Source organism: Botryllus schlosseri, chromosome 11, assembly GCF_051294905.1.
Source record: "Botryllus schlosseri isolate E-star chromosome 11, Bs_hap1, whole genome shotgun sequence".
Lineage (NCBI taxonomy): Eukaryota > Metazoa > Chordata > Ascidiacea > Stolidobranchia > Styelidae > Botryllus > Botryllus schlosseri.
Window position 1 is genome coordinate 253623 of NC_137246.1, and position 72089 is coordinate 325711.

The 72089-nt window shown below is 42.9% G+C and overlaps 2 protein-coding genes and 1 long non-coding RNA gene across 4 annotated transcripts in view; 1 reads left to right on the forward strand and 2 right to left on the reverse strand.

Moving 5' to 3' along the window:
- The first annotated feature begins 19681 nt into the window (after positions 1–19681).
- On the forward strand, positions 19682–20944 carry LOC145449938 (uncharacterized protein F54H12.2-like). Its single transcript, XM_080328381.1, has one exon. The coding sequence runs from the start codon at positions 19682–19684 to the stop codon at positions 20942–20944; it is 1263 nt and encodes a 420-aa protein (XP_080184507.1).
- Positions 20945–24718: 3774 nt separating this feature from the next.
- On the reverse strand, positions 24719–55181 carry LOC145450916 (H(+)/Cl(-) exchange transporter 4-like). Of its 2 annotated transcripts, none has more exons than XM_080329410.1 (2): positions 54854–55181; positions 24719–28843 (listed from the first exon to the last, which is right to left on the reverse strand). In XM_080329410.1, the coding sequence occupies exons 1-2, from the start codon at positions 55133–55135 to the stop codon at positions 26507–26509; spliced, it is 2619 nt and encodes an 872-aa protein (XP_080185536.1). In that variant the 5' UTR covers positions 55136–55181; the 3' UTR covers positions 24719–26506. The 2 variants fall into 2 exon arrangements, with proteins under 2 accessions (XP_080185536.1, XP_080185537.1); XM_080329411.1 differs by lacking the exon at positions 54854–55181 and adding an exon at positions 44401–50598.
- Positions 55182–67569: 12388 nt separating this feature from the next.
- Positions 67570–72089, reverse strand: part of LOC145450572 (uncharacterized) — a 4894-nt gene continuing 374 nt past the window's right edge. The window contains exons 1-3 of the long non-coding RNA XR_013918522.1: positions 71506–72089; positions 68642–68827; positions 67570–67748 (exon numbers count right to left, since the gene is read on the reverse strand). The exon at positions 71506–72089 is cut by the window's right edge and continues 374 nt beyond it. This is a non-coding gene — a long non-coding RNA (uncharacterized LOC145450572). The remainder of the gene's footprint in view (positions 67749–68641; positions 68828–71505) is intronic.

Below are 72089 nucleotides of genomic sequence, written 5' to 3' on the forward strand. Positions count from 1 at the left end.
GACTCGTGGCGACTTGTCATGAGACTCGTGGCGACTTGTCATGAGACTCGTGGCGACTTGTCATGAGACTCGTGGCGACTTGTCATGAGACTCGTGGCGACTTGTCATGAGACTCGTGGCGACTTGTCATGAGACTCGTGGCGACTTGTCATGAGACTCGTGGCGACTTGTCATGAGACTCGTGGCGACTTGTCATGAGACGCGTGGCGACTTGTCATGAGACTCGTGGCGACTTGTCATGAGACTCGTGGCGACTTGTCATGAGACTCGTGGCGACTTGTCATGAGACTCGTGGTGACTTGTCATGAGATTCGTGGCGACTTGTCATGAGACTCGTGGCGACTTGTCATGAGACTCGTGGCGACTTGTCATGAGACTCGTGGCGACTTGTCATGAGACTCGTGGCGACTTGTCATGAGACTCGTGGCGACTTGTCATGAGACTCGTGGCGACTTGTCATGAGACTTGACTTGACTTGACTTGACTTGACTTGACTTGTGGTGACTTGTGGTGACTTTACTTGACTTGTGGTGACTTGACTTGTGGTGACTTGACTTGTGGTGACTTGACTTGTAGTGACTTGACTTGACTTGACTTGTCTTGTCATGACTTGTGGCGACTTGTCATGAGACTCGTGGCGACTTGTCATGAGACTCGTGGCGACTTGTCATGAGACTCGTGGCGACTTGTCATGAGACTCGTGGCGACTTGTCATGAGACTTGACTTGACTTGACTTGACTTGACTTGACTTGACTTGACTTGACTTGACTTGACTTGACTTGACTTGACTTGACTTGACTTGACTTGTGGTGACTTGTGCTGACTTTACTTGACTTGTGGTGACTTGACTTGTGGTGACTTGACTTGTAGTGACTTGACTTGACTTGACTTGTCTTGTCATGACTTGTGGCAAATTGTCATGAGACTCGTGGCGACTTGTCATGAGACTCGTGGCGACTTGTCATGAGACTCGTGGCGACTTGTCATGAGACTCGTGGCGACTTGTCATGAGACTCGTGGCGACTTGTCATGAGACTCGTGGCGACTTGTCATGAGACTCGTGGCGACTTGTCATGAGACTCGTGGCGACTTGTCATGAGACTCGTGGCGACTTGTCATGAGACTTTACTTGACTTGACTTGACTTGACTTGACTTGACTTGACTTGACTTGACTTGACTTGACTTGACTTGACTTGACTTGACTTGACTTGACTTGACTGGACTTGTGGTGACTTGTGGTGACTTTACTTGACTTGTGGTGACTTGACTTGTGGTGACTTGACTTGTGGTGACTTGACTTGTAGTGACTTGACTTGACTTGACTTGTCTTGTCATGACTTGTGGCGACTTGTCATGAGACTCGTGGCGACTTGTCATGAGACTCGTGGCGACTTGTCATGAGACTCGTGGCGACTTGTCATGAGACTCGTGGCGACTTGTCATGAGACTCGTGGCGACTTGTCATGAGACTCGTGGCGACTTGTCATGAGACTCGTGGCGACTTGTCATGAGACTTGACTTGACTTGACTTGACTTGTCATGAGACTTGACTTGACTTGACTTGACTTGACTTGACTTGACTTGACTGGACTTGACTTGACTTGACTGGACTTGCGGTGACTTGTGGTGACTTTACTTGACTTGTGGTGACTTGACATGTGGTGACTTGACTTGTGGTGACTTGACTTGTGGCGACTTGTCATGAGACTCGTGGCTTGACTTGTGGTGACTTGACTTGTGGTGACTTGACTTGTGGTGACTTGACTTGTGGCGACTTGTCATGAGACTCGTGGCGACTTGTCATGAGACTCGTGGCGACTTGTCATGAGACACGTGGCGACTTGTCATGAGACTCGTGGCGACTTGTCATGAGACTCGTGGCGACTTGTCATGAGACTCGTGGCGACTTGTCATGAGACTCGTGGCGACTTGTCATGAGATTCGTGGCGACTTGTCATGAGACTCGTGGCGACTTGTCATGAGACTCGTGGCGACTTGTCATGAGACTCGTGGCGACTTGTCATGAGACTCGTGGCGACTTGTCATGAGACTCGTGGCGACTTGTCATGAGACTCGTGGCGACTTGTCATGAGACTCGTGGCGACTTGTCATGAGACTCGTGGCGACTTGTCATGAGACTCGTGGCGACTTGTCATGAGACTCGTGGCGACTTGTCATGAGACTCGTGGCGACTTGTCATGAGACTCGTGGTGACTTGTCATGAGACTCGTGGCGACTTGTCATGAGACTCGTGGCGACTTGTCATGAGACTCGTGGCGACTTGTCATGAGACTCGTGGCGACTTGTCATGAGACTCGTGGCGACTTGTCATGAGACTCGTGGCGACTTGTCATGAGACTCGTGGCGACTTGTCATGAGACTCGTGGCGACTTGTCATGAGACTCGTGGCGACTTGTCATGAGACTCGTGGCGACTTGTCATGAGACTTGACTTGACTTGACTTGACTTGACTTGACTTGACTTGACTTGACTTGACTTGACTTGACTTGACTTGACTTGACTTGACTTGACTTGACTTGATTTGACTTGACTGGACTTGTGCTGACTTGTGCTGACTTTACTTGACTTGTGGTGACTTGACTTGTGGTGACTTGACTTGTGGTGACTTGACTTGTGGTGACTTGACTTGTAGTGAATTGACTTGACTTGACTTGTCTTGTCATGACTTGTGGCGACTTGTCATGAGACTCGTGGCGACTTGTCATGAGACTCGTGGCGACTTGTCATGAGACTCGTGGCGACTTGTCATGAGACTCGTGGCGACTTGTCATGAGACTCGTGGCGACTTGTCATGAGACTCGTGGCGACTTGTCATGAGACTCGTGGCGACTTGTCATGAGACTCGTGGCGACTTGTCATGAGACTCGTGGCGACTTGTCATGAGACTTGACTTGACTTGACTTGACTTGACTTGACTTGACTTGACTTGACTTGACTTGACTTGACTTGACTTGACTTGACTTGACTTGACTTGTGGTGACTTGTGCTGACTTTACTTGACTTGTGGTGACTTGACTTGTGGTGACTTGACTTGTAGTGACTTGACTTGACTTGACTTGTCTTGTCATGACTTGTGGCGACTTGTCATGAGACTCGTGGCGACTTGTCATGAGACTCGTGGCGACTTGTCATGAGACTCGTGGCGACTTGTCATGAGACTCGTGGCGACTTGTCATGAGACTCGTGGCGACTTGTCATGAGACTCGTGGCGACTTGTCATGAGACTCGTGGCGACTTGTCATGAGACTCGTGGCGACTTGTCATGAGACTCGTGGCGACTTGTCATGAGACTTTACTTGACTTGACTTGACTTGACTTGACTTGACTTGACTTGACTTGACTTGACTTGACTTGACTTGACTTGACTTGACTTGACTTGACTTGACTTGACTTGTGGTGACTTGTGGTGACTTTACTTGACTTGTGGTGACTTGACTTGTGGTGACTTGACTTGTGGTGACTTGACTTGTAGTGACTTGACTTGACTTGACTTGTCTTGTCATGACTTGTGGCGACTTGTCATGAGACTCGTGGCGACTTGTCATGAGACTCGTGGCGACTTGTCATGAGACTCGTGGCGACTTGTCATGAGACTCGTGGCGACTTGTCATGAGACTCGTGGCGACTTGTCATGAGACTCGTGGCGACTTGTCATGAGACTCGTGGCGACTTGTCATGAGACTTGACTTGACTTGACTTGACTTGTCATGAGACTTGACTTGACTTGACTTGACTTGACTTGACTTGACTTGACTGGACTTGACTTGACTTGACTGGACTTGCGGTGACTTGTGGTGACTTTACTTGACTTGTGGTGACTTGACATGTGGTGACTTGACTTGTGGTGACTTGACTTGTGGCGACTTGTCATGAGACTCGTGGCTTGACTTGTGGTGACTTGACTTGTGGTGACTTGACTTGTGGTGACTTGACTTTTGGCGACTTGTCATGAGACTCGTGGCGACTTGTCATGAGACTCGTGGCGACTTGTCATGAGACTCGTGGCGACTTGTTATGAGACTCGTGGCGACTTGTCATGAGACACGTGGCGACTTGTCATGAGACTCGTGGCGACTTGTCATGAGACTCGTGGCGACTTGTCATGAGATTCGTGGCGACTTGTCATGAGACTCGTGGCGACTTGTCATGAGACTCGTGGCGACTTGTCATGAGACTCGTGGCGACTTGTCATGAGACTCGTGGCGACTTGTCATGAGACTCGTGGCGACTTGTCATGAGACTCGTGGCGACTTGTCATGAGACTCGTGGCGACTTGTCATGAGACTCGTGGCGACTTGTCATGAGATTCGTGGCGACTTGTCATGAGACTCGTGGCGACTTGTCATGAGACTCGTGGCGACTTGTCATGAGACTCGTGGCGACTTGTCATGAGACTCGTGGCGACTTGTCATGAGACTCGTGGCGACTTGTCATGAGACTCGTGGCGACTTGTCATGAGACTCGTGGCGACTTGTCATGAGACTCGTGGCGACTTGTCATGAGACTCGTGGCGACTTGTCATGAGACTCGTGGCGACTTGTCATGAGACTCGTGGCGACTTGTCATGAGACTCGTGGCGACTTGTCATGAGACTCGTGGCGACTTGTCATGAGACTTGACTTGACTTGACTTGACTTGACTTGACTTGACTTGACTTGACTTGACTTGACTTGACTTGACTTGACTTGACTTGACTTGACTTGACTTGATTTGACTTGACTGGACTTGTGGTGACTTGTGCTGACTTTACTTGACTTGTGGTGACTTGACTTGTGGTGACTTGACTTGTGGTGACTTGACTTGTGGTGACTTGACTTGTAGTGAATTGACTTGACTTGACTTGTCTTGTCATGACTTGTGGCGACTTGTCATGAGACTCGTGGCGACTTGTCATGAGACTCGTGGCGACTTGTCATGAGACTCGTGGCGACTTGTCATGAGACTCGTGGCGACTTGTCATGAGACTCGTGGCGACTTGTCATGAGACTCGTGGCGACTTGTCATGAGACTCGTGGCGACTTGTCATGAGACTCGTGGCGACTTGTCATGAGACTCGTGGCGACTTGTCATGAGACTCGTGGCGACTTGTCATGAGACTCGTGGCGACTTGTCATGAGACTCGTGGCGACTTGTCATGAGACTCGTGGCGACTTGTCATGAGACGCGTGGCGACTTGTCATGAGACTCGTGGCGACTTGTCATGAGACTCGTGGCGACTTGTCATGAGACTCGTGGCGACTTGTCATGAGACTCGTGGTGACTTGTCATGAGACTCGTGGCGACTTGTCATGAGACTCGTGGCGACTTGTCATGAGACTCGTGGCGACTTGTCATGAGACTCGTGGCGACTTGTCATGAGACTCGTGGCGACTTGTCATGAGACTCGTGGCGACTTGTCATGAGACTCGTGGCGACTTGTCATGAGACTCGTGGCGACTTGTCATGAGACTTGACTTGACTTGACTTGACTTGACTTGAATTGACTTGACTTGACTTGACTTGACTTGACTTGACTTGACTTGACTGGACTTGTGGTGACTTGTGGTGACTTTACTTGACTTGTGGTGACTTGACTTGTGGTGACTTGACTTGTGGTGACTTGACTTGTAGTGACTTGACTTGACTTGACTTGTCTTGTCATGACTTGTGGCGACTTGTCATGAGACTCGTGGCGACTTGTCATGAGACTCGTGGCGACTTGTCATGAGACTCGTGGCGACTTGTCATGAGACTTGACTTGACTTGACTTGACTTGACTTGACTTGACTTGACTTGACTTGACTTGACTTGACTTGACATGACTTGACTTGACTTGACTTGACTTGTGGTGACTTGTGCTGACTTTACTTGACTTGTGGTGACTTGACTTGTGGTGACTTGACTTGTAGTGACTTGACTTGACTTGACTTGTCTTGTCATGACTTGTGGCGACTTGTCATGAGACTCGTGGCGACTTGTCATGAGACTCGTGGCGACTTGTCATGAGACTCGTGGCGACTTGTCATGAGACTCGTGGCGACTTGTCATGAGACTCGTGGCGACTTGTCATGAGACTCGTGGCGACTTGTCATGAGACTCGTGGCGACTTGTCATGAGACTCGTGGCGACTTGTCATGAGACTCGTGGCGACTTGTCATGAGACTCGTGGCGACTTGTCATGAGACTTGACTTGACTTGACTTGACTTGACTTGACTTGACTTGACTTGACTTGACTTGACTTGACTTGACTTGACTTGACTTGACTGGACTTGTGGTGACTTGTGGTGACTTTACTTGACTTGTGGTGACTTGACTTGTGGTGACTTGACTTGTGGTGACTTGACTTGTAGTGACTTGACTTGACTTGACTTGTCTTGTCATGACTTGTGGCGACTTGTCATGAGACTCGTGGCGACTTGTCATGAGACTCGTGGCGACTTGTCATGAGACTCGTGGCGACTTGTCATGAGACTCGTGGCGACTTGTCATGAGACTCGTGGCGACTTGTCATGAGACTCGTGGCGACTTGTCATGAGACTCGTGGCGACTTGTCATGAGACTCGTGGCGACTTGTCATGAGACTTGACTTGACTTGACTTGACTTGTCATGAGACTTGACTTGACTTGACTTGACTTGACTTGACTTGACTTGACTGGACTTGACTTGACTTGACTGGACTTGCGGTGACTTGTGGTGACTTTACTTGACTTGTGGTGACTTGACATGTGGTGACTTGACTTGTGGTGACTTGACTTGTGGCGACTTGTCATGAGACTCGTGGCTTGACTTGTGGTGACTTGACTTGTGGTGACTTGACTTGTGGTGACTTGACTTGTGGCGACTTGTCATGAGACTCGTGGCGACTTGTCATGAGACTCGTGGCGACTTGTCATGAGACTCGTGGCGACTTGTTATGAGACTCGTGGCGACTTGTCATGAGACACGTGGCGACTTGTCATGAGACTCGTGGCGACTTGTCATGAGACTCGTGGCGACTTGTCATGAGATTCGTGGCGACTTGTCATGAGACTCGTGGCGACTTGTCATGAGACTCGTGGCGACTTGTCATGAGACTCGTGGCGACTTGTCATGAGACTCGTGGCGACTTGTCATGAGACTCGTGGCGACTTGTCATGAGACTCGTGGCGACTTGTCATGAGACTCGTGGCGACTTGTCATGAGACTCGTGGCGACTTGTCATGAGACTCGTGGCGACTTGTCATGAGACTCGTGGCGACTTGTCATGAGACTCGTGGCGACTTGTCATGAGACTCGTGGCGACTTGTCATGAGACTCGTGGCGACTTGTCATGAGACTCGTGGCGACTTGTCATGAGACTCGTGGCGACTTGTCATGAGACTCGTGGCGACTTGTCATGAGACTCGTGGCGACTTGTCATGAGACTCGTGGCGACTTGTCATGAGACTCGTGGCGACTTGTCATGAGACTCGTGGCGACTTGTCATGAGACTCGTGGCGACTTGTCATGAGACTCGTGGCGACTTGTCATGAGACTTGACTTGACTTGACTTGACTTGACTTGACTTGACTTGACTTGACTTGACTTGACTTGACTTGACTTGACTTGACTGGACTTGTGGTGACTTGTGGTGACTTTACTTGACTTGTGGTGACTTGACTTGCGGTGACTTGACTTGTGGTGACTTGACTTGTAGTGACTTGACTTGACTTGACTTGTCTTGTCATGACTTGTGGCGACTTGTCATGAGACTCGTGGCGACTTGTCATGAGACTCGTGGCGACTTGTCATGAGACTCGTGGCGACTTGTCATGAGACTCGTGGCGACTTGTCATGAGACTCGTGGCGACTTGTCATGAGACTCGTGGCGACTTGTCATGAGACTCGTGGCGACTTGTCATGAGACTTGACTTGACTTGACTTGACTTGACTTGACTTGACTTGTCATGAGACTTGACTTGACTTGACTTGACTTGACTTGACTGGACTTGACTTGACTTGACTGGACTTGTGGTGACTTGTGGTGACTTTACTTGACTTGTGGTGACTTGACATGTGGTGACTTGACTTGTGGTGACTTGACTTGTGGCGACTTGTCATGAGACTCGTGGCTTGACTTGTGGTGACTTGACTTGTGGTGACTTGACTTGTGGTGACTTGACTTGTGGCGACTTGTCGTGAGACTCGTGGCGACTTGTCATGAGACTCGTGGCGACTTGTCATGAGACTCGTGGCGACTTGTTATGAGACTCGTGGCGACTTGTCATGAGACACGTGGCGACTTGTCATGAGACTCGTGGCGACTTGTCATGAGACTCGTGGCGACTTGTCATGAGACTCGTGGCGACTTGTCATGAGACTCGTGGCGACTTGTCATGAGACTCGTGGCGACTTGTCATGAGACTCGTGGCGACTTGTCATGAGACTCGTGGCGACTTGTCATGAGACTCGTGGCGACTTGTCATGAGACTCGTGGCGACTTGTCATGAGACTCGTGGCGACTTGTCATGAGACTCGTGGCGACTTGTCATGAGACTCGTGGCGACTTGTCATGAGACTCGTGGCGACTTGTCATGAGACTCGTGGCGACTTGTCATGAGACTTGACTTGACTTGACTTGACTTGACTTGACTTGACTTGACTTGACTTGACTTGACTTGACTTGACTTGACTTGACTTGACTTGACTTGACTTGACTTGACTTGACTTGACTGGACTTGTGGTGACTTGTGCTGACTTTACTTGACTTGTGGTGACTTGACTTGTGGTGACTTGACTTGTGGTGACTTGACTTGTAGTGACTTGACTTGACTTGACTTGTCTTGTCATGACTTGTGGCGACTTGTCATGAGACTCGTGGCGACTTGTCATGAGACTCGTGGCGACTTGTCATGAGACTCGTGGCGACTTGTCATGAGACTCGTGGCGACTTGTCATGAGACTCGTGGCGACTTGTCATGAGACTCGTGGCGACTTGTCATGAGACTCGTGGCGACTTGTCATGAGACTCGTGGCGACTTGTCATGAGACTCGTGGCGACTTGTCATGAGACTCTTGGCGACTTGTCATGAGACTCGTGGCGACTTGTCATGAGACTCGTGGCGACTTGTCATGAGACTCGTGGCGACTTGTCATGAGACTCGTGGCGACTTGTCATGAGACTCGTGGCGACTTGTCATGAGACTCGTGGCGACTTGTCATGAGACTCGTGGCGACTTGTCATGAGACTCGTGGCGACTTGTCATGAGACTCGTGGCGACTTGTCATGAGACGCGTGGCGACTTGTCATGAGACTCGTGGCGACTTGTCATGAGACTCGTGGCGACTTGTCATGAGACTCGTGGCGACTTGTCATGAGACTCGTGGCGACTTGTCATGAGACTCGTGGCGACTTGTCATGAGACTCGTGGCGACTTGTCATGAGACTCGTGGCGACTTGTCATGAGACTCGTGGCGACTTGTCATGAGACTCGTGGCGACTTGTCATGAGACTCGTGGCGACTTGTCATGAGACTCGTGGCGACTTGTCATGAGACTTGACTTGACTTGACTTGACTTGACTTGACTTGACTTGACTTGACTTGACTTGACTTGACTTGACTTGACTTGACTGGACTTGTGGTGACTTGTGCTGACTTTACTTGACTTGTGGTGACTTGACTTGTGGTGACTTGACTTGTGGTGACTTGACTTGTAGTGACTTGACTTGACTTGACTTGTCTTGTCATGACTTGTGGCGACTTGTCATGAGACTCGTGGCGACTTGTCATGAGACTCGTGGCGACTTGTCATGAGACTCGTGGCGACTTGCCATGAGACTCGTGGCGACTTGTCATGAGACTCGTGGCGACTTGTCATGAGACTCGTGGCGACTTGTCATGAGACTCGTGGCGACTTGTCATGAGACTCGTGGCGACTTGTCATGAGACTCGTGGCGACTTGTCATGAGACTCGTGGCGACTTGTCATGAGACTCGTGGCGACTTGTCATGAGACTCGTGGCGACTTGTCATGAGACTCGTGGCGACTTGTCATGAGACTCGTGGCGACTTGTCATGAGACTCGTGGCGACTTGTCATGAGACTCGTGGCGACTTGTCATGAGACTCGTGGCGACTTGTCATGAGACTCGTGGCGACTTGTCATGAGACTCGTGGCGACTTGTCATGAGACTCGTGGCGACTTGTCATGAGACTCGTGGCGACTTGTCATGAGACTCGTGGCGACTTGTCATGAGACTCGTGGCGACTTGTCATGAGACTCGTGGCGACTTGTCATGAGACTCGTGGCGACTTGTCATGAGACTCGTGGCGACTTGTCATGAGACTCGTGGCGACTTGTCATGAGACTCGTGGCGACTTGTCATGAGACTCGTGGCGACTTGTCATGAGACTCGTGGCGACTTGTCATGAGACTCGTGGCGACTTGTCATGAGACTCGTGGCGACTTGTCATGAGACTCGTGGCGACTTGTCATGAGACTTGACTTGACTTGACTTGACTTGACTTGACTTGACTTGACTTGACTTGACTTGACTTGACTTGACTTGACTTGACTTGACTTGACTTGACTTGACTTGACTTGACTTGACTTGACTTGACTTGACTTGACTTGACTGGACTTGTGGTGACTTGTGCTGACTTTACTTGACTTGTGGTGACTTGACTTGTGGTGACTTGACTTGTGGTGACTTGACTTGTAGTGACTTGACTTGACTTGACTTGTCTTGTCATGACTTGGGGCGACTTGTCATGAGACTCGTGGCGACTTGTCATGAGACTCGTGGCGACTTGTCATGAGACTCGTGGCGACTTGTCATGAGACTCGTGGCGACTTGTCATGAGACTCGTGGCGACTTGTCATGAGACTCGTGGCGACTTGTCATGAGACTCGTGGCGACTTGTCATGAGACTCGTGGCGACTTGTCATGAGACTCGTGGCGACTTGTCATGAGACTCGTGGCGACTTGTCATGAGACTCGTGGCGACTTGTCATGAGACTCGTGGCGACTTGTCATGAGACTCGTGGCGACTTGTCATGAGACTCGTGGCGACTTGTCATGAGACTCGTGGCGACTTGTCATGAGACTCGTGGCGACTTGTCATGAGACTCGTGGCGACTTGTCATGAGACTTGACTTGACTTGACTTTACTTGACTTGACTTGACTTGTCATGAGACTTGACTTGACTTGACTTGACTTGACTTGACTTGACTTGACTTGACTTGACTTGACTTGACTTGACTTGACTGGACTTGTGGTGACTTGTGGTGACTTTACTTGACTTGTGGTGACTTGTGGTGACTTTACTTGACTTGTGGTGACTTGACTTGTGGTGACTTGACTTGTGGTGACTTGACTTGTGGTGACTTGACTTGTGGTGACTTGACTTGTAGTGACTTGACTTGACTTGACTTGTCTTGCCATGACTTGTGGCGACTTGACATGAGACTCGTGGCGACTTGTCATGAGACTCGTGGCGACTTGTCATGAGACTCGTGGCGACTTGTCATGAGACTCGTGGCGACTTGTCATGAGACTCGTGGCGACTTGTCATGAGACTCGTGGCGACTTGTCATGGGTTAGGGACTTTATTGGCGCCTTCATTTTGCGTTAAAACGTGTACGAGGTCTCATGATAATTCTCCGCCATCGTGAGCTGGTGGAGCCGCTCATGAATTTCGTACGGAGTGTAAGTGCGTCGCGCTCTCGACGTCGTGAAGGGGCCTTAGACGTATCATGATTGGCGCCAGTAGCAGTACCCGCCCAAACACGGTTTTTCGCGATTTTTTTCAATTTTTTCGGGTTTTTGACCGGCGATTGCGGAGCAGTCACACTGATTCAGGGCCTGAATATCGCTGCGGTGGTCGGGTGCAGGGCTTACAAGACGCGGCAACCTCTCTTACTGGTCTCCCACACGTACAATATGGGGATTTCGGACTTGGTCGTTTCTCGCACTTCGCCCATACCTTAACATAGGGCCCATACCATAACACGGGCGGACCGCCTATACTTGCTCGGATCGGTTCCAAACTTCGTGTGAGGGGTCTCGTGGATGACTTTTTGCCGGCAAAAAAAATCAACTTTTGCCGAGGAAAATTTTGGACTTAGTCGTTTTTCGACCTCGCCCATACTTTAACATGGGGGCCTACTTTAGGTCGGCCGAACTTGCTCGGATCGGTTCCAAACTTCGTGTGAGGGGTCTCGTGGATGACTTTTGGCCGGCAAAAAAAATCAACTTTTGCCGAGGAAAATTTTGGACTTAGTCGTTTTTCGACCTCGCCCATACTTTAACATGGGGGCCTACTTTAGGTCGGCCGAACTTGCTCGGATCGGTTCCAAACTTCGTGTGAGGGGTCTCGTGGATGACTTTTGGCCGGCAAAAAAAATCAACTTTTGCCGAGGAAAATTTTGGACTTGGTCGTTTTTCCCGGGGGTTCGGACTTAGAAAAAATCCGAGTATTGTCGAAATTTTTTTTCTCCGATTCCGATTTCCCGCACATCGGCGGACTCGTGGGAGCCCGTAGATCGCGAATACACCGTTTTCCGGGCGCTGGGAGGCCGTACGAGAAAGAAAAATTTTCACCCTCGCTTTGGCATCAGGAGTCCATTTCGACTATCCGCGTAGCTCTAGGACGCACAGGAGCCGAGATACGAGTTTTTTGCGAATAGCTCGGCTCCTGTTCGGGCCAGACCCACGCGGGACCCCTCGTTGGAAGCGGCGCAGCGAGACGAATCAGGAGAAAAAAAATTATCGAAATCGGACTTGCCGGAGCCGAGATATCTCCGGTTGAAGCGCGCCAAAATCGGACCTTTGACCGGCTCTGGAGGCCGAGCCGTTTGTCGGATCGGGATAATTCCTTTGCGGGGCGTCTTCAAACAGTGCGGGGAACGCGCCCGTGTGGTTTTCAGGTGAAAATTTTTTTTTTCGGACTCTGTCGTATTTCGCACCTCGCCGATACTTTAACATGGGGCCCTACGGTAGGTCGGCCGGACTTGCTCGGATCGGTTCCAAACTTCGTGTGCGGGGTCTCTAGGCGGGCTTTTGGCCGGCGAAAAAGATCGACTTTTTCCGAGGAAGATTTCGGACTTGGTCGTTTTTCGGACCTCGCCCATACCTTAACACAGGGCCCATACCTTAACATAGGCGAAACGCCTATACTTGGTCGGATCGGCCCCAAACTTCGTGTGAGGGGTCCCGTGGGAGGCTTTTTCGAAAAGTTTTTTTTTTAATTATTTTTTATTTTTCCGGAAAAAAAAAATAATTTTTCGGGAAAAAAAATTTTCCTGGCCGGCGAAAATTTTCCGGCCCCCCGGCCCGGGTGCTACCCTGAAAAACGACTAAGTAGAAAAAAGTCACCAGGGTTTCCGAAAAAAACTAATATAGGAAGGGGCGCGCGCCCGACGCCTGACGGGAGGCCGGGCGCGAAACGTTGAATCTGCCGGCGAGAGGATGCTGCCGGCGCGGCGGAACTGATCCGTCGTCACCGGTTGGAGCGAAAGCATATGGGGGTGCGAAGCAAGCACTAATCACGGGTCGGAGCACCTCGAGTCGCGGGTTTAAACGTTGCGTGTCGCCAAGCGCTGCATAGAGCGAGCTTGCCCGGTATGCCGTAGACGGCGGGATATGGATGATAGTGACCCTACACCTGTCATACAGCCATGGGGCATACCGGAGAGCGGACTCAATAAATGCAGCGCGGACGCGACGCGTTGTACTTCGGGCCTCGCGGCCCAGACCCTTCCTACGTAGCGTCGCGGCGTCGCCGAGGAGAGAATCGGCCGTCGAGAAACCTTGGTCAAACAAATGCCTCGTGAACCGCTGGGCCTCGCGGCCCTTGCCTCCGGGAACGAAAGAGCGGGACGGCCCGCTATACAAACACGACGTCCTCGGTCCGCCGCGGCGGCTCCGGGCGCTTATCCGTGCATCGCGTCGCGGCAGAGCAGCGCCCGAGCCCCGGCGGCAGGCCTCGCGTCCGTCTCGTATTCGGTTCCGTGCGGCGAAGATTCTATTAAGCGGTGAACGGCGGGCGTCCGCGTCCCACGAGACGGTGGGCGACCCGAGAACGGTGCGTCGATCGAGAGAGAGCGAAAGCGACGGGCGCCGAGAGCGGCGGCGCCGGTGCCGAAGAGCGGCGGCACCTTGGTCCCGACGTCCGACCCCCGGCCCAGGGGCGGACCTCGCAGTGCGCGATATATATCATCAAGTGTCTACCTGAGGCATGGTAAGTGCCTTATACACGTGCCCCGCCGCCAGAAGTGAAATTCGTCGACCGGCGGCGGTACGAACTGTTGCGGGAACGCTCGCCGAGAGCGTTTTCATTAATCAAGAGCGAAGGTCGGTGCGTGGGCCGGAATCCCGCGCGTTGTCGGAATACGTTGCGAGTGACTGTGAGACGACTCTGGACGGTGGATACTCTCCAACCGCGAATCGTGCGTGTGGCGGCATTCGCGGGCCGCCCACGGTTAAGACAATCCTGAATGATTGGGCGTCGGGTCGCGAGGCCCGTCGTTCTACGGTGCACGAGCGCCGTCGTCAAGGCGTGGGGTACGGGCCCTCGTCGTTTGTCGACCCGGCCGTCGCTATCGCGCCTCCGCGCGCGGTACGCTCGGCCGGAGCGACTATCGGCTTCTCGGGCGCGGCTCCGCGGCGTTCGGCGGCGGTCAGAACCGAAATGGCGAAGAGAGTTCAAATCCAGGCGGGACCGTCTTGAGTATAAACGATAAGGTACTGTCGTCAGCTCGGGGTCGCTTTGTGTCGGCAGCGGCGGCGCGCTTCGGCGTCGGCGGGGCATTTCGCCCTGGCGGCGTCGTTGTGCGCGAGACGCTCCGTCGAATGGGCTTCCCGGGGCGGGCCACGACCTGCTCGCGGTCGATGGTCGAGGCGAGGTTGTCGCGAGAGTTCGTCCGACTCCGGTTACGATTCGGGAACTGCGGGTCCTTGCGACCGTCCCGTGAGTCCCGCGATTATTGACGATAAAATGGAATTTTCGGACAGGGTGACCCCCTTTTTTACAGTCTACGCGAATCACGGCTCGGTGACCACAATATTCGCGGTCCAAAATTTATATTTCCAGTCCAAAAGATCGAGGGACCTCAGTCTCAGTACCCAGTATTTGATTATCATGCGTAATCCTAGAGATCGATCTCAGATTCGAGTTCTTGGCAAGCTAATGTACCCCGGTAACTCAAAATTTCTAGTTGACGCGTATGCCGATGCGACAAAGAACGCTCACGGGTACCTTTTCATAGATTTGACGCAAGCCACACCCGATTCTAGTCGTGTTAAAACAGGGGTGTTTCCTGGGGATGAACTCGTGTTGTACACGCCACTATAAATAGCGAAAGTGCCGACACTTTGACACTATATTCATAATGGCTCGGACCAAATCGCTGCCGAAACGTCACTGTTATATTAAGAAGCACGGCGAGACTTTAAAATTTCTGTCCAAGGCGTCGCCCGCGGTAAGGAAGGATATATTATTGGGGAGCTCTTCCGGTTTGGTGAAGGCATTTTGTGAAGTCTGTGTGAATGTTTTGAACGGCAATCTGCGACTGTCAAAACGCCATATACAAAATTTACACCCGCATAAAGACAAAATTCGAAAGCTGACAAGTAAAAAGTTGAGCTTGAAGACCAAGAGACGTGTATTACACGCCAACACCCAACGAGGGGGTTTTATTAGCGGTATCTTATCAATCCTGCCATTGGCGGCATCGTTGCTGAAATCTGTTTTTGGCAAAAAATGAATTTCAAAAAAGTGATCATATCGCCTAACCCTCTAGCTCCCTCTAACGCGACTGATTTGAACTCCGAGTTGGAGCGATCGATCAGCGCGATTTTGACTATGGACGTTTCGGCCGACAAGAAATTGTTCTTCTATAACTCTGCCATCTCAAAGTATAAAAGTCAACGGGGTCAGATCGACAAGCCTCTTCAGATGAAGATGACCGACACCTCCAACGGGTTCACGAACGATCAGATAGCCACTCTCCGTGAATTACTGCACGAAGTGAAGCCGGGTCGGGTCACCTCGAAAGTAACACCGAAAGCCCCGTCGTCTCCAAGTACCCCCACCACAAGCAAGATAGCCAAAAGATCACCGCCACTGCAAGAGATCATCAAACGTAGCCGTCGAGCTAACAGGAAGCCGCCCCAGCTCTACGGGTCGTGGACGGCCTACGACGATGACGAGTAAGGATAAATATTTTGATATCAAAGCCCCGGCGAGCTATCGCGGTAAATACTTGCACCCCAACAAGAAGGATTTGAAACAAGAGGATAGCTACACCCTGTTCTATCCTTATACCGGCAAATTTCAACGACAGAAGACGATCGTCGGCGGGCCATTTATTCAGATCCAGAGTGACCTCATGGACTTGTCTAATATTTCTAGTAGCAATGATGGCTATCGTTATGTGTTGGTGTCAATTTGTTGTTTTTCGAAATATATGTTTTTACACGCCACGAAGCGAAAGCGTCCGATAGATATGATCGAGGGCTTCAACCAGGTATTCGCTCATAAGAGGCCACACGTCGTTCACACCGATGCCGGGAAAGAATTCACGGGGTCGGTTATACAGAGGTTTTTTAGAGACAACCACGTCAAGCACTTTTTTACCAACAGCGATACTAAGGCTAGCGTCGTAGAGCGGGTAATTCGTACGACCCGCAATATATTGAATCGCTACTTTGTCAAGAACCGCACACATCGCTACATCGACGTGCTGGGAGATATCGCAGAGAGCTATAACCAAACGTATCACACCGCGATTTTAATGCGACCGTCAGAGGTTACCAATAGCAACGCGTCTCTGGTGTTCGATAGACTATACAACGGAACCGGACCGCCGGTGTCACCCAAGCTACCCGTCGATCAACCAGTGAGAATTACCACCCGACGTGCCACGTTTGCGAAAGGGACAGCGGGGTCTTGGACTCGCGAGATATTTTACGTACACACACGGAAATGGGGAAGCCCCGCTACGTACACCATCCGAGATTATAACCGGGACGTAATTAGTGGAACGTTCTACGAAAGTGAATTACAAGCCATCGATAAAAAAGACGATGTCTATCGCGTCGAATCGATACAGAAAGTGATCGGTAGGGGACGCAAGAGGAGATATCTAGTGCGTTGGGAGGGTTACCCAAAATCGATGGACTCTTACGTTGACAGTTTTGTATAAAACAGAGACGGCAACTCGATCGTGGTAATCATGGATTTATCGCAGCGGGGTACGTTACGGATACCTTTGGTGGTTCTACAGCTCGCGATACTGTTTTTTATCGTGGGGGTAACTGTGTATAACTTATTCACCGAAACCCAGACGGATCTATCCTCGCTAACTAGGGTACTGTCTCTCCAAACCGCCGACGAGGATGACTCTTCTGGTTTTACCGAGTAATTCTTCAATGAGCGTTTTTAAGGGTAACACCGCGAACGATTTTGTAACCCAACTATTCTCCGAGTTAAAATATGATACAGAAAGATATGAGGCATCGCTTGCTGAGATCATGTTTCCAGTAAGCTTCCAGCCCACGTTCACGGTAGACCACAAGCGGGCGGGTATCGAATTTTCTGACAGCGGGCATCGTCACGTGTATTACATACCGTCCGGCAAGTATCGCAGTGTCCCGGATCTGTTGGAGCAGTTTCGCTTGCGATACGAGAAAGAAATTACAATCAAGCAATATATCGGTGGCGTGTTCGGGTTGAGCTTTAGGTATCTCAAGAGTCGATTTCCACAGGCCGACGAGCCCTTGATACGGGTCAAAAAAATCAGTGGGGCGGGTCCGCGTCTCACTAGCATCGAAGACACGTTTCCGCGTTATTTTACGGTGGAACATCATGTGTTGAAGAAACAGAAACCAATCGAGTTCTTAATCAGACCGAAAACCATCGTGAAAGATGTAGACACCATTTATATATACACCGATCTGATCAGACCTCGTGTATTCGGCAGCGAGCTAGTACCTCTCCTTCGAAGCGTTCCGGTCACCGCGCAAGAAGGAAAAATACAGCACTGTGTATATGATAAACCTTACTTTTTTCCCCTGGCCAAGAGTAATATTCGAAATATACGAGTATATCTTCGTGACAAGAACAATAACCCTGTCGCGTTTAAAACAGCCCCCGTTACAGTGACTTTACTGATCCGTCGAGGAGCCGTCAAAGCGTTATGAGCTATATCACGATATTCGGAAGCGGACCCGATTTCACGGTTGAATTACCGGTTGAAATCGAATCGGAGGGTAAACAGATCGCTCTCCGAGAAATTAGCTTCGACCACAATTTTCAAGAAAGAATTGTAATCAAAGAACCCACCCCGGCCATGAGCTTCTGGAATACGATTGTCAAAGACGTCACCGAAGTATATGAGTTACCCACCGGAGATTTCGATAATATCGATCAATTATTGCAAAGAATTAGCGAGGAACTCGTGAACGGCTATCACTGGTACTTTACGCCCAGTCAGAATCGATTGGTATGCGAGGGATTCCCACCGAATTCTTCTCTGCTCACATCTACGCTCGGACCTTACGCGAATTTCGGTAACTACCGTCTCATACACGAGCATCAGAGATACGATATTGACGACATCATCGCGGAGGAGGGGGAGGTTCCGATCTTATTACGCGAGGTTGAGCACATCGAATTCGATGTGTGGTATATCCCATCGATAGTAAAATCTCAGTATTTATTTATATATTGCGATTGCGTGCGCCATCTCCCGGTAGGTGATTATATGTCCAGACTGCTACGAATCATCCCCGTTGCGGTACCGGAAATGAAACGACAGCACGTATCATTCAGGAAACCGTTTTACCTACCCGCCGATGCCAAGAGCTTCCGTAGCGTACGCATCAGCGTAAGAGATTCTCTTGGAAAAGAACTTAAATGTGGTGACATTGAATTGACCCTCCACTTACGAGATGACGTTCCAAACACTGACCGGTGACGGGCCCGTATTTACCCTACCCCACGGAATGGATTGTAAAGGTCTTGAGATTGCTCTTATGGAGATAAAATTTGTTCGTGAGTCGCGCGAAAGCCTCTACGCCTTTATCTACTGTAATGACATCGAGTCGACGCCGGTGGGTGACGCTTTGGTCCCGTTGCTAAGAGTCGTTGCGCTACACGAGGGGGAGCGACAAAACCATATATTTCAAAATCGATACTACGCCAAAGTCAGACTCGACCGTTTCCAGTATTTCTACATCTATATAAGGGACGAGTATGGTGAATTATTGGACATCTCGGGTTTGGACCTCACGATACATCTCAGGGTGTCGTTATGAAAGTGCACTATTGTTGTGACCGAGAAGCCGTATTGCACCACTATCAGACCGGAGCTGGGAATTACGGGTTTTACCGGGGGTCCAGGCAAAGCGGTAGCGGACTCGCGTCGATTTTTCGAACCATAGGCCGGGCGGTCTTACCTCTAGTGTCAAAAGGATCCAAGATACTGGGGAAACAAATCCTCCGTACCGGGTCAAATATCGCGAAAGATTTGGTGGCCGGGCGCTCGTTCAAGCAATCCGCTATATCACGGAGTAAAGAAGGAGGTCTACAGCTTCTCGATACCGCGATCGGGGGTCGTAAACGAAAAGCCACGAAAAAGCTTAAAAAGGGCGCGCGGGGAGGTACTACGTCAAACAAGAAACGTAGACGGAGAGATATATTTGATGGCTAAATTGATGCACGAAAATTTGGCCGAGTGCCTCAACAGCGGATTAGATATTTTCACGGTACCCCCGACGCAAACGGCGGTCGCCGACACTAGCACGTTGATCGCCACACCGGATAAATTGGGCGATGTCATTGAGATTAACGTGAAAGGTAGCGATCATTACTTGGATTTGTCCAGCTCGTTTATGAAAATACAACTGCAAGTCACCAAAAAAGATTGCACCACGATCGGGGGAGACAACGTCGCTGTCGTGTCGGATATATTCGACGCCTTATTCAAGCAGATCGATCTGTATCTGGGCTCGAAGCTGATCACCACATCGGACAACAATCACGCCTACAAAAGCTTCATTTTCCATCTACTAAATAGCTCTCGCGCGGCCGGCGAAACCTATCTGAAATGTATCGGCTGGATCCCAGATACGATGAAACAGCAGGATACTTTCACGGCAGACAACGCCGGCTTCACGGCACGAAAAGCCCTGACCGCTGACAGTGCAACGCTCGAGGTCATCGGCAAGATACCGCTCGGTTTATTCGACCAGGACAGATATTTACTGGATAACGTGGATCTGTCGTTGCGATTAATCCGTAACGATGACGATTTCTGTCTCCTCGGGTCTTCCGACTCTAAAATCATACTGAAAAAAGTGGAATTGCACGTCAAGCAAATTCAAGTTTCAGACTCCGTCAGTTTGGCACACAAAACGATGCTTCGTACGCACACGGCGAAATACCCTATTATAAAGCTCGAAATGAGTAATCACTCTTTTGGAGCGGGTGATACCTCCATTGAGAAAACGTTGATTTCTGGGGTCATGCCTCGACGAATCGTGATTGGTCTGGTCCCTACCGCTGCCTATAACGGGAGTAAGACTCGGAACCCCTTTAATTTCTGTCACTATCACGTCGGAAATCTGGCTATCAACGTGAACGGGAAACTTTTGTACGGGCGCAATTTCAGATTCGATTTTGATAAAAACACAAACCTCGAGGGGTTTTTCAGCATCTACCTATCCACCGGGAAGTGGGATGCTCAGGAAGATCTTTTTATCGACTCTGAGAATTATAAGGCGGGATACACTCTGTTTGCGTTCGATTTGACCCCAGACCGTACGCATCAAGGCTGCTTTCAACTAGAGAAGACCGCGTCCGTGAAGCTTCACATGACCCTGACCGCGGGGTTGCCGGAAGGAGCGACTCTACTGTGTCTCAAAGAATACCAACAACTTTTGGAGATCTCAGAGAAGCGCGAAGTAGTGTCCGTATGAACACCGACCAAATTAATCATATTTTATTCAATCACCGCGACACGCGAGATTTATTTGCCGGGACTTTTGCGATCGATTTATTGCCAGCAAAGCTACTTAAGCCGTATGCAGTCGTTATCAATTACGACCCTAACGCGAAGGGCGGCTCGCATTGGATCTGTATCTTCGCCGATCAAGATGGTACGCACTTTCACGACTCTTTCGGGATTCCGCCTCTGAAGAAGGAGATCTATAGGTTATTGGGCGCGGACGATTATACCTTCACTAGTGTGCAATTGCAGTCTTTACGTTCGTTTGTGTGCGGCGAACATTGTATCGCTTTCCTAATTAGAAAGGGTCAAGGTGTAGGTACCCTCGAATATTTAGATGCTTTTGGTTCTGATAAACGTGTGAATGATCGCCTCGTTTTTGATTTTGTAAACAAAGAAAAATCTACTTTGTGAACGCTCGTGACTTGTATTTTCAGATTGTGTATGTTCAATAAATCTTGTACAGCATACGTTCTACTGTTTTTACGAGCGCTCGGGAGTCGTTGGCATCATAAAGATCGCTACTACCCAGGGAGCAAAAAGAGGTCAACTACGACAGTATGACGCAGACCAGAATCGTCACCTTGCATCGTTTCGTCTGGCCGAACGCGTTGTCAATCCACCTAAAACACGAGCCGGGGTCTCACATACGGATCCGGAGGAACAAATACTATACTGACGTCATGTTTGACGGACACATATTTCCAAACCCCATCGTGTTTACACGCAATTGGATAAATCAACCCACCGCGGAACGACAAGTCAGGACAGGAGAACTATACCGATTCGTCGGCGTGCATACCATTGAAATTAAATGTCAATCCATTGTTGTTCGCGGGAAAATATAATAAATAATACACAAGGCTCGTGTTCAGAGGCGAGGTAGAATCAGGAGTGGAAAAGTACAAGTAGATTTACTCCAGTCTGAGTACAAAGGTCAATCCAGATTCTTTGTTCGTTTTCTCTCAGTCAATCCCCCCTTTTTTGATTGCCGCACACAAGGTCATAAAAGTATTGCTGCAAAAATGAGAATGAGCTAATTCTTACACTGTTTATTATATTGATAATCTTTGTTTGTTTAAGTAAATAGGGTGCATGCGCGAGTTCCGCCCATTTACCTAACTACTAACGATGAGATGGAATTTCGCGGCTCGTGCTCGTCATATCGACATGTGCAACCAAATCACGTTTTTATCCTCTCTCTCATTTCGCGTAATACATAGTGATCATTATTTTCGAACCGTATACCAACAAGATTGTGCTGATGATGAAATTGCGCGTATGCCGAATACCCACAATATTCACAGGCATATTTCGCATACCGAGGTTCGGCACTCATGTATGAAAATTGAACATTGAACATATGACTGCTCTGCTGTTAAATCCCCACGAACATGGTTAGTCGAAAAAGGTAGCGCCAAAGATGAAAAGATTCTTAATTTCGCGAAGGCCCGCTGTTGAATTATGTGAACTCAGCAGATATGATTATTGCATATATAATAGGATCTTATGAAATACGTCGGAGCCGGAGCTACCCCTCAAATAACTGGCTTCAGCTCCGGCTCCGGTTGAATTTTATGTAGAGCTCCGGCTCCGGCTCCAGCTCCGGTAAAAATGCACGGCTCCGGGGCTCCGGCTCCGGCTCCGGCTCCGAAGCCCTGGTAATAAAGCATTACCAATCCGAAGACCGGGCCGTTACATTATTCTATTTTTTGACGGTTGCGACCAAACATTTTTCTTTGGCTTGCTGTAGCTTAGATTATAATACTGAGCAAGAAAAGTTGTCACATTTGAGTTTTTTAGGGTATATGTGTCATAGGTCCCCGGGTCGTGTGCCATTGGACCCACCGGGTGGGGACCGATGATACGTTCGAGCAATAAATTTTGAACGTCCATAACTATTTTTTGATAAGACGGATATTCATGTATATGTGCGCGATAGGTAGAGCTTGTATCAAAGTGCTGAGCCAGCAAAAGATCTGCTGTTCTCGGCTGAACATTTTGGGGCCAGCGATCAGTTTCCAATTTTTGATCCATCGGTACCACATCTCCCCCTTGACCATCTGAGTCATTTCATTGGCTCTAATTGAACTTTGCTTCGATTGTTTGCTTGTATATTTGAAAAGTCTTGAATAGGCTACTTTGATAGTGGAGGATCTGTTACCTCTTCATCACTGGATGATTTTGTACAATGCATTGCTACTATGTACCATTGTCTGTTGTTTTCACGGCGGTATATCTGATATCAGATGAGTGCAACCAAAGCAGTGGTGACAAATAGCGATGTCGGCAGAATTCGTCAGATGCGTTGATGCAACCATTACGATTCGCGAATTTCTTCATCTTCAAGTCCTATAAAATCAGTGACTCGAGTCGAGTCATTTTCCCATTTCAAGAAAATGACTCGATTCAAGTGGAGTCACAAAAAAATCGTGACTCGAGTCGAGTCATGACTCGAGTCATTACAACCCTGATGGCAACCCTACCCTAAATTGCCCTGGCTGAATCGATTCCGCATTTTACTGCGAATTTGTCTGCTTTATTTATCAATAGTTTGAACACTATACGCAGCAGTTGTTTTCTAAACCTACACAGCCCCATTTGCTCTCAACGCCCCATTTTTATCGCCAGCGCCCCCCAATCGCCCATTTCATGGCCAGCGCCCCCTTCACGCTCGCGAACACCCCCAGGGGGCACTGGCGCCCACTTTGGGAACCACTGGTTTAACCGAACATATTGTTAACACCCTGTTAAGATTCGAGCAGTAGGGAGTTTGTCAACCTTAATTCCCTGAAGTAAAATCCCGATAAAATTTGTAAGTCGTCTATGTGTCGTGTGAATACAGATAAGGGAAATAATTCGTACGATGTTTTGTGCATGAAATCTCTCGTGGCTATAATATATATATATATATATATATTGCGTGTAATACAACGTATGGACAATTGGACATTCAGTCAATTAAATTTGCGATCTGAATGCTAATAAGTCGATGTACGTTGACTCAATAAATTTACAAGTCGTGGAGACAGAAACAAAAAGAGTTGTCCGTGTGATCTTCGAATGTGTGTGCTAGACAGGCTTCGTGATACGTCAGCCAACGAACCCTGCGGCGTGGATCGCCGGTCCGTCGAACGGAAAGAAACACGCAACGAATGCTACAAGTAACATTCCTGAGTCAGATTACACAAGTATAACAACAACAAACATTCGCTCTGCGTTAAAGTTGGGTTTTCGAGAAGATCGGCGCGAAAACTACCAGTAGGAACGTGGTGATTTCGAAATCACTACCGAAACTAGGTCCACTTCGAACGGTCGTGTTCTCGCGATTGGTTTTGAAATCATTTCGAAAACGTCACCTAGAACGCACCCTTAGACGTCTCGTATTCTATCCTTCATTTCGGCTGATAATTAAACCTACAGTTACATACGTATAGTGAAGCAGCTCTACGTATGCGCGAGCGATTAAATGCAAACAGATAACAAATGTAATGACTTTGAATTATGCCTGGTAGGCTACTCCGAATAATCACCTCGACTTGTGAATTGACTCGAATCACCTGTATACCTCCTAAAATCGATCGACTCAACTTGACTTGAGTCCAAAGACTCGAGATGTCTGATGACTCGAAGGTAGTGACTTGTTTCTAACACTGGTCTCTGTATTTGAAAATGCAAAATCCAAGATAAATGATGTCGCTCAAGAATAAAAACAACGAATTTAACCATAAATGCAAGTAACAAGTTCCGAGCTATGTTAAATTTACTTGAAGTAGTACAGGACAAATGAAACTTCCAAACCTCTTGAAACAGGTACCAATGAAACTGATTCCGACAACAACACCACTAGAGTACAGTTGCATAATCCACATCAAAGGTCCATCGCATCTAAAAACGTCCTTTCCAAAGAAATTTAACCCGTTGAGTATTCCATCTTCAAGTTCTTACTTACATATATTGAGACAACCATGAAACAAGTACATGAACTGCAAAAATATTGTCATTGCAATGGACAGATCAAATATGTCGTATATATATCAATAATAATATCTAGCTTTTTACCAATCATTCTCTTCCGAAGGTTTGATTTTTTTTCCAGCACATTCCTGCTGTAACATATATGTCAGGGGTGGCCAACCTTCTTGCCATTTACGGACGCATTTCGACTACTCATACTCATGTAGACTACGGCCGCATTCCAGGGTATAGTCGTAATGAACTAACTGACGGACGCCCAATACCTATTTTTAAATGTATATATCCATTTCCAGCGAACTGTAGACTAATCTATTCAATCATATAGGCTTACTTTACTCACCGAAACTGCGGGTGGTCACTGGTCATTTGTCATGTCGATAGTCGCACTTTTTCAGATTCACTTATGAATTTCGTCATTGATATTAGTAGTGGTTTTATATATTACTATCAAGCATTGATCCTTTCTCAGCCCATGTGATCAGATTCACCCGCAGAGTTGAGGTGTTTTCGAAAATTTAGGGCAAGATATAAATGATGATGTATCTTCGGGTGAGCCAATTGTTATTCATCACTTCGGTGTATGCCGCATTACTGCTATTTCTTGGACTCCAATGAGAATTGTCGGCAGAGTGAGGAGCACCCGATTCCGAGTTGGTATTTCTGTATGGGGCGCATCATTTTCCTATGCTGCTCGCATCTGTAGTGTAGTGTGGCTCTGATTACCATGGGCGCTACTATATAAAAGCGAACAATGAAGTCACATTGGATCGCGTGAAGCGTGTGAAGAAAACTTCAGGATTAACTTTCAAGAAATCGGGAGGCAATTCGTACATTCGAACTGCATGTCGACGGCCGCCAACACATACTTATTAAATTGCGTGTCCACGGCCGCACAAATTTCCTTCTACGGCGGCAGGTTGGCCACACCTGATATATATACATGTATACTGAACAGACATGTCTTTATAGATACTAAGACAACAACACCAAGCTGCCGCAAAAAATCAATCAAAAAGAGCAAAGATTTAATGATTACAGTTTCAGTGATAGTGCGGCTTTTGTGAATGATCTGATGTTGGTCTTGTTCCTATTCATCACATTTCCCATCAATGTCGCAGCGGGTTTCCTTTTGTTCTCTTTTCGTGTTCATAGTTGATTTCACCACTTTTTTCGAATTATATGTGCGAGAAATTTTGGTTGTTGCTGATCAATGAAAAGTCTTCAGCGTGACGGATTATATTTTGTTTACCATATTCATTTTGAAGGCGATATATTCCCTTTGTTGTCCCGATGGACTTCAGGATGTCCAGGACTCTTGCCCTATTCCCAGTCGCCGGTTGTGACACTAAATCGAACATCAACCCTAATGTAGGCTAAATATTAAATTGCACGACCCTTAGCATAGAACATAGCATGGTGATAAAACGACTCTGGCAAAAGAGAGGTAAGAAAAATAACGCTGTTACAATGATTTGTTACAAGTCGACAGATCGTATGGCGATCGAGGTGTGTCTGTGCATGTGTACATGAAAAGTGGCAGCGACAGCATCCGTGATCAATTGAACATGATCGAATCGGGATCTTGTTGGTTGATTTGCGCAATGTGTCTGAGAACGTCTTTTTTCGTTATTATCCCGAGAAGCTTCCCGCCGTGCACGACCAGCGTCTGTCTGATTCCTAGCTTTCGAAATATTTCCACCACGATCTCCATGGGAGTGTGGTCCGTCACCGTGATCGGACTGAAGTCGACGATGTTGAACAACGTCACCTTGGTCTGTACTCTCTCTCCCATGCTGGCAAACGAAGTGTCGATCTTGAAAAAGACGCGAGACGTGCTGATGACGCCTTCGTCTCGCTGACGCGCGTTTTCAATTGCCACGATCAAGTCCCTGCGATACACGTAACCGATTAAACGCTGCGACTCTTCGGTGTTGATCACCGGAAAACCGTTGAACTTTGTCGTTTTAATGATTGCCTCGATGTCGCCCACCGTCATTCCTTCCTCCAGAATGGTGGTGAGCGGAGGATCGTTGCGACGAGGTCTCATCACGTCTGTCGCTAACGTCGTGTGAGTAAATTCTTCTTTGCTATCAAGGAACGGATAGCCGTTAAGGTGGATGTGTCCGTCGTAAATACCTTCCTTGCCGAACGCGTCGCCAACCCATTTACTGGTCATGACGGCAGCCATTAATGGCACGATATACTGCAACCCTCCGGTCAATTCGAACATGATCACCACAAGCGACACGGTCATTCTGGTGACGCCGCCCAAGGTGGCCGCGGCGCCCACCATCGCATACAAACCCGGGTTCACGCAACTGGACGTGGGGCCGCAGCTTTGATTCCACAAGAACGCGTTCGGATAATGAGAGACCATCTGTCCGATGCCGACCCCTAGCATTCTGCCAGCGATCGCGCCGACGGCCATGGTCGGGATGAACAGACCGGCCGGGACTTTGATGCCAAACGTGAAGACCGTGATGACCGCCTTGAAAACGAGGGCGATCGCCAGTTGCCACAGAGCGGTCCGAAGCCCGCTGCCGATATCCACGGGGGAGGGTTCCGAGTCGAGTGAGGTTTCATTCCCGAAGCGATAATCACAAATGTCACTCCAACTGTCCGCGCCACATTCGCGAAACAACTCGGCGATCAACTGACTCGTGTTTTTCCTCGTGTAAGGGTTGGGGTAGGAGGCAAGGGCCGTGATCAGAGTCACGACGACCACCTCGGAAATAGGATACTGGCCGAGACGCGAATTTTTGCGAAACTTGCACCAGAGCAAGTTGGCGTGATTGAAAAAGGCGCCATAAAGACCTCCAAATACGCCAAGCAAAACGAACGGGATCAGCTCGAAGATAAACCAGGGCTTGTTGTAGGTGACGTAGAACATGACCAGGTGCGAAGTGCCGAACGGGTTGATGGAGCGAAGTATGAACGCTGCGACCAGAGCGCAAAAGAACGATCTCCACAGCGTCTTGAGGGGGAAATAATAGCTGACTTCCTCCAGACTGAAAAGGACTCCGCCGATCGGAGCGCCGAACGCCACCGAGACTCCGGCAGCGGATGCAGCCGACAAAACTTCTCGCCTCTTGGCTTCATTTTTGCCGTACTTTGGAAAAAGATGGGCGAATATATTACCGCAGCAGCAAGCCACGTGGACCAGGGGACCCTCTTTTCCCAAACTCAGACCGGACGCGACCGCCAACGGCGAAGTGACGGACTTGATGAGCAAGGTCCATTTGCCGAGATAACCACGAATGATGAAACCGCTCAAAATCGTCTTGACCTCTGGAATACCGGACCCACAAGAATAAGGAGAAAACATCCTCACGAGAAGCACTGCAAAAGTGGCCAAAAGCACGGAAATTATGACGTACGCTGCATAATCCGCCATGTACCGCCCCGTTTGGGCGATGTCAGAACTGAAAAAGATCTCGTGCCACGTCTTCCATTGTGGGCACGACGTTTGGTTTTGCGTGAAATTGGCGCTCCAACAGCACGACTCCTTGTTGAGATAGAATTTGTCCGGACAGATCCCGTCCTTCAAGTCGATCATCCATTTAGACGAGATGTCTATGACGCCGGCGCAAGTCCCGGCCGCCAGACCAACCAGCAGCACCACGATCCAGCCGGACCATGCGTCGTGTAGTCCCATCAACATGGTGTAGCAGGACTCCTTCTTTCTGTGCAAGATCTGACGATGACGCAGCCTGTCCCGGGACATTTCTCGGAGCCAGTCGATGGTGTGGAAGTCATCGTAGGTCCCGATCTCGTCCCAGCCGACGCCCATCCGGCCGTCCAGGGCGTCGAGTAGGTGTCTGGAAGACGACGATTCCGCATCATGCTTGTTATTGAGGAAGGAAGCGTTTCCTATCAGAGGCACGTCTTCTTCCTGCAAAATGAAAGGAAACTCGATGAGGCAAAGGAATATGACTGGATCGTGAAGCAGTAAGAACGTAGGCCTGTGCACGTTAGTCATATTTAATCAAGGATCATTGGCCAGTAGACGGGGCGTATCTAGCCGAAAAAAACGGGGGGTACCTTTAGAATAGGGGGGTGTTTTTAAAAGGAGAGTGTGTTCCTAGTTCTAACCGATTGATCAGCTTAAATGTATGCAGAAATGCAGATATTACCACGGTCAGATAATCTTACTCGCTTTGCACCGCTGCCCACCACAACTACTATTATGACCAATTAGTGAAATGCAAAGATAAATGTTTTCGTGATTTCCTTGAGGAATAGAGATTAATTTGAAAATCCAATTATTTATCAATCATACTGCTTCAAAGTACATTTTGCAATAATTTTTTTTTGCGCAAACTGAATCCTACATGGATTTTCAAGTCCGCTCCCCCCCAATTTTGTTTCGTCCGTAACTTTTTTTTCTTCGAGTTATGAGCGAAAATGTTGATTTTTTTCAATTCCTTGGCATCAAAATTGTATAATTAGACATTTTAATTGATTCTCCACCATCATTACAGCAAAAAATATGGATTTTAAAGATTATTGCATGCAGCGCCACCTAGTGACATGAGAATTTTGAATCTCATTATCTTTTGAACCGATGTAAATTTTTTAATCTAATTTTTTTTAATGTACCCAGAATTCAAAAAAGAACAACATTTGTAAATATTGGACAATTCTGAGGGTATGCATTACAGCCCCTGTTCAGTTATAATGGAATTAGCCGGATTCATCGCCGTTAGCAGACGATTTAAACAGGTGATCAGCAAGCCGCCACCATCATAATCAGTCAAGCATGGTCGATTACACAATCAAGCGCCGTGATTTTATGATTACTAGTCTTCTCGCCATTCTATGGTCGATGGTACGCCCACTCTGCAGCAGCCACTTTCAAACGCATTTAGACAAATCTTAACAACTTTCCTGTGATCTTATTGCAGGCTCATTGACGTCTCTACAGAACGAGACATGGATACGCAGCATTTGTGAGATTTCCCAAATTATGGACAACCTTAACGAGCATATATTGAAATGCTCCATTGTCAGGATCAGACCCCGCTCCCAAATTTGGATCAGACAAATGACCGGTATTTCTGCACCTAATTTGCATTGACAGTATGAATATCACATTAATGGCTTTCAATGAAAAAATATTCTTAAAATCGCAGTCGACGTAACTTATATACAAACAAATATTATTTTCATAATTGTTCATGCTGATATTCATATTTCAAAATATTAGAGTAGTAACATATATACAGTATGGTCGGTAGGCTATAGATCAGTGGTTCTCAACCTGGGGGGCGTAAAAGCATCTGAAGGGGAGCACAAAGAAGCGGTCAACTGAAAAATTTTTTCGCGCTCTGCGCGCTTAACCTCTAATTCAAGTGTGTTTCTCTATATATAAACCAATTTTAATATTTTTGAATTCTCTCATCAACAGCAGGGCTGTGGAGTCGGTAAATTTTACCACCGACTCCGGCTCCGACTCCGACTCCACACATTTTCAATATACCGACTCCGACTCCTGAGTCTTTAAACGTACCGACTCCGACTCCTGGGTCTTTAAACGTACCGACTCCGACTCCGGCATTATTACCAATTTTCTTCGAAAATTATATGCCACATTGTCGGTTGAATGACAATCATACAACCACTAAATTTATGCAAACATATGATTAACGGTGGCATGCTAAATTGTTTCATTGTGGCACAGCTCGAATTATCCGCTATGCAATTAACACGAAAGAAAGATTTGCTAAATATCCTTCCTTTTTCAGGTTTTTATAACATGGACTCTCTAATATCCTGAAATGTATGAATCATTCAAATATGGCAGATATCCAATCCTGCATAATAAAAATGTAGAGAAAAAATCCAAGTGTAGCTCCTGTGTATGAGTCAGCAACTAATAAAGAGATTGAGCTTACGAATTTTGTCATTGCACACTATCCTGATTACAAGCACACACACTTTTACTACTAATAGACATTGGTCATAAATGGAATTTAGTTAAGTAGTCAAAAACCATAGCCTATGTCTAGTCTACATGTAGTTAATCAAGTATTCAAGGATTGAGACTTGCAGTCTTTCTTAATCATTTGTTCGACCCAAACAGCTAAGCTACACTACAAATATTTTTAATTCTGTCCAGTGGGAAGCATCGTTCGGTCATATTTACATCATTCTTACAATTTTACAAAACCAGCCGATGCATTTGCTCCGTCACAGTAACATGGTATAATTCCAAAAATTGCATGAATTTTGACTGCATCGCGAAGACTCATCTTGCGATTTTCTTCCCCTCCGCAACTGAGTTGTAATTTGCAAGTAATGTCTAATTTTATCTATATCAGGGGTGGGCAACTTTTTCGGAGAAAGGGACACCTGAGATTTACTAATTATTGCGCGGGCAACTGGAATGTTGATAACCTCTTTTTGTCGTCGATAGGAGCGAACCGAATTTGGTTACATTGCAAACAGGACTTATAATAATACGCTCTAAATTGATAACAATATGTCATGCAACTGTGCAGTGCGCAATCAGGCCATGGTCGCGCAAAGCGCGAAATTTTTTTGCAAGATAACGACTGAATTAGGCCATATCAATAAATATGTCGCTAACATACATTGGGGGTCGCATCTGTATACTACTGGGCTCATTCAGCAAGGACAGGATTATTCGACGTTTAGACATAGCAAAATCGACGGTATCAGTGAACATGCCTCTATCATTTTCTGCAAATGTTTTGTCGACGATCACGCTGCGAGTGCACAAGCGAAGCCGCATGTTGGAGGACACGTTATCTCCTAATTGCGAATAGTTAGACTCAATTCTGTGAATAATATGTATTTATAATTTTCAGAAGGGGACTCAAATACTGAATGCAAGAAATCTAGTGACAATGAATCATGCGAAGTACCGAGAAAATTTCAAGTCAAATAAATCTGCTATGAAATATTCTACTTTATGGTCATATACGAAGATCTGGGATATATGTTGCTGGCCCCTGGATACGTCAATGCGTCAGAACTGTTGTTTTAGTCATCATCAAATTTTGTCATTTAGTCATCATTTAGTCATGCTAATCAAATTTTGGTTGGCCTTGCAATTGTACCTGATGCCATAAATAATTTCGAGAATTACCTCGCAGGCCACACCTAACCTTCTCCTGTGCCAAATGTGGCCTGCGTGCCACGGGCTGGTCGCCCCTGATCTGTATGGTTATTAATAACAGTGATTGGTGGTACATAAAAATGATATTGAAAGTTCTTTGAAAGCAAATGTTTTCATGATAGAGAAGTTGGAGTCGGAGTCGGAGTCGAAATCAGGGTCATTCTCACCAACTCCGACTCCGACTCCAGTCAGTATTTTCCCACCGACTCCGACTCTGACTCCGACTCCAGCTATTATAGTTTTCACGACTCCGACTCCGACTCCATCAAGCGAAAATTACCCCGACTCCGACTCCACCGACTCCGACTCCACAGCCCTGATCAACAGTCATCACCTTCCATGCCATCAAACAATCTCTTGGGGTTGCTCGCATCCCCATTGGATTTTGTGCTATGACGATAAGGGGGGGCGCGAAATTTTTCACTATCAAAACAAGGTTGAGAACCACTGCTATAGATAGTCTGCCTTTTTCCATACAGGTACCAGCATATTACGTCTACAGTGTTGTGGTGTGTGTATGGAGAGGGGAGGTTGCTTTGAGGTGGTGTATTTCACGTGGTGAAGACGCAGTTGGTCGTATTTACCAATTCAGACAGTGTTGTCAGGTGGTAGGCCTAACTGTCTCATATGAGTACGAGGATTACAAGCAGACATGGGGTAATCGCGATTAGTAATCGTAATCGATTACGACGATTACAGCATTTTCAAGTAATCGAAATTGCAATCGATTACATTCGAAAAAATTCCAAAGTAATCGTAATCGTAATCGACTACTTCGCATATCTAATCGATTTCTTAGTGAAAGAACGATTACTTTTTTTTATTTTTACAAGGACGATGACATAACTGAACATTCGTGAACATACCAAGCAGTGTTGGGATCAAGTCACTACCTTTGAGTCACGAGTCATCGCGAGTTATTGCACATTTTGACTCGAGTCAAGTCAAGTCAATCGATTATCAAAGGTGACTCGAGTCAAGTCAAGTCACTCGTTTTTTGGAGGTGACTCGAGTCAAGTCAAGTCAAGTCAAGTCACGAGTCAAGTCACAATTCAAGTCAAATTGCATTTTCGAAGTATGAGTGATCATTCAAATACATTATATATATTTTACTGGCTATGTTAAAGAGATCAATTGGTCATTTATCTTGAATCAAATAACGAATATAAAGTTAAATATACATGCAAAAATGCGTTGTATCGCTCACGCACACGTAGAACTGCTAATAAAATACGAAAGTAACTGTATAGCTACATCAGGGGTGTCAAACGTACGACCCGCCAAATGATTTCATTCGGCCCGCAAAGAAATTCTGAGTATGTGGTGAAGATTGCGTGATTTTATCCAACACATTTCTTGAATTTGCAGTAAGAAATACCACTAATAAATATTCCTTCAAGATAGCAAATTTCGAGTATGGTCATAGGCCAGATTATAACAACCCGACAGCGGAGTTGTGATTGTAGTTATCGTCAGGAGAGAATCGCTGACATTAACACCCAATTCCGAGAATGCGAAAAAGTGCATATACTGAGTTTAGGGTTAGTAATATTTAGGAATCATTTGACTGGTGCGGCCCGCGAGTGATCTGTATATTTGAATTCGACCCGCTACGTCAGTTGAGTTTGACAACTCTGATCGACATGATATACATTCTCTTATTACCAGCAAAAATAGAGGATCGAATACGAAGGCTCGAGATGATGAAAGAAATTGATATCGTACAATACACTAGCCATCTATACACATCGGTGAGGATATAAATACATAAAATATATTTATTAGATTTAAATCATACAAGAGGGTTGGTAAAGGTGATCGCCGTGCAATGTAAGGACAGAGCCGTCCAATAAACAGAGATACGGTGCTATTAAATTAATCTGCTACTACGACAAGGCAAGCTAGTGATCATTTCGTATGCGGTCAGTGTATATGTGATGTAACAATGCAGGATCAGCGAAACGTGCAATCAGTGAATGACTGGTTGCTCTCACAAGTTACAATGGCGTATCGTGAATAATCCGAACATGCACAGAATACATTGATTTAGTCGACACCGTTTACTTGATGACTTGAAATTGACTCGAAAATTTTGCTCCGAGTCACGAGTCAATCCACATTTTTAAAGCGCCGAGTCAAGTCAAGTCATTCGAAAAAGTTGACTCGAGTCTGACTCGAGTCAAGTCATGACTCGAGTCATCCCAACACTGATACCAAGAGATATTATACCAGGTTCGCGATAGCACACACGTTTGATTTCCAAATGCTATTGCTCATTGTTACGTCAGAAGTAGCATATTAGCTTTGCTCGTCATTGCGTAAGTATCCACAGTAAATAGATATCCGATGTACGTAGCCTACATTAGTGTGATTGTAAGAACACCCGCCGTGCTGTATATCAGGTTATCAACACGTTCCACACGCCACTCCCTCGCAGCAGGATAATTAATTTCCACTCTGCCTAGTTCAAAATAGTAACCTATGTATTGATGTTTGGCTATGCTTATTGCTTAGTTAAACGCAGTTTGACCGTTGCTTCTTGGCGAGCAGTAGGCTTATGTACTACGTACGTACACCGGACAAAGATTTGAAATTTTGTACTCGCCAAATAAAACATTACGGTTTCCACAAGGAAGCAGTGAAAATCAACAGCTAATGATACATATAACCGAGCCGTCTTTGCCGTTTCCCGTAACGGCAGCTTGCAGTACATTATCTGTATGAAGTTGAAGGCATAATTTTATGTTCGCTTCATCGGGTCCCGGCGGCATCTTATTCTCATTTGACTCTACTTGAAACGTGCGTCAATCGTTATTTCACAATTCTTTACTCAACATTGGGACCTGCCGCCATGGCCATGGGCTTCTATACCATGTTAGCGTGGGTTGTGGCTAGAATCTGGACCTAATCAGCAATTCGTCCCCGATTTCAAACTTTGGTCTTTGGCCCCATAGGGTGGTATTTTCAAGTTGAAGACTAAATTTCGTCAACATTATTAATTATTGCATTATATTAATATTAATGTTTAATCCTCTCTCAGCCCCGATGGTCAGATTTACCTGTAGAGCTGGGAGCACGTAATTCATAATTATAACGTCCGATATCTTGTTATAATTACTTTAGTTTATGTTGTTAATTCGTGACCTCTGGTCTGTTATATAATCAAAGGATATTAAAGTGGCGCAAGAAATTTGGTGATACGCACACACAAATTGTCATGTCTTTAAAACTCTGTGGGTTCCCGGGTGGCATTTGCATTATGAGATTAGATTGGAAGGACCGTACTATTAGTCACGTCCACCCAGCGTGGCTATTGACAATGGACACATACCCTAAGTTTCGACCAAGGTCTTTCTTTAGTAGCACACTTCGTGAAGTCGCATGTGGGTCGAAACTGCGTACAGCTTTTGGTGTGTCGTGGCACGGTATTGACTGGCACCTAAATGCCTATTACTAGAAATTAGGATTGCATTTACCACAAAAATCAATTTAAAACAGACATGTTTAAAACAAGGCCCTTGTTTAAAAAATGTTTTTTTAACCACGACGTCACGAATATAAAATTGTGACGTCCTAGGGGATTGATATTGACAATTGAAAATATAGGGTAAATATAGCTCATATGACGAAATATCTGGACTATTAGGGTGGAGTGAAAAATGGAAAATTTTGAATTTCAAAACGGACACTTGATATGTGGTGCCAAATTGAAAAAAAATAATTTCTATAATAATATTGGGTTCGTGCACCCTCTAGTGGTCGTGCAATTGCACCGAACGAGCCAAAAATAGCTAATTTCGCTATATATTGATGACCGCTTCCGCTAGAAAGCTGATTTTGGGCTCAAAAGATGCGGAAGCAACAAGTTTCTATCTCACTTCCACAGAACTTTGTCTTAAAAATGAACAGAAAAAAAGTTACGAGCAAATTATTGATTTTTTGACCATTTTTTCGGTAAAATTAGGCACTGAAGCAAGGTACGAGGCCAAAAGCGTGTAGTGATCGATCTTATGACTGACAACTCCATATTGGAAACACATAAATTGCTAATTCATATTGAAAACACAAAACCATCAATTCCATGTTGAAAAAAGATATATTTCGAAGATGATTTCACTACCAGAGTATTAGTCTGCACAAACTTTGAAATCTTGTTTTGTATTAAAGGATTTCATCTGTTTTTGAGACTACAGTTTCTCTCTGATTAAGTCATCTCTACGTTTAAATCCCGACACATGGGCAGATGCTTTGGTCACCACTTATACGTCTCTTTCCACTGCCTGGTTGTGCCAAGGATGTTTGAGGAGATGACCTTAGATTTTCCATCTCGAGATATGGTGAGTTTTTTATTGCTGGTGGGTGGTGGCTGTTCCATATCTTTTAGATTCAAGTTGACAATTTATTGCTAGGATTCGGCCTTGATGTTTATAATTGGGATTTTAAACAATCTGATTCTAGTGTCAACGTTGTTTTTATGTTTCGTTTCATTAACATACCCTCCTTCAAAGCCACCAATTGGAATCTGGTATTCTGTTTGATCTGCTCATAATTGTAATCTTGCAAGTCTTCCGAGGGCTTCATCATCATCACCGAGGATTCCCAAAAGACATTATCCGGATGTGCAGAATATGCTTTTTCTTGTAGCAAAGGTAGTGCAAGGTTGCGAATTCATGTATTAGAAAGCTTTGTAATATGGGAAACTATGTTGCACAAGTTTTTAGCACCATCAACAATGGAATTGTGCCTTTTTATTTCAAACCGTGACGGAAAATAAAACTCCATACAGAATTAAGCAAGATAGTACAGATTGCTTGATGGATGACTCTGTCCCACATGTATGCTATGTATAGAACCTCCAAAAATCTGGAAATCCGAACTAACTTACTCAATTCTGCATGGAGGTTTATTTTCCGTCATGGTTTGAAATAAAAATGCACAATTATGGATGACTCAGTCCCACATAGAACATGCCGAATTTTGAGTTTCTATGTGCGACAAAGTCATCCATCAAGCAATCTGAACTATCCTGCTCAATTCTGCATTGAGGTTTATTTTCCGTCATGGTTTGAAATAAAAAAGCACAATTCCATTGTTGATGGTGCTAAAAACTTCTGCAACATAGTTTCCCATGTTACAAAAGCTTTCTAATACACAATTCGTAACCTTGCACTGTCTTTGCTACAACAAAAGGCATGTTTTGCACATCTGGGAATGCTCGGTGATGATGATGAAGGCCTCAGAAGACTTGCAAGTCTATAACTATGAGCAGATCAAACAGAATATCAGATTCCAATTGGCGACTTAGAAGGAGGATATGTTAATGAACCGAAACCTAAAAACAGTGTTACCACTAGAATGAGATTGTTCAAAATCCCAGTTATAAACATCAAGGCCAAGTCATACCACCGAATTGTCAACTTGCATCTAAAGAGGCGGAACATCCACCAGCAATCAAAAGCTTTTCATATCTTGAGCTGGAAAATCTAAGGTCATCACCATTAAGGATCAATCATCCTTGGCACAACCAGGCAGTGGAAAGAGACGTTAAAGTGGTGACCGAAGCATATGCTCATGTGTCGGGATCTGAACGTAGAGATGGCCTCATCACACAAAGACTAAAATCTGGAAAGCAGATGAAATCCTTTATTACGAAACAAGCTTTTAAAGTTTGTGCATACTAATACTCTGGTAGTGAATTCATATTCGAAATATATCTTTTTTCAATATAGAATTGATGTTTTTGTGTTTTCAATATGGATTTGCAATTTATGTGCTTTTAAAATGGAGTTGTCAGTCATAAGATCAATCACTACAAGCTTTTGGCATCATAGCCACTGCTTCAGTGCCTAATTTTACCTAAAAACAGCCTAAAAATCAATAATTTGCTTGTAACTTTTTTTCTGTTCATTTTCAAGACAAAAGTTCTATGGAAGTGAGATAGAAACTTGTTGCTTCCGCATCTTTTAAGCCCAAAACCAGCTTTCTAGCATAAGCGGTAATCAATATATAGCGAAATTAGCTATTTTTGGCTCGTTCGGTGCAATTGCACGACCACTAGAGGGTGCACGAGCCCAAAATTATTATAGAATTTTTTTTTTTTTAATTTGGCACCACATATCAAGTGTCCGTTTTGAAATTCAAAATTTTCCATTTTTCACTCCACCCTAAGTGGACTATAACTGTTGAACAGACGATTTTGAGGGTTCCAACCATCCCATATCGATGTACGTCGGCCAAATCGGGTGGTAATTGTCCGTAGGCTCATACAAAATGTTTTTTGGAAAGTGTTTACACAATTATGGCATAATGTAATAACTTTAAAAACCCAATTTAGTTCTTTTTAAAGCCTTTGTTTTTAAAACACCGTTTAAAACATGTTTTAAACAAAGTGTTTTAAACAATTATTTGTTTTAAATACAACCCTAGTATAAATTATGTATGACTTTTTTTAGGGGTAGACGTATGCATTTCAAAATCAAGCTATCCAGAGAGAATTTTCAAGTTATTTAAATGTCTCGAAAGACTGTATAATTTACGTTGGTTCACGAAATACTTTTGAGTCCCCTTCGATCTCCCTCCCTACCCTGTTGGGAAATTTGGGAGCCGGCGGTTATGGACCTGGCAAGAATGCAAATCGTTGGGTGCGATAAATCAACCTCTATAAAAATGGGCAATCAGTACACCATGACGTAAAAAGCCAATGACGCATCTTTTTTAAGGGGCTAGGCTACCCAAGAAATGGAAAAAAAATCAAATTTTTTTTTATTGTTGATATTTGTTGTATTAGATGTCATCTTTCCTATACCGTACCCAAGTATTATAATGATTGAATTCACCTAAGTGTCACAAATTGACTTTTTTCATGAGATTATGTAGTCAATCTCCCCCCATAATTGTGAACTCGGCTACAACCACCGCGAATATCCGAGCCCTTATTACCTACGCACGTCGCTGTCGATCTAGTGCTTTTGAGGATATCTATGGTGTAATCAACGATGCGTTACAACAGATCAAAACAAACGGTATGCCGGTCTCAGCACTTTGCAGCTGGTGGTTCGTAGGTTCTCAGTGACTGGGTTTGGTGACTGTTTTTGTCAATCAAAGCTGATATTGATCACTGTTAGAGGCTGGATTGGAGTGTCACATCTATCACAGTGTTATTTGATGTGTCATGGCATTTGTCAAGACATGCAATTGACCACGGAATCGGATTTTGTTCGAGCCATTCACCGTTTTATGGTCGACTATTGCAAAACGTGGGAAATCAAGGGGGGGAAATGGGAAGTCAAAGAATGGAAATCTACTCATTCAGAATTGTGAACGAATGGACAGGGCTGTCAAAAGCAGAAAACATGGCAATACAGAAGGAAAATATAGCATCTTGGGATGCTTCTCCGGATGAAACTGTTCATTTTATTTTATAAGTGAAGGGTCTCTCCCTTTAGGTTCAACTAACTCAAAAATTTTCAATTTTTTTTCCAGAGAATAACCCTTGTTGAAAAAAAAGAGTTTCATCCGGAAATTTGGGGTAATCTGAATCTATTATAAGCACCAAGAAAAAATTTCACTCAAAAATTTGGCCAGAAAAAAATTAACAAAAAAATAGTTTGAAAAATCATAAAATCGGATGAAAGTCAAAAAAACGCTGACCATTTTTCACTAAATTTTCACCAAAGTTCGAATGTCCAACACAGCACCTTGTGTCAAAATTTCAGCAAGATTGCTTCATTAGTATCAAAGTTATGGTTATATGACTGATTTCCCAATTTGAGGGGTAGCCTAGCCCCTTAAAGGAAGTTTGTTATCTCATTAGACCTTTTCAGCGCAATCCATATATTGTCTTCCGATATAACTACTAAGATGCAAAATAAATGTAATCGTGAGTAATCGTGATTACTTTTCCAATGTAAAGGTCATCGTAATCGACTACTTCCTGATTTTGCTGTAATCGTAATCGTAATCGCGTCATTCAGAAGTAATCGTAATCGCAATCGATTACATTCATGAAGTTAATCACCCCATGTCTGATTACAAGTGCACCCTTCTATGCAATATGTTTATATTTCATTACTGCTAGGGAGATTATGCTCGCTTCCAAATTGTTGCGCTTCAGAGTGCAAATCGCTCCTAGAAAGCTGAATTATCTAGATCAGTGGTTCTCGAACGCTGCTCCGTGGCAAGTTTCTTGCGGGTTCCACAGATGTAAACAGGAATTTTGTATCTCAATTCCAAAATGCAATAATTGAAAGGTATAAAATGTCAAATGTTAATCCTTACATGGTAGGCAGTATTCCATGTGCCATTAACTCATGCCAACAATTAATTGGAGAAACCAGAAACTACATCTAATTTTGAATTTATCTAACTACATCTAATTTTGAATTTATCTAACTAAACAATTGAAATAGCACATTTTCCAATTAGCTATCAAATAGAAAAAAATTGAAATTGAATGAGTCTAGGTTATCCAGTGTCTATCAACACCACATTTCCTCACACTGTGGATTCAATTTACAACTCAGGTCACACCATCCGCTTCTCTACAAGAGTTTCATTGGCAATGCACTAACGTCAAACGCAGGGGTGGCCAACCTTTTTGCTATTCGCGGCCGCATTTCGATTAGGCTACTCATGTAGCATTCCCGGGCATAGTAGTAATGAATTGACTAGACGGCAAATACCCATGTAAGTCATGTTAAACTGTCCATGTCCATCAGGGATGTTCAAAAATAACTTTTTTTCCAAATTTCACTCGCTTAGTGACAAAATTCCAAGGTTGCCTAAAAAAACGCTGCACACCAAATTTGGGTCAATTCCGACCAGTAAAGGCCGTACAATCTTAAATTGAAATTTCCACCATTTTTGAATTCATAGTAGGCTATTTACGGCGAAAAATTTCGACACTTCGATATGACCAAATATCATGTTCCAGGCATGCCTGAAGGGAATGTGATGGTTTTTTTCACGGGTTTACATCTTGATACTGGGCTGTGACAGAGTTGAGATAATGAAATTGCTAATTAATGAAAAATTAATTTGACACTGATTTGCTGGAAATGAGTCAACGAAATTGAAGTAGTCCCGTTAGATGGTGATATATATTAGCAAATAAAATACTTCCAAGGTTGAAATCGGGCACCATGAAGAGAAAATGAACTGACGCACTGGTAAAATACAGCAAAATATATTTTCCAGGTTGATATCGATACCTGAACCTGAATGTATCTTTTGACGATGTTTTGGCTGTTTTCTTCGCAATGCGTATTGATATTTGCTTTTCACGACTAATATATACCTCCACCAGGCGAATGACAAATGCTGTGGCATTATTTTCTAATTTTTGCCGATCGGCATCATCATAGGCCATTTTTATGTACCGTAGTGAACTCGCGCCAACCAATAATGGGATGCTTGACGTATGTCATGTTGCCAGTTGGCTGATAATAATGATGACATATCTTCCTCATATCAAAAAATCTTCTGAACCACTCCATATCATCCTCGAGATTTGGTGGTAAAAAAGACCCGGTGAAAGAAAGCACTCCCAAGGAATGGGAAGGGCTAGAATGAGCCACGGCATAAAGATCAGCATTGAAAATGAACTGTGACATTGAGCACTAGGCGAAGTGGATGTCAGTTTTAAGAGACCGCAACTGCGTGTCGTTCGGCATTCTCCTACATGTTCATTACATCGCATGGTGTCTAATCGCATTGTGTGTGTCTCGATCGGATGAAAATATAATCTCCAGGTTATTATTGATTATTGTCTTTCCATACAATTGTCTTCACTTAGCGTAGTAATACGGCAATGCACTTTATTCCGGAGTGCTGAGCGCTGTTGTCCACAGGCTCATCTGCTCTGATTACGTGAAATTCACACTGGTGCGACAAAAGATATCGCTGCTAGTCTGGGAAATATATTTTACTGTATTTTACCTGCTTGGGAATTTATTTTATTTATTTCAGTGCATAAAGTATTCATATGCTATGTATATCACTATCGTTTTCACGGGGCTCTTTCAATGTAGTTTCAGCTTATCAGTGTCATATTCATTTTTCATATATTAGCAATTTCATCATCCAAACACGATCACAGGCAAGATGTAAACGCGTGAAAAAAGCATCACCTTCCCTTCAGGCATACCTGAACATGATATTTTGGTCATATCGAAGTGTCGAAATTTTTCACCATAAATACCGTACCTACTATAAATTCAAAAATGGTCGAAATTTCAATTTAAGATTGCACGGCTTTTACTGGTCGGAAATGACCCAAATTTGGTGTGTAGCGTTTTTTTAGGCAACCTGACAATTTTATCATTAAGCGAGTGAAATTTGGAAAAGAAAGTTTTTTTTGAACAACCCTAATGTCCATTTCCAGTGAACCCCGGATTATTCTACTTTTTCATATCGGATTATTCTACTTTTTCATATCATTTACTGTATGTACCGAAATCGCAAGTGGTCATATTATGAACAGTTACTGGGTCCGCTTAGTTGCGCCATGCGCGAAAATATTTCCAGATTCACAAATTATTTCGTCATTATTATCAGTAACAGTAGTTTCACATGTTGGTATCAAATATTTATCCTTTCTCAGCCCATGTGATCGGATTCACCTGTAGAGTTGATGGGAGTGTTTTTTATAACTGGGCAAGTAGTAAATGATGATGGATCTTCCGGTAGGTCAATTGTTGTTTGTCACTTTGTTACATGCTGTTATTTCTTGACCTCCCATCAGGAATGTTGGTATATAGTGGAAACTATTAGTGGAAACTAAACATTCCAGAAACAAATTTCTTTCCTGAGGAGTCCACGATTCCAAGTTGGTTAGAGCGCATCATTTTCGTCTGCTGCTTACATATATAGGCTATTGTGAGGCTCATGATTGCAAAGGGCACTACTTTATTAAAATAGAGCACAGAAAATTTCTAGATTAATTGAAATCCGTCAAAAATTTGGGAGTCAATAAGTACATCCAATTTACATGTGGACGGCCGCCAATACATAGCGCATTAATTGAATTATGTATCGACGGCCGCACAAATTTCCTTGTACTGCCGCAGGTTGGCCACCCCTGGTGTAACGATATATGCTTAGCTAGGCCTATGCAAAGCGTGTCTTAGGTTTATTAGAACCAGCTAAAAATCTTGCCTTTGAAGATATATATACTGTAGAAAACGCAAGGTTCAAATCTAAACTGAGAATAATTGCATGCCCATATTTCTGGCCAGAGGCATAGAAATATGCTAGAGCTTAGACCAGTAGTTCTCTACCGGCGTTCGTGAAGCATTTTCAGGGGGTCTGCGAAGCCTCTAAATTTACAAAATAGAAAATAGCTGTAATTTGTATTTTTTAAACTAGTAAACTAGCTTCATTACTAGTAAAACTACAGAACTCACATCAGCAGAATGGCAGTCGGAGTGTAAATATCCTTCTGTGCAGACCCATTTAATTGCTTGATTATCAATAGCCTACTGAGACATAGGCTACTTTTTGTTTTATAGATGTATTTTGTTGGGGATTGTGGAAAAAATAAAAAGTTGGTTTAGTAAGTTAAATCGAAATGTTTACAAAAATTTATTTTTCCTTTCTTATACATAACCATTTTTCATGATAACTTCAAGATGAGCTGCTTGATAGAAATGCCCAGGCTTGACGTAAAAGGTTCATTCAAAAAATTGTTTGACAATTTTCGTGCTATATTTGTTGCGAATTGCGATCATACCCAAATGTGTCGTCGGAAGCGATAAGCGTTATTATTACATTCACCACCATTTATCTTTTTGGAAATGGATTTTTGGCACTCGTTCATATCAAATCGAAGGCGCGGATTTTCAAGAAACGACCACATATTTCATGAAATGCAGTTGCAAAATTCACTTTGTAACAATAAAAGTCAACCCAATTTCTATACATAAATAGTATGATGTTATTTTCAAGATAGGTCATTTTGTTGCTGTTTATCACTAGCCTATAGATATCTCTTGCACAAGACAGATGATGATTGCGTGATAATTGAGCTAAATTTGAACTGAAAGTTCTGGGGGTCCGTGACGGTCAAAAATGGGTCCGCGGAGACAAAAAGGTTGAGAACCACTGGCTTCGACCTACTCATTCAGACCTTTTAAGCATGAGGCCTGTGGCAAATATTTTTTATAATAGGCTAGTTACTGAGTGAAAAATCTATTGCCGAGTATAAAACGTATCGCCTAACAACAGAATGGCGTAGCAACAAAATTAACTTTTCAAAATGACAGATGTTTTGGTTCCAATGGAGGATGTGAATTTCTGATAATAAATCATACCAGTCTCTTCATAGCCATGTCATGCTTGCTTGCCTTTTGTCATCTGATGTTAATCCAACTGACCAACTTAGGCTAACAAACAAGATAAAGTATATCTGTAGTTATACTCTACCAATACTACAAATATACCGTTACCAATACTTCAAATATACCGTCCCCAATTTATCTGGATTGATGAAAGCGTCACTACTCAATACTAAACAAAAAAATGCCCAGAACGACAGATATCTTACTTTTACAATATCAATTAATTGTCTGATGCTGTTCTGATCTAGGCTAAAGCAGGAAGTTTTGCTTCCTTTCATAGAAGAAAAATTGTCAACTACGCTCATAGTAGTCGCTAATATCACACAGCTGCTGGGCGTAGAAACTATTAGGTTATACATTTGCCATCTCACATGCACTGAGCTAACAGTCAGTTATAACTGATAATATGATAGCCAACACATTAGAAAGGCAGGAAGAGCAGGATACGGTAACAATGAATGCTCACATCTGCGATGTACCACAGAGACTATCACATTCAAGATTTTTTTTCTCAACCCACGCTTGTATTATATCAGGGCAAATAAAGATCATGAAATATTGATTCGAAGCAGAGGTATTCTTATTACATTGTCGATGCTCTTTCTCTTCATGATAGTCATCAATTCAATCAACAACACATGTTATCTCAGCGCAGCAAGCATTTCCTACCTCACTTTGGAAAAATCGGACCCTAACACAACAGATGTTAGCAATAATAATAGCATAGTTGGTCTCTTTGAGACAAAATTATTTTGGTTTTAGTACAAACAAGATGAATATAATAATTATAAAGTACATATGTGATAGCAGTTACATAAAATTGACTTATTTAATTGAGTCATTCATGGCGGTACGAATTTAGAAGAGAACAAAAGCAACCCTAGAGCGTAGTGCTAATATGACTGAATGGATGTAAGACATTTCTCAATAAAATTTCCCAATGAATCGATTTCATTTTCAAGAATATGTGCCTCTCTAGAGAATTAGGCCTACCTATCACAGAGTATTGATTGATGAACTATTCAGTTCGTATATGATAGTGAATCGGCATGCTGTAACGTCAATATTCTAAGCATTATATATAAATAAAAAATCCCACTGAAATAATAAATATTCAAATATTATCATGACACTCGTTGGAATATGTTAGCATCGGCATGAGCTGTGAGCGATATATCATACATCTAGCTAGTCAGTGGATTTTAGCAGTTAATTGTCGCCAAAATAGGCGCCGGCTTTTATTTTTACATGGTGTGGCCAGATGAGAAAAGCGAGGGGTTTGAATAAAAAGGTAGGAGTTTGAAATTGTTTTAAAATTTACCAAGTTACAAATTTAGCATCAATTTATCATGGTTAAGTACATGCGTAAATGCCTAATTGCCCTTGGATAGGACAAGCTTCATCGTGTTGACAAATTACGCGTATAAGTACGGGTAACCTTGCCACAGAGTCCAGCGGTTAATTTGCGATTCCTCGATTAGAGATTCAAGATCAACTATTCACTATTCATCAACACGCCCGCGACTATCGAATACGCAACCTCGGTGACGATGAACTATTTCACAAATTAATATGATTGAAGTCTGCTGTGGAATCTGTCCTGTAATGGCACCGATTTCAAGTGATTAAGGCCTGTCATATCTTTTGATGACTTCGCTTTAACACACATCTTCTGATGTTTTAGTATCAGCGCTAAATAGTTACGTCCGTTCGAGTCTGTTCGTGGCCAATTGCGCTGATTCAAAGTTATTCAATTTCACGCTGCGAGTCTTAAGCCAGTAGGAAATAGCAATCGCATAAGTAGAGATTGGCAAATCATACGAGGCCTGTAGCAAACACTATAGTTTAGGCCAGCGATGTTTTCAAATGTGCCAGTCCTGCTGAAGACTCAATAGTTCAGGCTGGTAATGATATCAGGCCTAGCCTGGTGCATGTGATAGTTCATGCCAGCGGTTATGGTGTGCAGGCCTGCATGCGGATGCGCTATATCAAACCAGCAACGATAGCACACATCAGATGTCACTGATCAATTTCGCATACAAATGATTCTTGCTAATTTGTAGTACGTAATATCGATATTACGAATTAGTGAATTGGCATTTCAAAGTGACGGGATTTCTAAATGAGAAACTCCCTGGATGCGTATTCAGAATTTGCGCCACCGAGAATCTCGTGTTGCATGAATATTTGACAACGCAATTCAACGGGGTGCACTGCACAATGCGCGGTATTAATAACAAATGAGACACTGACAATTAACATCGAGGTAAGGTTGCGCATAACCGGTTAATTCAGTCGATCCCTAGAGCATTCAAAACTTCAACTATATACTACAACGTGGGTCCTATAAGATCACACAAAGTATAGTGTCATAGTGTCATATTTGTATTCACTGATGATGGATCCCTTCTGAAACGGGGAATTCATTCACCACTTGCATCAGCGTCTTTGCTTTCCCTCGATGAAAACACGGCATGTAGGCTACAGTCGTTTCGTTCACAATGAAATATTCATGCTGTAAAAGTTTTTGTGAAGCAGCTGTTGTTTGTTTATCATGTATTTCGTACCTCAACATCTCCTTAATTAATCTTAAATCATCATCTGCGAACCTGCCAACAACGCGCTTTCAGAATCCCCACCAGCAGCAGACTCCTTGAACACATCATCAGCAAACTGTTGCTGTGGTGATCATTGAAGCATAGCCAATTAGCCAATCAAGAGCCGTGGTTATTTGATTACCAGTCTTCTCGCTGTTCTATGGTTGGTGGCACGCCCATTCTTGGGCAGCTACTTTCAAACGCTTTTTCCGAAATCTTAACGGCGGCTTTTCCGTGAGCTTCTTCAAGGCTCATTGTTGTTTTTTATCAATAATCTATGGAATGGGACACAATCACAGGGGATTTTCAAGATTTTCCAAATTTTGGACAACCCTACTGAATACGGACAGTGCCATATTCTCGTTTATCAGGTTTCATCATCACTAACAACCATAGGCGCTGAACTCTAATTTTCTCTAGGTATGCGAGATCGATGACGTCACAAAGGGATGACGTCATAGTGCGCCAGAATTGGCAAATTAGCCGACTCGCAAGCGTTCAATATCACCTGGCACTTGTATATGGTGACAAAATTACGATATGATTAAGCAGACCGCGTAGCCAGCCGGCCGCTTGCTGAATTGATTGAATCCATTTCAAATTTACCAAGGTAGCATCAGTTTATTATGGTTAAGAACATGCACCAATGCCGATAATACATCGATCGGATCGGCATCCTTGTGTAATATACTCGACACATCACGCTACCATAAGATTACCAACGCGTGTGACTGTGTAGTCGATTAGCGAGCTCGCAATCTCCGCAACATATTCGCCAACACACGCTCCGACAATCGGGAGATTTCAATCACTCCGCCTCGAGAGCAAACGAATACGCATCTTCGGCGACGGCAGGAATTATTTTCCCGAATAGAAAGTCTGTTCTGGACTCTATTCATTAGTGACTTTGATTTCATAGGAGTTAGAAGTTTCAATATCAAGAGCCTGCAAGACATTTTCTGATCGTTCTGTTTTAGTATTAGCGTTAGTCAAAATCAATTACGCCGCTGTCTGTTCACGGTCAGTATGTATTTCAATCAATTCCGTCCATGAGCCAGTCTGACATCACAATCACAGAAGAAGCGATAGTTCCGGCCGGCGCATAAGATATCATGTTCCTTCACAGCAGGAGATGACAATCGCAACATTTCGCGCATATAGAAATTGACGTCTTTATTATCGAGTTCTCGGTCTTGTTGCCTCGCGTTGCGTCTTCTGACCACTCGCATTTGATCAAATATTCAGGCGCATAGCCGAGTTGTTATGGAGGGTGTTCTATATTGGAATCCGCATCGATTTCAGGTGGTTCAAACCTTTGTCAAAACTCAAGCCTTGACTCGCATCTTCTGATGGTTATTGGTTATGTTTAAGTATTAGCGGAAATCAAGTACGCATGTACGCACAAGTCACACATTTTTGCGGACATTCGATGTCAGTAAGTTTCGTGATATCAATCTTTGATCACAACCGATAGATAGGAGCCAAAGCATGCTAGGCCGGAGACGCGATAGTTAGGCCGGCAATGATATACTTCGAACCACGCAGACGCAATTGTGTAGGCAAACGATGTTATAGTGCGCAGGCTAGTGATGGTATAGTGCGCACCGGGCCTATTGCAGATGCGATTCATCAATCCAGCGGAACTAGACCTGACGGAGACGCGATAAATCAGGCCTGCGACGATTGCGCGCGGTAATCAATGACCTAATTTCGCAATCATCTCAGAGTGGAGATCGCGTTGCATTACATTGTGCACAAACGATTCTCGAAAATTGGAAACGCGCTTCCGGCTAATTGGCCGTGGCCGCGCGCAACACTGATTAAATACGAACAACTGAAGTGTAACTGAAGGACGGAGTTTTGTTAAGCGCCTGAACGTATTGCTGCCGGTTTACTTACGCGTTCAGCAGCACTACGAAACGCTCATTTCTAAATCGATCAATTCACCAGCCAGTCAGTAACAGACCAAACCGAATTCTGGGTATGCCGCATACCCAAAAAAATTCCTAGGTATGCGCGGCACACCTAGCATACCTGAGTTCAGCGCCTATGCTAACAACTGATATATTCCACTCATAAATTTGGAAAATATACGCGCCAAGTAGAAGCGATCTCGTTTCTCGCAACCAGAGCACCGTGTCGAAGGTCACGTTCGCAGCGCTGTGGAAAATCCACCATCGTTTGAAACAGAGACTATAACAGAACTCAAGAAGCCTGTTCCTCTTAAAAAGCCATCACACCTTGCAGTTGGGTAATTTCCTGCTAAATGAGCAAATTTATTTCGAGATGAGCACCAAGGTTAATGGATGGCTATAAAATTTGACACATTGATTCTTCTGTCATTATCATGAAAAAATCAAAAAAAAAATTCCTCAAATTCAACCTGATGACAAAGTTACACTCCTCACAAAATCATGCTTTTCGCATGTCACGCTTAAGTGATTTTCATCAAATCTGCAGTGAAACAGCAATATCTTTTGCTGTGATGGTTAAATAACGCTAAAATTTGGTGGGAATATCTGCATGAGCATGGCTAATATGTAAATTGAGCTGGATGAACCATTTGAAGTCTATATCATGTTACTGAGGCTTATTAGTAGGAGCTCTTCATTTTCCGACAGCTTAAATTGAATGTGGTATATCTGAAAAGGGGGAAAAAAAATTTACGGTCATTTTCATGAATTCGTAATTGTCAATATGCCTTCTACTTTGCTACAAAATCTGAACAATTAATTTTCGCGTTATCTGGTGGAAATTTGCCAATTTCTGATTACTGTGAATTTTTGGTATTTTTGATTCATGATGTCATAAACCAAACAAGCTTAACAAACGGAATTTGCATAAAATGGTTATGTAGGCCTACTGTAAATAAATACATGCAATCAAATCCAAATTTCACATGCCATGTGGTCTGGATTCTACAGCTGAACCGCATAACTGAAAAACCACCGAAATCAATAGAAAATGTTCTCATTGAATGAATATGCAATAGTTTTTCATACAAATGCATCTCAATTGCCCAATCCATGGAACATCTTCCTTTTTAAAAAATATTGTCTTCAGATATTTTCTACTGTCTGCCACTATAGCATTTAAATGCATGTCGATGTAAAGAAGTACAGTACCAGTATGTAAGAAAATGGGACATAACAGATATATCTTCTCTTGCTGGCCAATGAAATGAACCTGATGGACAGTAAGGATGCAGGAATTTGATTTTGGCATCACAATGCTCTTTATTTACGTCCAACACCATTCCAATCCACCATTCCTTATCATATAAGCACACTTATCAAGCCGGTTTTCACGTTAAAATGTAATTTGTGGCAAATTTCATCCAATACTGCAAGTTTCAGACAGAGACATCACCTTTCTAACTATGACATTCAAAAGAAGTTATGTACCTGCTGCAATTGAGACAATAAAGTTACTCACTCACTAAAATTGGACTAGTTACTCAGCCACAACTATACTGTAATTCCCAGGGCTAGTTAACTCCATTCAGCCACCTTCAACATTGGATGCATTGTTACATCACAATGAACAATGACCTAAAGGTCTGAACTTCATTGTTATTATTAACCAATCATTCATTTGAAGTTTTTTACTGGTGTAGTTGGAAATTAATGGATTGAATCATTATTAAATGAAAGACAATATTATATTCAAGATCACTACTTCCGAATTTTGATTTCTAAAATTTTTCCCCTTTTTATTTATGGGAGTTTGAACTTTCGGTACCAAAACGAGCAGTAGGAGTCTCATGCGACAATTTTTTATATGATAACATACTCTGAAATGTTTGGGCCATCAATTTAAGAATTCCTGTAGACCAGTAGTATCATGTCCCCAAATTTCAGCCACATCAACGGCTTTTTACCTTCAAAATTATGACATTGAAAAAATAATTGACAATGTTCAATGAAGCGTAACAAGAAAAATGTTCAAACTTTGAAGCCTCATAACTTGGTCCTTTTTTAGAATTTTCTAAAAAAAATTTGGATTTGACTTATCTAAAGCTATATCAACCAGTGTGCCAAGTTTCATATAAATTCTCCAACCTTGGTGCAACCCCCTTGTTGATTTGGCAGGAAATTACCCAGTTCGCAATAATTGCTCAAATACTTCGTAGTTCTCACAGCATACATGAACCACGCTTTCTAGAGATTCTGCAAACTGCTAAATTAGTCCATTGACGAGCACGATCAACAGTGTCAATTAACAATGGACTTTTCCGGTAAATAGACGGATGGACGACCCTAAATTGCCCTTACAGAATCGATTTTGCATTTTTACTGCGTATTTAGCTGCTTTATCCATCAATCGTTTTACCACCAGTCAGCCAGGCCCCATTTGCTCTCACCACTCAATGCTATAGCCAGCGCCCCCCCCCCCCCCAATCGCCCATTTCATGGCCACCTCCCTCTTCACGCTCGCAAACGCCCCCAGGGGCGCGCTGACGCCCACTTTGGAACCACTGCCCTAAAGAAATCATGTCCTCAAACAGAGCTCATAGTTTGCATGTCGCCAAGTCATATTCTGATATCAAAGCGTAAAATTAGGAGATAGCAGCAGAACAGGGACCCTGAATCTTATAAACACATACACCCGCGCTAACAAGAGTCAGCAATATACGTTAACAGAGTATAATGGCAAGCAATGTTGACTAGTGCCTGCTATATCTCCAATGTAAAGAGACAATGCCGTTCTGTGTGGCGATTGTTCTGTCATATTAGTTTATGACTGACAACGTGCATCTCAAACTTCGAATCCGCAATCAGACTACGGACGTAATTGATTTGCGCTAACCAAAATATGAGAAAGGCCTGAATCAATTGAAGACCGCGCCCGTTACAAAACAGACTTTGACATTTTGCTTTGTAACACTAGTTCGTCTGCGCCGACATGGCTGAGTATTCAATGGTAGATGGCTGGCATTTACGGAGTCGCTAATTGACGTTCGCTGATGGTCTCTCGTTGGGCTGATATCGTATCAAACTGAGCAGACAATAGAAATATACAAAATCTGAAATCGCAGACAGCGGGCATTCAGGCATTTTTAAGGGGTGGCCGCCACCCGTAATTTGGCGCCTATGGTGTGCACTAGGGTTGTTCAGATTTGAAAAATTGTCAGGAAACTTCGATGCTTGTGATCAAAATGACGGTTTAGTGCAGTGGTTCCCAACGTGGGCGATTTGGCGGTCTAGGGGGGCGAAAATGACGAAGGAGGCGACAGGGGGACAAAAATGGACAAAGGGGGCGACAATAGCGAAGGGGGCGATAGGGGGGCGATGACGCGTCAAAATGGCTGACCATTTTTTTTTTTTAGTCAACCCACGGAAATTTAGTTACAAAAAGTGTGTCAAATTAGACATCGAGCCGAAAATTTGACCTCTTTTTTTTTAGTCAACCCGCCGGTGATTACACATTCTATGCCCAATTTTCGGTACACAAAATTTGGGGGGCGATGATCGAAGTTGACCTTGAAAAGGGGGCGATGGGTCGAAAAAGGTTGGGAACCACTGGTTTAGTGCATAAAAACACATTTATGAGCAATTTTGGTCATCTTCATCGTGATCTTCTATCCCCGAAAACCCCCCAAAGATCCACGGGGCAATTCTCCTTACTACTGGATATGTAATGTTGACCACAACACCGGTTTATAGCTTTTGTGACGTTATCAGTAGAAAACGGCCGTGTAGAGATAATATATTGCAATAAAAAAGTCATGTTTTCAAAATTGTACTTGAATACAGTCCTATTAAGGCCACATGCTTATCGATTTCACTCTGCACAACCTGTCTATCATGCTCATGGGAATCCTGTATTGGTTGCACCATTGACATCGGCTTGATTTGGATCATACATTGAAGAAGTGCCGTTGGGTTGCAATTCGTGAACAAACACTGATATTCCCAGCTAGTTTTCAGCCATAAGATATTATTCAAAGGTATGTAATGTCAGTAATACTTTCCTCAACTTCAAATCATCTGTAAAATACCGAGTTATCCTATTTTATGGTAGACTGCAATTTAGTTGCAGAAGAATGTCTGAAACAAAGCGGATATGGGTTTTGCGGACCAACCATAAACAATATTCAGGTCTGCCCACTATTTGGTCTGATATTCTGGTCACTATTCGGTCGGATATTTATCTGAGTGCATTAGTCACTCCAAGTAACCGACTCTAGATGAGGTTCTACTATATCCGCCATATCTGAAAGAAAATTGCCCCGAAACTACCACAACGCAGGACTGTGTCCTTCCAACTGTTGAAGAGGTTGCCAACGTATGGAATATGACAAGAATACCTATATGGCAAGCACTGAACATTGTGTTGATGCATTGTTTCAGGCATTTTTCTTTGACAACTAAATTGCAGTCTACCATAAAATAAGATAACTCGGTATTTTACAGATGATTTGAAGTTGAGAAAAGTATTACTGACATTACATGTCTTTGAATAATACCTTATGGCTGAAAACTAGCTGGGAATATCAGTAATTGTTCACGAATTGCAACCCAACGGCGCTTCTTCAATGTACGATCCAAATCAAACCTATGTCTATGGTGCAACCAATACATGATTCCCATGAGCATGACAGACAGGTTTTGCTGAGAAAAACTGAGATGCAAGTGGCCTTTACAGGACTGCATTCAAATAACATTTTGAAAACATATCTATTTCATTGCAATATCTCGTCTCTACATGGCCATTTTCGAATGATAACGTCACAAAAGCTATAGACCGGTGACATGGTCAACACTACAGATCAAGCAGTAAGGAGAATTGCCCCGTGTATCTTTGGGGGCTTTTCGGGGATAGAAGATCACGACGAAGATGACCAAAATTGCTCATATAAGTGTTTTTATGTACTAAGCCATCATTTGGGTCACAAGCATCGAAATTTCCTGACAATTTTTTCAAATCTGAACAACCCTAGTGTGCACTGTGGATCCTCTGTGACTATTTTATATGAACTAGCTGGTCATTTTCCGCTAAGAGACACACGTTTTGGGAATCATGCGATTCCGTATGCTGCCAAAATGATTGGCGGCGAGAAAACTTTTAATCAAAGTAACCGCAGCAGGTTGGCCAGAATGTCGATGTCGCCAATGCCCCGTGGGGGGCTGAAACTGAGGCGGTAATGACTCTAGTCGGGACTTTTTAGTGACTCGACTTGAAGCAATTTTGGTATTGACTTGATTTGTACTCGAGTCATTGCGCATGACGTGGACCAAGTCATATGACTCAAGACTGCATGGGATAACTCGGCCTTATCTGGTACAAAAAACTTGCAAGATGTAGGAGGTCCACGTTCGCCAAACAGACATCTGCGATTGCATTTGATTCCGACCAGACTTCGAAGCCATAAGACTCATTACTCAGCTAGGCTACTCGGCTACTTTGACTATATTGCTACATACACGCAATTCTTGACTGGAAGACCTGAAGATTGACCGCAAACGCAAAATAGATACATGTCGACATTGACCAATTACTGGGATAATACTTTGATCATAGGCATAGTCGGTTATTGAGAGCATTGGCGACATCGACAAATTAAATTCACCTGGCTAAACATCCACTTATCTCAACGCTGAAAAGATGAATACAGTACATTGAGTTGATTGTATTGAGATGTATAAGCTACCTAACTCTTCCTATCTATATTGCCTATGCTACCCCATGGTAGTGCAACTATTATGACAATCAGCACCACCAGAGCCTGGTCAGTGGTCACATAACGCATAATGTTTAAAATGATTGGAAATGTAGACTAAAGTGGATCTTGGCGAACTAGAACTCTTTATTCATAGGAGTCTTACCTTGAAAACGTCATCCGCGAAAGACAGTGCTGGAAGCAGTTCATCGTCAGTGTCACTTATTGCATCCAATGCCAAACGGCCATCACCATTTGCGGGAGATATCCAAGGTGACGCCATAAAGGAAGATTCGGAGTATCGCCCATTTGCATTATTCTCTTCTCCTGACATAGGAGATAATCTTTGGATGTTAGTTATTTTAAGATGATATGTATATGAGCAATACTGGAAAAGCATGGTTGGAATTGGAATGCTAACGTAGTGCTCTTCAACCTTTTTCGTCATGGTACACCCGTTTAACGTTTACTCAAAACTCGTACACACCTGACCACATAATACACCTATTCTGTAGTACGGTACGTCTAATCGGGAAGGGGGGGGGGGGTTCAACCTTTGTTGCTATATACGATCACATATAGCCTACACCCCAATACAAACCAATATCAAATATGGCTATTGGCTACCACTACACTCAAAATAGGGCGAGTGTCATATAGCAAGGCATTCAAGATAGCAAATGCCATAAATACATCATGTCAGCAAGTGGCTTACGTGGAATCTTGGTCATACTTTTCAAAGAAATCCCTTGTGATGGGAACTTTTGCCGCGTGAATAATGTTGACAAGGTTCAAGACCTTTACCTACAGCTACTAGTCAGCATGATAAGTCAAAACAATGTAAAGTAAGTAATAATGACAATACCAGCATGTAAAAAATTAGAATTTTTTTTACGGACAGCACATAGCCTGTTAGTTAACACCACGCTAATGTATGTGTCCTGGACACACCCATTTACATTTGTAAGACTTCTGCCAAAGTCAATTTATATCATTAGCAGTGGACCGGTATACGTTTTTCTAAATTTTGCTGCTAGTGACCGGCATATTCACGTGCAATAGTCAACGAATTCAGCATGCTTCGGCATACCGTGGACATAGATTGCATGCTGAACAAGAGTCATTACTGTGAGACATTGAAAATAATCCAAGCTATAGCTTACTTTTAAGACAGAAAGTAGCCTACTTGGTAAGACTAATTGGTCTTCAAGACTTCTTTTGCGAAAAAATTGATTTGAGACAGAAAGTACGGTATGCTACTTGGTAAGACTAATTGGTCTTCAAGACTTTTTCCACTAAAAAATCGATTCAAGACCAAATTTATCTAATTTTTTTTGTAGTGAGACCCTAATCTTTCGACTATTGGTATATTGATAGCAGTTAGCGTACCAACCTGATCACTGGCGCGAATTTTTTTTATCTAAAAAATGGAAGATTTTGACCTAAATAATCCAAATTTTGACCTAAAAAAAATGAATTTTGGCCAAATTTTTACCTCACGTATGCAAATTAGGTGTTTTCGCACATAATGTTAAAATTGTACTACGGTATCGTACTTATCTTCATTTTTGGATGGAACTGTATGTCCTTACGAAGTAGTTTGACCTGGAAAAACGTTTTCGGCTCAAAACCTGACAAATATTTACATGAAAAAACTAGTATTTCAACAAAATCTGGCACTATGAAGAATACCAGTAGTTACATCACGTATTATCATGGTAGAAATAATTAAAATTTGTTGTAGTAGGCTACAACGAAAGATACTTTCCTACATTCTCGGGTTGAAAGTGTATGTCCTTACTAAGTAGCTTGCCAAGAATGGAGAAAGAACGTTCAACAGCAGCAGTTGTTGACTGAAAACACTGAAGTTGTGCGTGCACTGCTGGTGACACACCGTGTTGCTTCATTCTGACAATGATGTCTGCATCACAATTTTTCAGCTTGCGCTTCTTGATATAAGAACCATGCAAATCCCAAGCAGTCGTGCTTCAGTTAGGATATAGCGGTACGTTGACCATAAAACCAGCATGTCAGCCTATTTGTTTCATTTGACCGTTTATGGTTCACGATAAGCAGACGAGGCCCTGTGGATATACAGCTGTATCAGCTGTATCACCCTGTGGATACACTACAAAAAAAAATTAGACAAATTGGTCTCAAAATTAGACAAATTTGGTCTCAAATTTAAGAAATGAGGATGATTTGGTCTCATTTTACCACCCACTCACCATAAATGCTATTTTCGATTCAGACAACCATATATATATTGATCTGAATAGTACATGTGAGTAGTAAGTGGCATGTACCTTGATAACTATATCTAGAGAATATCTTGTAAACTCCATAGTACAGTATCATCCCAACACTGCAAATTCTGGTCTCTCTCATGCTTCCCCTTCGCTCAGACCCTAACATTGAAATGGATGCCCCCAAAGCACCCCTACTATCTTCGATCAATTCTGGTATTACTTTTAAGACAGAAAGTACTTGGTAAGACTAATTTGTCTTTAAGACTTTTTCTGCTAAAAAATCGATTTGAGACCAAACTTGTCTAATTTTTTTTTGTAGTGTATAAAGCTGTATCAGCTGTATCACAGCTGTATCAGTTGTATTGCAGCTGTATCACTCATATATCAGCAGTTTCATGAATTATCGAAAATTTTTGCGCTTCACGCTGGCTCACTGAACAGTACAACAATAATAATTTCATGGCAAAAGCGAACAACGTGATGGGGGACGGTTTATCACCCTATAGGAGCCCAAGACTCAAGGTTTTTTTGCAGAGCCTGACGATGTGCTGTTTCGTTCCTGCCAACGGGTATACACCCGGAGATGGTTAATTAATTATTATTCGAGTTCATATAGCTCAGTGGGTCCTACCTTTTCAATCACACCTCACTCAGCTCTACCGGTCGGTATTAATATTACGCATGCTCTTCCCACAATAATTAAATAGATGAAGCATCTTGAACAGACCCATAGCATGAACCTCGATCAGCTGATCGAGTTCCTGCATGGTAATATCAGTGTTAGGAGTTAGGTGTTAGGAGTCGCTATACCTTCAAGACAATTTAGACAATAGCAGCAATAAGCTATATTGGAAACCCGAAATACTGAATTTAAGGGAGAAAATGTCGGGTGGGTCTGGGTATTTCGGGAAGTTGAATAGTAGAGGGGCAAAGTGAATGGTTCAAAGAGAATTGGAAAGAAATCCTGAAAACATGTTATTTTTTCAATTTGTTTTCATCGATATAGATGATGCATTATTTTGTTCTTTCAGGCCTGCACTTACGTGTTCGCCTGCTGTGAAACTTATCTATTATCTTCATAAATTTCGAATGGGTTTGTAGTAGGGTTACCATATACGTCCTCTTTTAAGAGGATTTGTCCTCTTTTTTGAAAGTGTCCTCGGAGGACGCCCTTTTGTCCTCTTTTTTGAGATTTTGTCCTCTTTTTAGAAAATATAGGTCAGTTTCAGAGCAAATTGCGATTGATATGCCGCAAATATGCACAGAAGTGAAGCTCCGGCGGCTATTTCAGAGTGAAAAACGTTGATTTTAGCTTTGAGCGAAAAGATGACTTTTTTTTTAGTCATCCACCTGGCAAAGTGGAGAGAAAAACGGTATTTTGAGTTCTGAGCGGAAAAGATGACCTTTTTTTTTAGTCATCCACCTGGCAAAGTGGAGAGAAAAACGGTATTTTGAGTTCTGAGCGGAAAAGATGACCTTTTTTTTAGTCAACCGATCACAAAGTGGGAAAAATTCACCGGTTTTTGAGAATTCTTCTCCGGTTTTGCAAAAAAGTGAAAAAGAGTCCTCTTTTCAGATTTCCAAAAAATGGTAAGCCTAGTTTGTAGCGTCTTGCAAATATAGTTCTGTGGGGCATAGGAACATTCCGGGTATCTTCAAGGATTTATATATTTCTATCGTGTCATCTTCAAAGAGAGTGGATCAGCTGAGGGTATTCATTGCATCTAGATAAATCAGTTGAGAACTGCGTCTGCTTTGTAGGTCAGGGACAAAATAGCGACGACAGCGTCGTGTTGTCATGACAAAATCGTTCACGCGTGTCCGGTCGAAGGCGAAAATAAATCTGGCAACGCTATCTCGGAAAACGACGTCTGGAAATCGATACTTAACTGAGTAGAGAGAATTGGCGCGCACTCATCGCTGAGTACCAATCGATTTTTAGTTGAGTGGAGATTCGCATTTAAGCAGTACTCAGTTGAGGAGAAGAATTGGGCTCCACCCTCAATCATGAAATATAGAAATTTCTCTTGCTTAGCGCGTTTAGGCGAGAAGTGCTGACTCACTAAATGGACACCCAATGTAGATTATGTGTAGCGATAAACAGCGTATAGCCCATAAGGGGGGGGGTCGGTTTATCACCCTATAGGGGGGGTAACCCTAAAAGGAGGTAACTGTGGAAAACGCGGAACTCGCGGAAATGGCCCCTAAAACGCGGAAACTGCGGAAAAAGCGGGAAACCTCGATTCCTAAAGCGCTGAAAAAAGAGGAAAACGCGGAACGCGGAACAGTCGGTCATTGACCTCTATAAAGCACAAAGTAGACACTAAAACGAGGAAACAGCGGAAAAGGCGGAACGCGGGACAGTCGGTCATCGACATTTGTAGATCTCATTGAAGGAACTCTAAAGTCTAAAACGAAAAAACTGCGGGACACCAATTTTAGAGTGAGGCGATTTAGGCCTCATAAATAGCAGAGAACTGTCGTAATAGTTGGAAATTGAAATTACTAGGTATCTGAGAGTCAGACCATAGCAATTTACAGCGTAGCTACGCTGTAAATTGCTATGGTCAGACTATAGATAACTAAGGTAAACCCGGTTTACCTTAGTTATCCATAGTCAGACAGTCGTTCACTAACAATTATACACCTGGCCTCGCGGAACATACCTTGAAAACGAGGGAGCTGCGAGACACCCTAATTTTCGAGTATAAGGCAGATTTAACCTCACAAACGACCGCAAACCGTCGTGATAGTTATAAATCGAACTGAGGGTTAAACATTCGGGTTAAACATTCGCGGTCACTAACGATTATACACGCGCAACGTGGCCTCGTGGCAAACATCTAGAAACCGCGGCACACAAATGTTCGAGTTTAAGGCAAATTATGTCTCAAATGGCAGAGGACTGTCGTATAAAGTTAACAATTGAACTTATCAAGTATCTGCGGGTCAAACATTCGTTCACTAACGATTATACACGCCCAGCATATGGCCTCGGGGCAAATATCTAGAAACCGCTGGACACCCTACATTTCCAGTATTAGACGCGTTTGGCCTCACAAAATGGCCGAGAACTGTCGTAATAGGTGAAAATTGAAATTATACGAGGTAGGCCTACCTGATGGTTACACATTTGGTCACTTAGCCTTGTAAGCGCTGAACATGGCCTGGTGAAAAATATCTAAAAAAAAAACGGAAACTGCGGAACACCCAAATTTCGAGTATAACACGAATTTGACCTCACAAATGGCCGAGAACTGCCGTAATAGTTAAAAATTGAGCTTATGAGTTATCTGATGGGTAAACATTGGGTCGCTGACCCTAATAGACGCTAAACAGGGCAGTGTCGGGATGACTCGAGTCATGACTTGACTCGAGTCAGACTCCAGTCACCTTTTTCGTATGACTTGACTTGACTCGATTCGGCCAGCATGCCATTGTCGACAAATTCGCGTACTGTAATCATGGGATTATCACAGATAAATTTTCGGGTATTTTCGGTCCCAGTGTCTCGTTGGTGCCACATCTTCCCTATGTATGGTAGCCCTACATATGAGCAATGAGCATGCAACAAAATCGAAAACGACAGTTGAACATAGGACACTTTAGCATGCATCATTTTAGCATGCTGTGACTTTATATGACCCCCAAACTAACCCCAACCCGAAACATATCCCTGAAAATAACCGTTATATATCCTAGCCTAGTGCCCGATGTCACAGTTCGTTTTCTCGCGCCTCTTTCTTGCTTTTTCCATCCCTTGTGAGTGCGCTCTTTCACCGGGTCTGCGAAGCAATGAAGCACAGAATAAACTCCGACGCGGAATTGAACCCGGGTTCACGGTGTGAGGCACGATTCTTCGGTATACCGTGAATCCCCCACTACAATAATTTACACTTGCATTCGAAAATCACGACATAATTGGCCCTGTCATTTGCGCCCGGACAGTAATTTCATAAATTCGTGTCTTTTGAGATCTTTGCTGCATTCTTGCGTACTTTTTTCTGGTCTCTGCCGCCGTCTTTATTGAGTTCGGCTCTCTCTTCCCTTCTGGACATGTGGAGGCGCTATATTTACAGCGGTATTGACGATGAGGAGCCCAGATAAACCTCCAACACATCGAAACATGGCAAAGACGAGACTCGAAACCAAGGACGTAGCCACAAGAAATATTTGGGAGAGGGGGGGGGGGCGAAAAATTCGATGAATGTTTTTGAATAAAAGAAAGAATTTGATGAATAATATTCGTGCGTGTATATGAGCAAGTGGATTACAGTAATTAGGCCTATTTCGTTGAAGCACGCGGTTATTTAGCAAACTCTGGTAAAAGTTAACGCTATGGCCTACTTTAAAGATTGGAATTGCTGATACATACCAGACGAAATTTAAAAAAAACTCCTTTGATCTGACTCGTGCGATTCCAAATTAGCACTTTTTAACGGGAGGTGTGAGTAGTAGGATAAAGCAATTTTGTTGCCCCGCCCCTCAAGCTATTTAGAATGTAAACACTCTCATAATATAATTAACGCCGGACTATGGCCGGTCCATGCTTCCGAGAAATAAATAACATTCATTATACGTTAGATGATACAGATATTCTATTATGTGTATTTAGGACTAATATTCTAATATGTGTATTTAGGACTAATGCGACTACTTCGAAAACGCGTACTGAGCAGTTTTTGGGAATATGAATTCTCGCTTATTCTTATGTGAATTTAGAACTTTGTATTTTCGCGGATCAATAATAAATTAATGTTCATTTATTTCGAAAAAAGAGCATAATACATCAGTAATAGCGTTAACGTCACAATCGAATAATACTCATCAACGTTGAACTATTGCCGCGGTTTTATGTTGATTACGTTAGATGATTAAATTCCGAAACTCCATAATAACTTACTTTTTGGATATAAATAACATTCACATTACACAAAAATTTCGAAAACTATGATGTCAATAGAATACTATATTTGCCAGATATTCACAGATAACACTCATCAACGTCAGGCAAGCGATTCTCCAGTTCGTAGCTACGGAAACAAATCACTCGCATGTACGCGTTCCGAATAGTCTTGTAGAATTTTCTAAAGTCGTAACAGCTTAGCAGCATATACGCGAATCCCCAGGCGAAAATAATCGAACGAACTATAGCCGCAGGCGTGCGATTCGCACGGCTTTAATTATATAAACACTTTCGATACCTGTACGCGAACCCCAGCGTTATAACGATTGCTATAATTAAACGAACACCTTCGCGGCAGGTACGCGATCCCCGACGTTATAATGATAGGGACAAATTAGCCGCATGAAAGCGAGTCTAATGAATATAACGACAGACAACAAGTTAGTTGAAAAGTAAAACTAATCGTGACCGACGCAAGACGGTGTGAAACAGCGCTTTCGCTCGATTCTTTCTTGACATATAATATACTGAGCATATAATAAGCTGGCAAAACCTATACTTGAGTACTCCGAAATGTACAAGTACTTTACCTTTACACGACGTTTTTGTAAAATGAATACTAATTTCAATGAAAAATAAAAAAATATGTACTCAAGTAGGTTTTTGTCTACACGCACCAACTACTCAAGTGTTTATGACACAGGAATGATTCATGAATTATAGCGCAAGCAGGCCAAATCTATACTTGAGTACTCCAAAATGTAAAAGTACTTCCACCTATACTTGAGTAGTCCGAAATGTACAAGTACTTTACCTTTACACGACGTTTTGTAAAATGAATACTAATTTCAATGAAAAATAAAAAATTATGTACTCAAGTAGGTTTTTGTCTACACGCACCAACTACTCAAGTGTTTATGACACAGGAATGATTCATTAAGTATAGCGCAAGCAGGCCAAATCTATACTTGAGTACTCCAAAATGTACAAGTACTTCGCTATGTACTCTCTCCACGTAAAAAGTGACTAGGTTTTAGACTACTTTATCGATTTTCGATGTTGCGCAAATACCGCAAACTTTGCTTGCTTTCAGAGCTGGCAACTAAATGCAAGACAGACTTAAGTTTGGATGTGGCATATTTAGGTTTTTAAAAATTATTCATACCCATGTTTCGAAATATTGTTAACTAACTTATGTTTTCGATATAAGATAAGCGTGAAGTGTACAAATTTCGATGTTGTGCAAATACCACAAACTTTGCTTGCTTTCAGAGCCGACAACTAAATGCAAGACAGACTTCACGCAAAAGTTGATATTCTGAAAATTTTGGCTAGTTAATAGTTTAAAAACTTATACTTCAGCACTACGAAATGTACAAGTACTTTACCTATACACGACGTTTTTGTAAAATGAATACTAATTTTAAGAAAAAATAAAAAAAAGAGCGAAAAACTACCTTTTATCACGCTAATCCCCACCGTGAAACTTGGTGCGCAGTTGTAGGACAATATGAAAATACACCATACCAAATTTCGTCAGACATTTCATGATGTAACACCTTTAAAACCAACGCAGTTCTATACCGACTTTTGGCCTAATCTGTTTTCCGTAACGCAGCACGTACGTATACATAGACAACTTTAAAACGGAATTACCATGTTAATAATCGACTCCCCCACCTTGAAACTCGGTACGCAGTTGTAAGACATTATGACAATGTACCATATTAAATTTTGTTACGCATTTCATGATTAAACAACTTTAAAACTAACGCAGTTCTATACCGACATTTGCGTGAATCTGTTTTGCGGGAGCGTAGCACATACCTATACTTCGGATTTTGTATAGTATATACTAATTTTACATTGCGGGGTATTCAGTAAACTTTAATCCAGTGATCCTCCATCTATTTTCAATCACGCTCCTCTTATTAGTCTAGGCTTCCAACCCCACATCCAGTACGTATTTACCTACTAAGTACCTATTTCCGACTAAGTAAAACGTCAGTATTCCAGGTATTTTCTGCTTAATTCTGAAACTATAATGGATTTGAAGCAGTACAATATCATAAACACTTGAGAATATTTGCTGCATGTAGGTAAAAAACGTACTTGAGTACTCGGAAGAAGTCGATACTTACTTGTTTAGCCGCTCGGACATCATCACTTATTGTACTTTACTAGAAATTTACTGCTGATAAATGAGTGTAATACCACGAAGTGAGACTTCGAAACTATATCGTCAGTTCTCCGGGACCAAATATCGTGTTTTACAAGTGTTAAGTTGTTGTATTATGTAGCTATAGTAATTGGTACACGTAAGCTCAGGATCGAACCAACTTGTGTTAACTTGCGTTATTATGTACCTAGTAATTGATGCGAGTAATCCCGCAACTGATGCTGTTCAATGCCTTTACTGCGTTCTTACCAAGCACCTAGACAGCCCCAAGCAATATTTTTAGATTCAAATATAGCGTATCGAGTACTTTTTCTCAACTGTAATAAAAACTTTTAGACTCCGGATTTTGTGTAGTAGGCTATATACTAATTTACAATACCGCATTTGTAATTCGCGCAAGTACAGGAATATCATAGTTCTTGTAAGAAAGTTGTCTGCGCACAATATATGTTAATCATAAGTCCTACAAATTCATGATTTCGTCCTAGTTTAAGTTTTAGAAAATATTATACCGACATCTTTCAAAAACAAAACCATGATCAAGGATTGAAAGATAATTTTTGCTATTTTTCATTGACATAAGTCATTCTGGAACGCGAAAACGCATTGTACGATATAGATGAAACTTAAGCAAATCCTAGGATCCTCATTTCCAAAGTAGCTTAGATCTCGAAATAAGCTTTGACTCGCTATTCTCCTCAAGCCATGGAATCATCACGAGTATCAGCACCTTCGATCACTGAAGAAAAGGATGAAATTATATCCGAAACATATTCCTTGACCAGGAATTTTATCATGTACGAACTCGACGGGTCATGCGTTAAGGTAAATACGAAAGCAGAGAGAACCTTACGTCAAGTTGGAGATGAAATGCTCGAGCGACATCGAACAGTCCTAAACGCAGTTTCCAAACGTCTCCGCTATAGTGATGTTGAAGTCAATGAAAAATATAAAGAATATTTACCCGATGAGCGGCTGTTCCTGATGCTAGCTGATGAAATTTTCAAAGATACCAAAGAAAATTGGGGGAGGATTGTCTGCCTTTTTGTGCTCGGTAGCATTCTTGCTCGCAAAAACGAGGATGAACATCACGGGGAGCATATAGAAGCTATCATACAGACAATTGGGAATTACATTGCTAGCAGAAGACTAAAGTGGATAGTGCGAAATGGAGGATGGGTAGGTGATTTACATGCTTCGCTTAGGATTTATAAATTATCTTCTATTTTTGTTACAGGATGGCTTTGTAGGATTTTTTGATAATGCCGCTTTCGACTACAATAAAGTTTGGAAGGGACTCGTGTTTGTTGGAATCGGACTGACATCTATAGCAATGGCATTATCAAGATAATGGATGTTCCCATGTTTTATCTCATGTAATATTTTAAGAATAAAATTCTTCATCGTTAATCGCATCCATTTTACTGTAGGATGTATACAGTTTCAGTATGAATGATGGGTCCTATGGTGCTTGACGAAAGAAGTTGGTCATCTATTCTATATTCCGAAATAAACAAGTTTGTGATTTTTTAGCAGCACCTAGCCTCATATAAACTTTAATAGAATCACTTATAACTCATCAGTTTACTCAAGTAAATCTAATTTGATACTCGAGCACTGAACCTTAATTTTCCAGCAGTATGATAGACACCCTCCGATGGTACTCAACATCGTGCAATTCTGCTCGAATACAAGTACAAGTAGAGATTTCAAAGTAAGTAAGTAACTGGTTATGTTTGTAGACTATAACTCCACTTCTATCGTTCAGAAAGGAAAGGACGTAGTTTATTTTTGTCCTTGATGTTTGAGATGTTGAGCAGAGAAGTACATGTACTTCTTTAAAGTACTCAAGTAGGCTAAAATGCCAAGCTACCTTGTAACTAAGGCTACTATTTGTCATAATAACTACTATGAGCGCACAATTAGCTTGTTCAAAATCTCCAAATTCCAGGGATTCACTGATTGAATTGATATGTATTGAATTAAAATAATGCTGCCTACGAAATTTGCTAGATGTGAACGCATTTTTATCAAAATGTTCAAATTTCACTGACAACCTCTTGAAATTGTTACAGTGTCTAAAACAGAGATCTCAAACATGCGGCTCGCGAACCATCAATTTAATAAACCGTCGAACAATCAGGGTTGGAGACAAGATTTTTCCGTTCTATGTCATGACAATACCAACAAACACCGTGTAAAGTTTCAAGGTTGTCATTCGATGATTAAGGAATTAGGAAAACTACTTCTACTAAACTTCTGGACTTTTACTAATCTTATGCACTGCATCTGATCAAGTATAGATAGAAAAGCAAAGCTAATATAAAATTCCACGAAGTACCGATTCTGTAACTACTGTAAGTAGGCAAACCTTAGCTGAGTATACTCCGAAAAAACAGGAGTAATTCGTTACTCACCAAATAAATGGATATCATTCAATATGAGTGGCGTTAGGATATCCGTCAAATACTTTCCGTTATTCTATAGAAGTTGCGTTTCTGACTACTTAAAAGTTGCTAGAGCTCATGCTATTTTATCGTCGTATCGATGTTCGTTTTGAAAAGTAGCATGCTCAATGGTTCATGTTCAAATTATTCAGTTAAATTAGGTTTTGCGCAAAGAAAAAGGACTGTAAGTAGGCAAACCTTAGCTGAGTATACTCCGAAAAAACAGGAGTAATTCGTTACTCACCAAATAAATGGATATCATTCAATATGAGTGGCGTTAGGATATCCGTCAAATACTTTCCGTTATTCTATAGAAGTTGCGTTTCTGACTACTTAAAAGTTGCTAGAGCTCATGCTATTTTATCGTCGTATCGATGTTCGTTTTGAAAAGTAGCATGCTCAATGGTTCATGTTCACATTATTCAGTTAAATTAGGTTTTGCGCAAAGAAAAAGGACTGTAAGTAGGCAAACCTTAGCTGAGTATACTCCGAAAAAACAGGAGTAATTCGTTACTCACCAAATAAATGGATATCATTCAATATGAGTGGCGTTAGGATATCCGTCAAATACTTTCCGTTATTCTATAGAAGTTGCGTTTCTGACTACTTAAAAGTTGCTAGAGCTCATGCTATTTTATCGTCGTATCGATGTTCGTTTTGAAAAGTAGCATGCTCAATGGTTCATGTTCACATTATTCAGTTAAATTAGGTTTTGCGCAAAGAAAAAGGACTGTAAGTAGGCAAACCTTAGCTGAGTATACTCCGAAAAAACAGGAGTAATTCGTTACTCACCAAATAAATGGATATCATTCCCCAGCAAACACAGTACAGACCAAAGATGTAGAAAAGCCGAGCCGATATAGTAGATATTAGATCTCGGCAGGTCGTAGAAAGGGGGATTTTGTGTCGACTCAATTCAACGTCTTTTCCATGTCCTTCAATAATGTAAATATTATGCAGATGCTACAGCCTTTAAACATGGTGAGTAGAATGTAGATCCTACGTTAGAAGAAGAAGATCCTGATATAATAACCTGTTTTCTACCACTATGGGCTTAACCTGATCACGGCTGCGTACACACACCACATTATTTACTACATATTAATCACATTTGTGATAATTTAATTTCAAACGAATTGGCAATAATGCCGTTGTAAAAAATAAAACGAACAAACGAACGAATGTCTTTAGAAAGAAAGTGAAAACAGTCCTTATCATCAGGTTTCATCTTCTGATGAGCCAGTTAAATAACCAGCATGCGGCCTTTTTTTTTCAACACCCTGCAGAAATAAAATGAAAATGATGATTAATAGCTAAGACATTCGTACTGCGAAAATGGCAGAGGTAGCGACTAACGAATGACTCCTACATTTTTTTCGCCCATACTTACTAAAATGGATTCGATTCTGAACTATTTCCACTCAAGTTTTCAAGTTTTATTATTATATTTTTTAATATTATATGACTAGAGAACTGACTTCAATCGTCACTTCTACTTGATTATCAAGATCAACGATGACTACTTCAGCACTCTTTGAAAACAGCCACTAACACAAAAAGAATTCTTGACTAAAATTTCTTCACATTCTGTCCAAAATGATCAATTCAACAATCCAAATGAATCAGTTATTTGGCAGCTAGTTGGAGAGATATATACTCAAGTCTAGAAAGTGGAATGATACTCTGCCTGGAAAGCTGAAGACCTAACAATATTGTGTACAGAGAACAAAACATTTGAGTGGCGGCACTGGTATAGACATTAATAAATTATTAGAATTGACAGCAAGATAACCAGCAAGACATTAAAATGAGAATTAGTGCAGTTTCTTAGGCTGTAGTGATACTCAGCCAGTAATTGACCTAGCAGAGAGCAAAACGTTGTAAATAAAGCGAGCGAAACCTCCGACAAATGATACGATAAAACATTAGAATCGACAGTCTTACTAGAAGCAGAATAACAATCATGAGGGGTTAGAGAACAGAAGCCCGGGAAGTGACCATCAGAAATTACTGCATACTGGCCGAACAAATCCATGACCACTAACAAATGGTCTTTCAATAGTCAATATTGATACCAAATGACACCACACCTATTTCATAGCAACATTTAGCAAATACAGCGCTGGAGTCAACCTTATATAAGCCCTAACCAAACGCCCATTAGTTTTCCCACCTACTACTTCGCGGATGGAAATACGCATTAAAGCGAACGGACGCGACTTGTCACACTCTTGCTATTTCTGCTCCTTTTTTCTCTTCGTTCCTCTTCTCTGTCGCTTCCGCTTGAGGAGAGAAACAGTCGGCCGCGTTTACGGATCGTGAATTCCCGGTGGGTGATTCTTCCTCGAATGGTCAGCACCTTGAAAATTGAGAACAATGTTGTTGCAAAATGCATGACAATTTGAAAGTTACATCATTCTAATTATTCCAGTTATGGCCGTGAATCGTTACAAGTGCGGTAACCATAAGAATTATTACTATACTTCAACTACAAATACAATAGTGGGAGACCGGGGACAATTGTAACACTTTTCGTATTTTCCAACATTACCTGTTCTTCTCGTGGAAATTTCACTTCCAAAGTTTTTTATAAAGAAGCCAACAACTCGATAGTTGATATGAAAACTAAACTGGAACTCAATCAACAATCAATCATGGAAATTTTGGGTCGCAAAAATCGCTGCTCAAATGTTACAATCGCCCCGTACCCAGGGGCAATTGTACCACCCTTGCGGGGCAATTGTAACAGTGTTATTTATAACTGAACACAAACTGAATGAACAAAGAAAACGGAAGCACAAATTGTAATATTGCATGAAACTAGGAAGAGACGTTTGAACGCTTCCAGGCTACGCTCCATCGCATTTATGGCATCTGAATGCAATATCACCCTTCGTGTCTTGTTCAAGCTTAAAGTGTACAAGAGACAAATTCATTCCATCATCCCCCTACACATATTCGGCCTCTTCTACCAAGGTTCTGTTGTTCAGGGCGCATAATGGGTTGGTGATTCGGTCACCTGCGAAGGTGCGAAACCGACCTGGCTAACATATCTTGGTTGAATGGGCCGATGATAGTTTAGTAAAACGAGGACGCAACATTGTGTGGCGTCAAAGCTATAATGACATTTATCTGTGCTGTAGAAAATAAACATAAATTGTTCACATCAAATATCAAAATGTAAGTGGGCTATGATCAAAGTCAGAGGACGAGAATTAAGACATGACTATTGAAGTTCGACACACCAAAAGTCGATCAACATGAGAAAGGGTGGTTGAATCACGAAAATAACCGAACCGTCAGATTCACATCACCACTATTGTATGGCCGTTTCGACAGATGATCATGTTAGAATTGGTATCGCAAGGCAGTATCTGTTCTGGTGAACTTCTGGCTGTTGCAAGATTATTCTGCAGTAGATGAATGGTAATACCAACATATGAACAAAGACATTCAGAATTGATAACATTTTGTAACGGGGCAAATGTAACAGAGTGTTACGATTGCCCCTGACACGCTCGGCCATGATTAGTGTCTCAGTATGGTACCTTCCCGGCGATGCAAGTCCTATTCTTTCCATCACCACGGTAGACTATAGTAACATTGTTCCAACTACACATATTACGTTGTAACTACTTGAGGTACTATTCGTCCAGACAAATTATTCCAGACCAGAAAAACTTTACTCAAGGGTCAAAAATTTCGTTTTTTGCAAATTATTCCGGGGTTTCGCATCGTAGATCAACGTAACTCCAGGTATAATAGGAGAGATAACTACAACATGCGCACTTAAAATATCAAGCTGATTTCTCCATCCTACTAGCGGTGAGGTCGATTGTTACATTTGCCCCTAGTTACATTTGTCCCCGGTCTCCCCTATATTGTATAAAATGATTACCAATTCTTTTACGTTGATCGAGTCCCAAATAGATGAAATATGTCAAAGAATTTGCTAAATTTTTGTATAATTTGACAGATTCCGAAATCTTCTCAAAGTGCACCTTTCAAAAATTTGATATCAAGACTCCCAACATTTTACAATTCGAAGTTGGATGGCTTTACCAATACAAGCAAACAGTTTGTATCGCAATTGACAATTATGTAGAGAACGCTGCGAGACATATGAGTAGGCCTACCCTAAAACGTTTCTCTGACATGGACATTAGGGCTCTTAAAATATGACTTTTTTTCACAAATCGTTCTGGCTACTTGATAAAATTGTTAGGTTACCTAATTTAAGCCTAAACACAAAATTTGGTTCAATTCCAGCCAGTAACCGCTTTGCTACAGGAGAAGAAAGTTTCTATTTATTATATAAAAATAAATAGGTAATAAAAAGTTGAGAATTTTCTGTTCACCCCATGAAAGTGTTAGGCTGTCTATAGAAACGATGCTCACCAAATTTGGTTCAATTCCAACCAGTGGAAGCGGAGATATTGCCGTCGAAAAATGTGGATTTGAATAAAATAGTATTTACGGTGACCGATTCTTTGTTTACTTATTAAAGTTGTGCTCACCGTAAGTACTATTTTATTAAAATCCAAATTTTTCGACAGCAATAACTCCGCTTCCACTGGTTGGAATTAAACCAAATTTGGTGAGCATCGTTTCTATAGACAGCCTAACACTTTCATGGGGTTAACAGAAAATCTTCAAATTTTTTATTATTCATTTTTATATAATAAATAGGAACTTTCTTCTCTTGTAGCAAAGCGGATACTGGCTGGATTTGAACCATATTTTGTTTGTAGGCTTAAATTAGGTAACCTAACAATTTTATCAAGTAGCCAGTACGATTTGAGAAAAAAAGTCATTTTTGAAGAGCCCTAGATGTTCATGACCGTCCACGTTTCGAGTTGCATCTCAAAGATGCTAAAATAAGCCTAAATATAATCCAAGCAATACGATCGTCCACTTTGACTGACTGAATTTCTAAAAACACCTTGATAGCTTCCACATCTTACGTTTATATATACTGTCTGCTATCGGCACAACAAAGTAGGCCTATTTAAAAATACCAAAACAGATTCAACATACCACATCTCTTGCAAAGGCTTTTGCTTTCATTCAATTTTCCATCAAACTTCTTTAAATCCTCCTTTGTGGTGAGTTGCTTTGGAATTCTTCTAGGATCAATTCCGATATTGTTTTATCATATACAATCTATGGCGGAATAAAAGTTTCGGATAAGTTCTAAAACGAACACAATTTTCCACACAAAAGTCAATTGCCACACGAAATGCCAAATGCTACGGTCTCATTTTACAAGGTATGGCGAGGAAACGTAGTGGTACGTTCCATTATAGCTAAACACCAATGAATTGCGGGTTCGAGCGTGACACGTCGACTCCATAATTCCTACCGAAGTGTTGGCCGTTTATCTAGGCTCCTCCTCGCCATCTGATTCGCATAGCCATGTCTTAAAAAGCCTAGGAGTGGGCCGTGCTGTAAGTGGGCAGATGGTTGCCGATGCACCCGGCACTTGGTGAATTCGGCCCTCGGGAAATTTTGAAATGAAGTGTATTTACAGCTATTAATATGAATTATCAAACTAATAATAGTATTATCAAGTGATTCGTCAATCTTGTAAGGAGGTCAGGGCATCCGTAGATCGCGCAGTC

Coding starts and splice junctions, on each gene's coding strand:
- LOC145449938 (XM_080328381.1), top strand. CDS start 19,682: ATGCACGAAAATTTGGCCGAGTGCCTCAACAGCGGATTAGATATTTTC.
- LOC145450916 (XM_080329410.1), bottom strand. CDS start 55,135: ATGACGAAAAAGGTTGAAGAGCACTACGTTAGCATTCCAATTCCAACC. Junction 28,844..54,853: donor TCGCGGATGACGTTTTCAAG/GTAAGACTCCTA, acceptor TTCATTTTGCAG/GAAGAAGACGTGCCTCTGAT.